Raw genomic sequence first — 70899 nt, forward strand, 5'->3', positions numbered from 1 at the left:
CTAGTCCTGTTGCACAGTCTGTATCCCTTCAGCTTCAATTACCCATTGTCTTACCCTGTTTCTAACTCCTGCTGAACTCTGTTACCAATGACATATTTCAAGTTTATTCTCGAATGTCCGTTCACATCAGTGGGACCATACAGTATTTGTCCTTTAGTTTTTGGCTGGATTCACTCAGCATAATATTCTCTAGGTCCATCCATGTTATTACATGGTTCATAAGTTTATCTTGTCTTAAAGCTGCATAATATTCCATCGTATGTATATACCACAGTTTGTTTAGCCACTCTTCTGTTGATGGAGATTTTGGCTGTTTCCATCTCTTTGCAATTGTAAATAATGCTGCTATAAACATTGGTGTGCAAATGTCCGTTTGTGTCTTTGCCCTTAAGTCCTTTGAATAGATACCTAGCAATGGTATTGCTGGGTCGTATGGCAGTTCTATATTCAGCTTTTTGAGGAACCGCCAAACTGCCTTCCACAGTGGTTGCACCCTTTGACATTCCCACCAACAGTGGATAAGTGTGCCTCTTTCTCCGCATCCTCTCCAGCATTTGTCATTTTCTGTTTTGTTGATAATGGCCATTCTGGTGGGTGTGAGATGATATCTCATTGTGGTTTTGATTTGCATTTCTCTAATGGCCAGGGACATTGAGCATCTCTTCATGTGCCTCTTGGCCATCCGTATTTCCTCTTCTGAGAGGTGTCTGTTCAAGTCTTTTTCCCATTTTGTAATTGGGTTGGCTGTCTTTTTGTTGTTGAGATGAACAATCTCTTTATAAATTCTGGATACTAGACCTTTATCTGATATATCATTTCCAAATATTGTCTCCCATTGTGAAGGCTGTCTTTCTACTTTCTTGATGAAGTTCTTTGATGCACAAAAGTGTTTAATTTTGAGGAGTTCCCATTTATTTATTTCCTTCTTCAGTGCTCTTGCTTTAGGTTTAAGGTCCATAAAACCGCCTCCAGTTGTAAGATCCATAAGATATCTCCCAACATTTTCCTCTAACTGTTTTATGGTCTTAGACCTAATGTTTAGATCTTTGATCCATTTTGAGTTAACTTTTGTATAGGGTGTGAGAGATGGGTCTTCTTTCATTCTTTTGCATATGGATATCCAGTTCTCTAGGCACCATTTATTGAAGAGACTGCTCTGTCCCAGGTGAGTTGGCTTGACTGCTTTATCAAAGATCAAATGTCCATAGATGAGAGGGTCTATATCTGAGCACTCTATTCGATTCCATTGGTCGATATATCTATCTTTATGCCAATACCATGCTGTTTTGACCACTGTGGCTTCATAATATGCCTTAAAGTCAGGCAGCGCGAGACCTCCAGCTTCGTTTTTTTTCCTCAAGATGTTTTTAGCAATTCGGGGCACCCTGCCCTTCCAGATAAATTTGCTTATTGGTTTTTCTATTTCTGAAAAATAAGTTGTTGGGATTTTGATTGGTATTGCATTGACTCTGTAAATCAATTTAGGTAGGATTGACATCTTAACTATATTTAGTCTTCCAATCCATGAACACGGTATGCCCTTCCATCTATTTAGGTCTTCTGTGATTTCTTTTAGCAGTTTTTTGTAGTTTTCTTTATATAGGTTTTTTGTCTCTTTAGTTAAATTTATTCCTAGGTATTTTATTCTTTTAGTTGCAATTGTAAATGGGATTCGTTTCTTGATTTCTCCCTCAGCTTGTTCATTACTAGTGTATAGAAATGCTACAGATTTTTGAATGTTGATCTTGTAACCTGCTACTTTGCTGTACTCATTTATTAGCTCTAGTAGTTTTGTTGTGGATTTTTCCGGGTTTTCGACGTATAGTATCATATCGTCTGCAAACAGTGATAGTTTTACTTCTTCCTTTCCAATTTTGATGCCTTGTATTTCTTTTTCTTGTCTAATTGCTCTGGCTAGAACCTCCAACACAATGTTGAATAATAGTGGTGATAGTGGACATCCTTGTCTTGTTCCTGATCTTAGGGGGAAAGTTTTCAATTTTTCCCCATTGAGGATGATATTAGCTGTGGGTTTTTCATATATTCCCTCTATCATTTTAAGGAAGTTCCCTTGTATTCCTATCTTTTGAAGTGTTTTCAACAGGAAAGGATGTTGAATCTTGTCGAATGCCTTCTCTGCATCAATTGAGATGATCATGTGATTTTTCTGCTTTGATTTGTTGATATGGTGTATTACATTAATTGATTTTCTTATGTTGAACCATCCTTGCATACCTGGGATGAATCCTACTTGGTCATGATGTATAATTCTTTTAATGTGCTGTTGGATACGATTTGCTAGAATTTTATTGAGGATTTTTGCATCTGTATTCATTAGAGAGATTGGTCTGTAGTTTTCTTTTTTTGTAATATCTTTGCCTGGTTTTGGTATGAGGGTGATGTTGGCTTCATAGAATGAATTAGGTAGTTTTCCCTCCACTTCGATTTTTTTGAAGAGTTTGAAGAGAATTGGTACTAATTCTTTCTGGAACGTTTGGTAGAATTCACATGTGAAGCCATCTGGTCCTGGACTTTTCTTTTTAGGAAGCTTTTGAATGACTAATTCAATTTCTTTACTTGTGATTGGTTTGTTGAGGTCATCTATGTCTTCTTGAGTCAAAGTTGGTTGTTCATGTCTTTCCAGGAACCCGTCCATTTCCTCTAAATTGTTGTATTTATTAGCGTAAAGTTGTTCATAGTATCCTGTTATTACCTCCTTTATTTCTGTGAGGTCAGTAGTTATGTCTCCTCTTCCATTTCTGATCTTATTTATTTGCATCCTCTCTCTTCTTCTTTTTGTCAATCTTGCTAAGGGCCCATCAATCTTATTGATTTTCTCATAGAACCAACTTCTGGCCTTATTGATATTCTCTATTGTTTTCATGTTTTCAATTTCATTTATTTGTGCTCTAATCTTTGTTATTTCTTTCCTTTTGCTTGCTTTGGGGTTAGCTTGCTGTTCTTTCTCCAGTTCTTCCAAATGGATAGTTAATTCCTGAATTTTTGCCTTTTCTTCTTTTCTGATATAGGCATTTAGAGCAATAAATTTCCCTCTTAGCACTGCCTTTGCTGCATCCCATAAGTTTTGATATGTTGTGTTTTCATTTTCATTCGCCTCGACGTATTTGCTAATTTCCCTTGCAATTTCTTCTTTGACCCAGTCGTTGTTTAGGAGTGTGTTGTTGAGCCTCCACGTATTTGTGAATTTTCTGGCACTCTGCCTATTATTGATTTCCAACATCATTCCTTTATGGTCCGAGAAAGTGTTGTGTAAGATTTCAATCTTTTTAAATTTGTTAAGACTTGCTTTGTGACCCAGCATATGGTCTATCTTTGAGAATGATCCATGAGCACTTGAGAAAAAGGTGTATCCTGCTGTTGTGGGATGTAATGTCCTATAAATGTCTATTAAGTCTAGTTCATTTATAGTAATATTCAGATTCTCTATTTCTTTGTTGATCCTCTGTCTAGATGTTCTGTCCCTTGATGAGAGTGGTGAGTTGAAGTCTCCAACTATTATGGTATATGAGTCTATTTCCCTTTTCAATGTTTGCAGTATATTCCTCACGTATTTTGGGGCATTCTGATTCGGTGCGTAAATATTTATGATTGTTATGTCTTCTTGTTTAATTGTTCCTTTTATTAGTATATAGTGTCCTTCTTTGTCTCTTTTAACTGTTTTACATTTGAAGTCTAATTTGTTGGATATTAGTATAGCCACTCCTGCTCTTTTCTGGTTGTTATTTGCATGAAATATCTTTTCCCAACCTTTCACTTTCAACCTATGTTTATCTTTGGGTCTAAGATGTGTTTCCTGTAGACAGCATATAGAAGGATCCTGTTTTTTAATCCATTCTGCCAATCTATGCCTTTTGATTGGGGAATTCAGTCCATTGACATTTAGTGTTATTACTGTTTGGATAATATTTTCCTCTAACATTTTGCCTTTTGTATTATATATATCATATCTGATTTTCCTTCTTTCTACACTCTTTTCCATATCTCTCTCTTCTGTCTTTTTGTATCTGACTCTAGTGCTCCCTTTAGTATTTCTTGCAGAGCTGGTCTCTTGGTCACAAATTCTTTCAGTGACTTTTTGTCTGAGAATGTTTTAATTTCTCCCTCATTTTTGAAGGATAATTTTGCTGGATATAAGAGTCTTGGTTGGCAGTTTTTCTCTTTTAGTAATTTAAATATATCATCCCACTGTCTTCTAGCTTCCATGGTTTCTGCTGAGAAATCTACACAAAATCTTATTGGGTTTCCCTTGTATGTGACAGATTGTTTTTCTCTTGCTGCTTTCAAGATCTTCTCTTTCTCTTTGACCTCTGACATTCTAACTAGTAAGTGTCTTGGAGAACGCCTATTTGGGTCTAATCTCTTTGGGGTGCGCTGCACTTCTTGGATCTGTAATTTTAGGTCTTTCATAAGAGTTGGGAAATTTTCAGTGATAATTTCTTCCATTAGTTTTTCTCCTTCTTTTCCCTTCTCTTCTCCTTCTGGGACACCCACAACACGTATATTTGTGCGGTTCATATTGTCCTTGAGTTCCCTGATACCCTGTTCAAATTTTTCCATTCTTTTCCCTATAGTTTCTGTTTCTTTTTGGAATTCAGATGTTCCATCCTCCAAATCACTAATTCTATCTTCTGTCTCTTTAAATCTATCATTGTAGCTATCCATTATTTTTTCTATGTTTGCTACTTTATCCTTCACTTCCATAAGTTCTGCGATTTGTTTTTTCAGTTTTTCTATTTCTTCTTTATGTTCAGCCCATGTCCTCTTCATGTCCTCCCTCAATTTATCGATTTCATTTTTGAAGAGGTTTTCCATTTCTGTTCGTATATTCAGCATTAGTTGTCTCAGCTCTTGTGTCTCATTTGAGCTATTGGTTTGTTCCTTTGACTGAGCCATATTCTCAATCTTTTGAGTGTGGACAGTTATCTTCTGCTGCTGGCGTCTGGGCATTTATTCAGATTTCTCTTGGTGTTGGACCCAGCAAGGTTGTAATATTTTTCTGTGAAATCTCTGGGTTCTGTTTTTCTTATCCTGCCCAGTAGGTGGCGCTCGTGGCACCCGTTTGTCTGCGGGTCCCACCAGTAAAAGGTGCTGTGGGACCTTAAACTTTGGAAATCTCTCGCCGTCCTGGGGGTTCGCTAGCTGAAACGGCTTGAGCCGGCCCGGGGTCCGAACGCAGGGAGGGTTGCTGGTCGCCGCAGCCAGGGAAAGAGCCCGTCAGAATTTCCTAGTCGGCCCTGGGCAACAAGCGTGGCGGGAGGGCGCCAGCGGCAGCGGCCCGCCCGAGAGAGTGCACGTTCCCCGGGAGTCACGGGTTTGGAAGGGGCCTCCCCCACCCGTCACCGTTCTCCGCGGCCTGGGGGTTTCCGATCCAATTCTCTCATTTGGTCCGGGGGCTGCGCGTGGTGTGGGCGCCAGCCGTCTTTGTTTCAGGGGACCGCCTCTCCAATTCTCCCAGCCGGCCCGGGAAGGGGGAAGGGAGTAACTCCGGCCGCTTGCCACCCCGCCCGGTAAGGCCCACGCGCCTCGGCGATCTCACCCGAGCTGCTTCTCTCAGCCAGCCAGCCGTTCCAGGATGGGGTACGCTGTCTTTTTTATCTCTGTTGTGGCTTTGGGCGCTTTCTGTATCGTTTCTACTCCCCTAGTAGGTGTCCTGGAGAAGAAACTAAGATCCGCGCGTCTTACTAAGCCGCCATCTTCCAGGAAGTCCCCAAGATGGGTTCAATCTTAATTAGGTTCAATTAAGGTTCAGTGGCAGAGTTCTCACCTGCCATGCTGGAGAGGTTTGATTCCCGGAGCCTGCCTATGTCCAAAAAAAAAAAAAAAATCAATTGGGCATATTTATTTGGGTCTATTTCTGGATTTAAATGTAAAACCTAAAATTATAAAATTTTAAGGAAAAACCAGAAGAGATAATCTTTGGGATCTAGGACAAGCAAAGACTTCTTAGACTCTTCAGCAAAAGAATGATTCATAAAAGGAAAAATTGATAATTTCAATAGAATCAAAGTTTGAAACTTTTGCTCTATGAAAGACCATGTTAAGAATAAAAATCGGGTGGGCCATGGTGGCTCAGCAGGCAGGAATGCTTGCCTGCGATGCCAGAGGATCCGGGTTCAATTACCGGCGCCTGCCCATGTGTCATGGTTAGGGACAGGTGTCAACTTGGCCAAGTTGTGGTACCTGTTCATCTGATTGGGCAAGCGCTGGCCTGTCTGTTGCAATGAGGACATTTCATAGGATTAGGTCATGATCACATCAGCTACATCCACAGCTGATTCCATTTGTAATCAGCCAAGGGGGAGTGTCTTCTGCAATTAGTGATGCTAAATGCAATCATGGGAAGGACTCAGAGGAGACAGGTGGCATTCCTGCTTTGGCTGGTGAGCCTCTCCTGTGGAGTTCATCCAGGCCATCCATCGGAGTCATCGGCTTCGCAGCCTGCCCTGTGGATTTTGGACTCTGCGTTCCTATGGTCACGTGAGACACTTTTATAAATTTTATATTTGCAAGTGTTCCCTGTTGATTCCGTTTCTCTAGAGAACCCTAACTAATACATCTTGGTACCAGAAGTGGGGTGCTGCTGTGGTTTGCAAATACCAGATATGTTGGAACAGTTTTTGGATGGCTAAAGGGAAGATTTTGGAGGAACCGTGAAGAGAATGATGGAGAAGTCCTGGAGGGCTTGAAGAGACTGTTGGTGTAAATGGAACCACTGCCAACATTGGCAAAGGAGGACACAAAAGGGAAAAATTGGAGTTTGCAGAGTAAGAACCATGGAAGCTCAGGTCTGAAGCCAAGAAACCTCGGCCAGGAGAGTGGACCCACCCATATACATGGAGAGGGTGAGTTTACCCTGAAGGGTGAGGATGAGTCTCCCCTCTCATTGCAGTGGAAGAGTTGTGCAGCCTCGGGCCTTGGAAAAGGCGTAGCACGCTCCTTGGGGGACTGGGAGAGCTTGGCTGCCACAATGTGGAGGGGTTGAGCGTGTGCCCCAGAAATGGCAGAGAGCCCAGGGGTGGCCCTGATGCCTGGAGAGAGTGGAGCCCAGAGGTGGTCTCCTCGATGTTCCCCGAGGTTGATTTGGAAAGAGGCGGGCCACTGTATAGGCCCTTGGAAGGGGTGGGACTGCCACTTTCTAAAGCCGAAGGATAAATGACTTTCAGACTTTGAGATCCTGCAGCGCTTGCCCTGCAGGTTTTACATCTGTGTTTCTTCCAATTTCTCCCTATGGAAATGACAATCTATATCCTGTGAATATCCTCCTTTGCATCTTGGCACTAGACAACTTGTTTTGAGATTCACAGGTCCACAGCAAGAAGAGAATTTGCATCGGTTTAAGGTGATGCTTGAAGTTGCCAAGTTGACAAGGGGTGGACATGTGTTAGTTAGATTCAGTTGTCAACTTGGCCAGGTGAGCATACCTAGTCTTGTTGCTGCGGACATAAGCCAATGGTACGTGAACCTCATCTGTTGCTAATTACATCTGCAGTCAGCTAGGAGGCGTGTCTGCTGCAATGAGTGACGTTTGACTTAATTGACTGGTGCTTAAATGAGAGATCGCAATGTAGCACAGCCAAGCAGCTCCGCATTCCTCATCTCAGCACTTGCAGCTCAGCCCAGGCCTTTGGAGATGCAGAAAGAAGTCACCCGGGGGAAAGTTGTTGGAACCCAGGGGCCTGGAGAGAAGACCAGCAGAGACCATCCTGTGCCTTCCACGTAAGAAAGAACCTCAGTGGAAAGTTAGCTGCCTTTCCTCTGAAGAACCAACAAAATAAATCCCCTTTTATTAAAAGCCAGTCCATCTCTGGTGTGTTGCATTCCGGCAGCTAGCAAACTAGAACACCATGTAAAAAAAAAAAAAGAATAAAAATCTACAGACCAAGAGTAAATATTTGTAAATTACATATCTTTTACAGGACTGGTATCTAGAATATATAAAGAACTTTCCAAGCTCAGTGGTAAAAACAAACAATTCAATTGGAAAATGGGTAAGAGACACCTCACCAAAGCATATATATAAACGACAAATAAGCACCTGAAAACACGTTCAACATCGCTTGACATTAAGGAAATGCAAATTAAAACTACAATGAGATACCTATGAGAATGGTTAAAATATAAAATAATGACAACACCCAATACTGGCGAGGATGCGGAGAAACCGGATGACGCATACAGTGTTGGTGGGGATGCAAAACGGTACAAGCACTCTTGAAAACAGTCTGGCAGGTTTTTGTTTTCTTGTAACTGAAACAAGTTCTTCTAATTACGAGAATTTAAATGTTTGAAAATGGATAGAGGGGATGGTAGCATATTATGGTGAGTGTACACTGAATTATGTATGTGATTGTGGTGGAAAGCAGAAGTTAAGAGCCATGTATGTCACTAGAACAAAAGCCAGAGGTGAAAACGTGGGATCTGTATAGCAGTGAAACCTGTGGTGGACAATGATGTGATTAAAAGGACAAACATAAAATTGTTATTTCATGAACTGGAACAAATGTATGTCACTATTACAAGTTATTAATAATTGTATGGCATATGGGGAAAAAAAGCACTTACTGCAAACTATGGGCTTTAGTTAACTGTATTATTTTAATATTCTTAAAATATATTATTTTAATATTCTTTCATCAACAGTACCACTGCAATGCTAAGGGTCAATAATGGGGGTGTGGTAGGGGATAAAGGATGTGGTAGGTTTGTGGTTGTTGTTATTTTGAGTAATGAAAATGCTCTAAAATGGACTGTGGTGATGGATGTACAACTGTATGAAGATACTGTGAACCAATGATTGTACACTTTGAATGGATTGTATGGGACATGAATATATCTCAATAAAACTTTTAAAATTATGGTAACACATATATATATGTATACACACACATACATGCATATAACATTAAATTTGCCATTTTAACTATCTTTAAGTATACAACTGAATAGTATTAATTACATTTCCAACGTTGTGCTTCCATCCACACCATCCATTACCAAAACTTCTTCATCACCCCAAACAGAAACTCCTTACCAATTAAGCAATGACTCCCCCTTCTCCTTCCACTCTCACCCCTGGTAACCTGTGAACTACCATCTGACTCTATGAAATTCATAGTTTACTTTTGTCAGGCTAAATGAATGTAAGGATCATGTTCCCAGTTTTTTTGTATTAACCCTACACAACAGACAAGTAACTTCAAAGTATAACAGGTTTCAGATGATGCTAAGATTACAAGCACAGCAAACAGCAAAGATTAAGCTGACTGCTCTCTTCCTCCTCCTATGAACTCTTGTCAGCCATGGTGTGAGGAATGTAATCAACTTTGAGAAGAAAGTGACACTTTGAAATATGAATTGACACGGCCTATATTATGAATGACGAATCTCATCTGAGGTGTATATTGTGTTCGGAGAGATCAGCTGGTGACATATTTGCTAGTGTACATACATTAAACACACATGACAAAAGCATTTGGAGACTGTGGGCCTCAGGAGTGGGTCCAAGAGCCTTAGTCTGGCCTCCAAGGCCCTCCCCTTTGGGATTCTTGCTTACCCACCTTGCCTTGTCCCTCTGCCCCCATAGTAGTACAGTTAACATGACAGCAACTCAGATCTTCCACAAAGTTCTCCCATGTGTACTAGACTCTTTCCAGCCTTGATGCTCTCTCCTCGCTCTATCTGGAATGCTGCCACCTCCTCACTTTCATCCTTTAAGGAGCCCCCTTGACCCTCAAGGCCAGATTTGGTACCTGATCTGTATTCCCATAAACTCCCATGTGTGGCTCCATCACTGTACTCTCCACATTGCTTTAAACTGTCTTTTGGAGGCATCTTTCTCCTCCAAAACCCGTGAGCCCCCTTTCCTACCTAGAGGGAGAATCTATGCTCTATTTCTCCCAGCAGCCCCAGGTTCCACCATAGGCCCTGATTAATTAAAAAAAAAAAAAGTATTAATAAAATCAGAAGTTGAAGTTATTCATTTATTCATTCAGCAAGCATTGATTGAGTTCTACTATCTGCCGGGCATTACCCTAGCTTCTGAGAATGCTGCGGTGAACAAACTAGACACATGCCCTGGCCTTGTGGAGTCTGTATTCTAGTGGAGAGGGAGTGGAAAATAAATACATGAACAAGTGATTTCTGATAACGATGAATAGTGGGGACAGTTCTTTCTGTAATTTTAGTAGCTATGTTTGTCCTGCACTAAGGGCCTCTGTACATGCTGTTCTCTTCACCTCAAAAGCTCTTTCCCTGACTCTTTGCATGGCTATCTACCTCTTTTCCTAGAGTGGGTACAGAAGTACAAAGTTGTAACTTTCCTTATTATTTTTATTTTTCTATAACCCAGTGGGGAAAGGGATGCCCCCTCTGTCCTCTCAGGTCCCTTCTAACCCGAGATGCTCTGTTTCCATTTTCAGCAAGGTTATTTTGGACGCTGGGTTCTTAGGGAAATCATCCTGGCACATAGGGAGATGCTTAATTTGTTGAATTATTGATGGATTGAAGGAAGGAATATAATTACATTTTAGCTTTATGAGTTATTAAACCAAACATTTTTCATTATGCTATAGAACAGTGGGAAAATAGAGATAAGAAAAATATATACATATTTTAGCCCGAGGTTCACAGAAAACAGAGCCTGGGACAAAGGTTTAGGTGTAAGTCCTTGAGGCTGTGTGATCCAGTGAGTCAGACTGAAGGAGGGGCGGAAAGGCAGGGGAGCCAGTCTAAAGGTGTCTCGTGGGGGGCTGGCCACCCCTATGGGTTGCTCAGTCCCATGGTGGGATCACCTGAAAAATTGTATGAAATGTATCTCTGTACCCGAGGCCAGCTACGTAGTTTTTGGGACACAATATGAAATAAAAATGTGGGTCCCCTCTTCAAAATGCAGGAAAAAATGTGCCATTATAGGTACTAATATAGAAAGCTTTGTCTTTTTCTTCCACCATCTTTCTCTCCACTTGTTATGGTGTTTTTCGTTCGTGAGTGTCATTGTAAGTAAGAAAAAGAAGAATTTTAAATTATTAGCATAAATTTACCATTCATCTTTACATAGCACAGATACCAGTTTTAAATGAAAATATAAGAGCATTTAATTCCTATATGGGATCACCGAAATTACACAATTTGTATTTTGTAGCTTGTACATACATATGCATTTATTTTTTTGTTCTGGCCACAAAGGAGAAATGCTGCACAAAACCAACTTTATTTCCCTTTCTTGTATGTGCATGTTTTATCAACACTCTCTTTCAACAGCTTACTGATGAAAAAGGAAATACTGAAAGGAAAAGGAACCTGGATTGCCTACCTCTTCCTTTCTTTCTGTGTAATAACTTTCAGTGTGTTTTTGGCTAATCCAGAAAAGTAACACAAGTAAGAAAGGACACAGTAGGGTTCCTTGGTGGTTAGCATTTCTCAGACCCCACTGCTGGATTGAGTTCTGGTTTGAATGGGAAGCTTGGCCTCCTGGGGCTGTGAGAACTCCCAGTTATCCAGTTGTTGATGGAACAAACTTATCTTGCACTTGCTTTGGGTCTTGCTGAACTCCCATCCATTGTAAGTCAACTGGACTTGCATGCTCCTGGGGCATCACTAATGCTCTTTGTGTGCACAGGTGGCATGTCCATGAAGATGGCCCTGTCCATACTGTTCTCCTGAGGGAAGAAAGGGGGAAGTGTTTATCCATCAGCTTCCGACACCCACAGGTGGTTCAAGGTTCTCCCCACGAGGCATTAACTCCCTTGAGCTTCCCGAAGGTGCATGAGGCTTCACTGAGCAAGAAGTCTTCAGAGGGGACCAAAAAGTGTGGGCAGCAGGCACTGCTGGGATGCACCTGAGTGGTGCTCACAGCCACCACTTCAACCCACTAAGATAGTGATTATCTAAAAACAAAACAAAGCAAAAATCCATGAAATAACAAATGTTGGCGAGGATGTGGAGAAATGGGAAACTTGAGCATTGCTGATGGGAAAGTAAATTGGTGAAGCCTCTACAGAAAACAGTTTGAAGGTTCCTCAGAATGTTAAAGATAGAATTACCATACGACCCAGAAAAACACTGGAACAACCCAATCCCCATCAACAATAAAATGAATAACTAAACTGTGTTATCTTCATATTGTGAACAGGAATGAAGGTAAATGAACCATAGCTACACACAGATCTACATGGATGAATCCCAAAAACAAGATTGAAAGAGAAAAGCAAGTTGCAGAAGAATACATACAGTATGATTTCATTTACATATATATAAAGGTAAAAAACTAAGCAGTGTGTCGTGTAGGGATACTCAAATAGGTAGTAAAGCCTACTAAGAAAAGCAAAAGAATGACCAAGACAAGATTTGTTATAGTGGTAACTCTGGGGGTGTTACCATATATATATAACATATACCAAAAAAAAGCAAAACATTTCAAAGTACATTGTAACAAGTAGTTATAGAACAGATTTCAGAGTTTGGTAAGGGTTACAGTTCCACAATTTTAGGTTTTTCCCTCTAGCTGCTCCAAGACACTGGAGACCGAAAGTATTGATCATTGTATTGATTCAGCAGTCATACTCATTTGCTAAAACATATTTTCTTGGTTGTAACTCCTTCTTTTCCTTTGATCCTTCTCCCAATCTTTAGGATTATTTGGGCTATACCCCTTCAAATTTTTCATGTTGGAAAGGAGTGCCAATAATATGGAATAGGAGAATGGAACTAGTTGATGTTCTTGGAGAGGCTGGCCCCTCTGGGTTTCAGGATGTATCTGGCCTAGGAACCCATCTGGAGGTTGCAGGTTTCTGGAAAGTAATCTTAGGATGTGAAACTTTTGTAGAATCTCAGATAGAGCCCTAGGTGTTCTTTAGGGTTAATAGGAATGGTTTTGATTGGGGGTTGGCAAACTGTGGTCTAAAGCTTGCATAAGAGTATTGTTCTAGTTTGCTAGCTGCCGGAATGCAACACAGCAGAGATGGATTGGCTTTTAATAAAAGGGGATTTATTTTGTTAGTTCTTCAGAGGAAAGGCAGCTAACTTTCCACTGAGGTTCTTTCTTACGTGGAAGGCACAGGATGGTCTCTGCTGGCCTTCTCTCCAGGCCCCTGGGTTCCAACAACTTTCCCCGGGGTGACTTCTTTCTGCATCTCCAAAGGCCTGGGCTGAGCTGCGAGTGTCGAGATGAGGTACGCTGAGCTGCTTGGGCTATGCTACCTTGCGGTCTCTCATTTAAGCACCAGCCAATTAAGTCAAACATCCTTCATTGCAGTAGGCACGCCTCCTAGCCGACTGCAGATGTAATCAGCAACAGATGAGGTTCACGTACCATTAGCTCATGTCTGCAGCAACAGAACTAGGTACGCTCACCTGGTCAAGTTGACAACTGAATCTAACTACCACAAGTATCCTCCTGAATAGTCTCTATTTGAACTCTCTTAGCCACTAATACCTCATTCTGTTACATTTCTTCTGGCATTGTCAATTCCACGGTGCCAGGGCCAGGCTCATCTCTGGGCATCATGTTCAATGTTGCCAGGGAGATTTTCACCCCTGGATGTCATCTCCCCACTTCCAGAGTTACCACAAAAGAGGTTTTCTGGAAGTAACTCTTAGGCATAACTATAGGTAGGCTTAATTTCTCCACTATAGAAATGAGCTTCTTGGCCTATTGACTTGGGAGTCCCTAATGTTTGAGACAGTATCAGGGGTTTCCATTGGTAAAGTTTAATAATTTCATATTTTCTCTCCCATGCCTCAAGAGACTCTGCCAATACTTTTTTCTTTTTAAATTTATTTTTTATTTATGATATATAACCACATACAAGCACAAACATTCTTATCGTATGATCATTCCATTCTTGTTAAATAACCAATAACTCACACTATCATCACATAGCTGTATATTCATCATGATCATTTCTTAGAACATCTGCATCAATTCAGAAAAAGCAATAAAAAGATAACAGAAAAAAATTCATATATACCATATTCCTTACCGCTCCCCTTCACTGATCACCAGCATTTCAGTCTACTAAATTTATTTTATCATTTGTTCCCCCTATTATTTATTTATTTTTAATCGCTATGTTTTACTTGTCCATCGATAAAGTAGACAAAAGGTGCATCAGACACAAGCCTCTCATAACAACACAGTCACACTGCGACACCCATATCATCATACAATTATCTTCTAGAAACATGGCCATCAGAGCACAGCTCCACATTATCAGGCAGTTCCCTCTAACCTCTCCACTACATCTTAACTAAACAGGTGATATCTATTTAATGCATAACAAAAACCTCCAGGATAACCTCTTGACTCTACTCCATTTGGAATCTCTCAGCCACTGACACTTTATTTTGTCTCGTTTCGCTCTTCCCCCTTTTGGTGGAGAAGATTTTCTCAATTCCTTGATGCTGAGTTCCAGCTCATTCTAAGATTTCTGTTCCACGTTGCCAGGAAGGTCCACACCCCTGGGAGTCATGTCCCACACACAGAAGGGGAGGGCAGTGAGTTTGCTTGCTGTGTCAGATGAGAGAGAGAGGCCACATCTGAGCGACAGAAGAGGTTCTCTTGGGGGTGATTCTTAGACCTAATTTTAAGTAGGCTCAGCCTATCCTTTGTGGGATTAAGTTTCATATGAACAAACCCCAAGATCGAAGGTTCGGTCTATTGCTTTGGTTGTCCCCACTGCCTGTGAGAATATCAAGAATTCTCCATTTGGGGAAGTTGAATTTTCAACCCCTTTCTCACCATTCCCCCTACGGGACTCTGCAGATACTTCCCTATTCACAGTTCAAATCTCTCTGGGATTTATCGGGGCATCACTCTGGACAAACCTACAAAATCTCATGCCCAACACAAGGTTCCAAGTACTATGGTGTTCGATTAAGCTGTCCACATAAATTATGTTAGGAAATGCACTAGTCAAAATACAAATTTTGTACCAAATAAACATTTTTTTGCTTGTCTCACACATACATTAAAGTTTTTAAATATTAATTACCATCTATTTTCAACACCCTGCATTATTGACATTCCTTTGTTCTTCCTCATGCAGAAATATTTTTAAATTTGCACATTTAGTCACTATCATTATAAACTCTAGGCATTCCTAGATTATACCATCTCAGTCTTTATGGTCTATCTTTCCTTCTGATTTCATTTGTGCCCCCAGGCCTTCTCCCTCTATCATTCTCACATGCAGCGTCATTCAGTGTACTAGCATTATTGTATTACAGTTAGGTAGTATTGTGCTATCCATTTCTGAATTTTTGCAATCAGTCCTGTTGCACAATCTGTATCCCTTCAGGCCCAATTACCCAATATCTACCCTATTTCTATCTCCTGATGGTTTCTGTTACCTACTGAAATTCTCCAAGTTCATTCATTAATGTCAGTTCTTATCAGTGAGACCATACAGTATTTGTCCTTTTGTTTCTGGCTAATCACAATCAGCATAATGTCCTTAAGGTCCATCATGTTGTTACATGCTTCATGAGTTTATTCTGTCTTACAGCTGCATAATATTCCATCGTATATACATACAACAGCTTGCTTAGCCACTTGTCTGTTGATGGACATTTTGGCTGTTTCCATCTCTTGCCAATATATTTTTAATGACTTTTTAATTAATTTTTAAATTAAAAAATGACCAACAAACAAACACAAACATTCTTAACTTTTGATCGTTCTTCTATATACACATAATCAGTAATTCACAATATCATCACATAGTTGCATGTTCATCATCATGATCATTTCTTAGAATATTTGCATCAACTCAGAAAAACAAATAAAAAGACAAAAGAAAAAAATTCATACATACCATACCCCTTACCCCTCCCTTTCATTGATCACTAGAATTTCAATCTAAACTTATTTTAACATTTGTTCCCCCTATTATTTATTTTTATTCCATATGTTTTACTCGTCTGTTGATAAGGTAGATAAAAGGAACATCAGACACAAGGTTTTCACAATCACACGATCACATTGTAATTGTATATCATTATACAATCATCTTTAAGAAACATGGCTACTGGAACACAATCTGTATTTTCGGGCAATTCCCTCCAGCGTCTCCATTACATCTTGACTAACAAGGTGATATCTATTTAATGCATAAGAGTAACCGCCAGGATAACCTCTTGACTTTGGAATCTCTCAGCCATTGACACTTTGTCTCATTTCACTCTTCTCCCTTTTAGTAGAGGTTTTCTCAATCCCTTGAGGCTGAGTCCCAGCTCATTCTAGGGGTTTTCTCAATCCCTTGATGCTGAGTCTCAGATCATTCTAGGATTTCTGTCCCACGTTGCCAGGAAGGTCCACACCCCTGGGAGTCATGTCCCACGTAGACAGGGGGAGGGCAGTGAGTTTGCTTGTTGTGTTGACTGGAGAGAGAGAGAGAGAGAGAGAGGCCACATTTGAGCAACAAAAGAGGTTCTCTTGAGGGTGACTCTTAGGCCTAATTTAAGTAGGCTTGACCTCTCCTTTGTGGGGTTAAGTTTCATATGAACAAACCCCAAGACTGGGGGCTCAGTCTAAAGCTTTGGTTGTCCGCACTGCTTGTGAGAATATCAAGAATTCAATTTGGGGAATTGAATTTTCCCCCGTTCTCACCATCCCCCGAAGGGGACTTTGTAAATACTTTTTTATTCACTGTTCAAATCACTCTGAGATTTATCGGGGCATCACTCTGCACAAATCAACAAAATCTCATGCCCTACTCAAGGTTCCATGTACTTATGGTGTTCAAGTAAGCTGCTGACATAAGTCATATTAGGACATGCACTAGTAAAAATATAAATTTTGTACCAAATGAATATTTTTTGTTTTAGTCTCACACATAAGGTAAAATTTTAAAATATTAATTACCATTTATTTTCAACACCCTGCAGTTATGACATTCCTTTGCTCTTCCTCATGCAAAAACATTTTTAAAATTTGTACAGGTAGTCACTATCATTATATACTCTAGGCATTCCTAGATTATACCATCTTGGTCTTTATGGTCTATCTTTCTTTCTGATTTGTGCCCCCAGACCTCCTCCCTCTATCATTCTCACATTTAGCTTCATTCATTGTTTTAACATAATTGTATTACAGTTAGGTAGTATTGTCTTATCCATTTCTGAGTTTTTAAAATCAGTCCTGTTGCACAGTCTGTATCCTTTCAGCTCCAATTACCCAATATCTTACCCTATTTCTAACTCTTGATGTTCTCTGTTACCAATGAGATTCTCCAAGTTTATTCACTAATGTCAGTTCATATCAGTGAGACCATACAGTATTTGTCCTTTTGTTCTGGCTAATCACACTCAGCATAATGTCCTTAAGGTCCATCCATGTTGTTACATACTTCATAACTTTATCCTGTCTTAAAGCTGCATAATATTTCATCATATGTACATACAACTGCTTGCTTAGCCACTTGTCTGTTGATGGGCATTTTGGCTGTTTCCATCTCTTCGCAATTGTGAATAATGCTGCTATAAACATTGGTGTGCAAATGTCCGTTTGTGTCCTTGCCCTCACGTCCTCTGAATAGATACCTAACAATGGTATTGCCAGGTCATGTGGCAATTTTGTATTCAGCTTTTTGAGGAACCGCCAAACTGCCTTCCACAGTGGTTGTACCATTTGACATTCCCACCAACAGTGAATAAGTGTGCCTCTTTCTCCACATCCTCTCCAGCACTTGTCATTTTCTGTTGTATTGATAATGGCCATTCTGGTGGGTGTGAGATGATATCTCGTGGTTTTGCTTTGCATTTCTCTAATAGCCAGGGAAGTTGAGCATCTTTTCACATGCCTGTTTCTTGCCAATACTTTTTAATTATCTGCCCAACATACTCTGGGATGGAGGATCACCTCTTGAAAGCACTGGAGGAGATGTTGCCAAGGCCAGACAAAGAAACATGTGAACAGTGGGGAAGAGTCAGGAAAGTAGAGGGCAAGGGCATTTTCAAGACTATGGGGTCAGCAGTGAGGAGGATGAGACAGAGGCTGAGGCACATCCACTGGATTCAGCCAAGTGCCCTGATGATCTTGGCTGGAGCAGTTTCAGTGGCGACCTGGGGGTGGAGGCCCCTCAGCTGGAGACTGAGTGTGAGGGGATGAAGTGCAGACTCAGAATGGAGAACATTCTGAAAAAGTTTAAGAAGGGGAGGAAAGTCACGGATGGCAGTGAGGGGATGGACACCCTTAAGAGAGGTTAAAGGGTCCCAATTAAATTTATTAACAAGTGCCCAATTAAAACCACAAGGAGATACATTTTCACACCCAAATTCAGCAAAAATTTAAGTGTGACAATGCCAAATGGCAATGGGGATGTGGGACAGCAGCCTGTCATATACTGCTGATAGGAGTGTAAGGGATAAATAAAAGGACCTTGAAGAACAATTTGGCAATATCTAGGAAAATTAAAGGTGTGCCTTCAGCCCAGAAACTCCACCCCCAGGTATATTTATGTCCCAGAGAAACCCACTCATGGGCACCAAAAGACAAGTACAGGAATATTCATCGTCCCATGTATGTTACAGCGACAGGCAGTATAAAACCAACAGGAGGACAGAGAAAAAAACCTCAGTATTTATATAATGGAATAGTATTCAGAAGCAAAAATGAATACACTCAAGCTATTTGCATGACTCTTACAAATATGTTGACAGAAAACAGCAAGTTGCTGGAGGATAAGTACAGGACGATACCTTTTATATAAAGGTTTCAGACACAAAAAGAATAACATGAATTGTTTAGCGATTTATACATAGGTAGTAAAATAGGCATGCATGTTTGCCTAAACTCAGGACTGTAGTTACGTGGGGGAAAGGAGAAGGTCTGAAACGTGTTAGGTACCTGACATATTGCAACTTTATTATACTCTGTGTGGTAGGTGTCGTTTAGCTCCTTTTGCACATGAGAAAATTGAAGCTTGGAGAAGTGCACGGGCTGGAATTCCACCAGCTCGCTTTCGGCATCACGTGCACTGGCAGAATGAATGAAAGACTGGCCCCGAGCCCGGTTTCTAGGCCCCTCACCACAAGCCTTCCAGGACCTAATGCCCGGGGTTGATAGACTGACTGCACAGTGTAAAATCTGGACTCAGGTTCTTAACCAGGATGAAGTCCGTTCCGGCCCCGCCCCGTACGTTGGCCCCGCCCCGTGCGGCTCAGCTCCGGCGGGATTCATGAATATGTAAGTAAGAGCACGATATTTAAAGGCGCCGCCACCCCGCGCCGATCCCTACCCAGCGCCACCCGCCCCGTTCTTTCCCCAGTAAGAGGCAAGGCTCCCTCCGTCGGTACCCATCACTCCGTGCGGAAGCGCCGGCAGCATGTCGGAGAAACTGCCCTACAAAGTCGGTGAGTCCAGGAAATGCCACCGGCCGCGGCCAGTCAGCTACTGCCTTGAGCCTGTCTGGGGCGGCGGCCGTGGGGCTAGCCCGGGGCGCGCAGGACCCCCTGAATCGCTGTGTCTGCGCGATCCTGGCCGCGCGAGGCCGCCTGGGTGTTGGAGTCCTGTCGCCGCCGCGAGCCGTTGGCCAGAGGCGGCGCGAACTACGTGTCCCGGCGTGCCCCGCGAAGTCTGGTGTCGCCACGCGGGCTGCGGAGCTGCGGACGCGCGGCGTGTTCCCACGTTGCTGGCGGGAGCCAGCGGGCGTGGAGAGCTCACCTGGCTGCGGCCTTGGACGCCTGGCACCTGCTGGGCCGTGTTGTGGGAGGCCTCCTGAGCCTGGCCTCGAACTCTGGCCATTTGGGCAGTCCCAGACCAGTATCCACCCCTCTCCGGGCCTCGGGCTGAGAAGGCGAGGGTACCGGAGCCCCTAAGGGCGCCTAAAGAGGGGCCTTTTGAGAACGAGCCCTAGACCCTCCCTGGTCCACTTGCTGGGGACTTTGGGCTAGTTACTCAACCCCTGGGGTCACCCACGTGACCACCGCTGTCCCGTGGATTAAAGGCTGATATACTCATAGTTAACGTTTATTGAATGTTTACTGTGGAATTGACACTGCCTTCTAGCTTTATTCTAAATTAAATCATTTTAGTCTCACGGCTCTTTTAGGGTAGGGATTTATTTATATCATTTTATAGATGAATGTACTTAATAGAGATAACTTGCCCACGATCTTACAGCTAGGAGGTGGAGTAGAATGTGAACCCAGGCCATCTAGCTCACCCTTTTCACCACTGTATAGAAGTGTACACTCTTGTAATAATCCTAATAACGTTTCAGCAGAAAGCTGTTATGGCTGGTTAGCAGTTTTTTTTTGTTTTGATTTTAATTTTGAAATAATTTCAAACTTAGAGGGCAGTTTCAAAAATAATACCCCGTACAAAGAAGTCTGACATACCGTCCCCCTGCCCCTCCATTCACAACACCCAGTTTTTAATCTTTGCAACCACTGCTTTATTGCTGTTTGGCTATTTTCAGAACATTTGAGAGTTGGTTTGGCTCGCAGTTTTTTAAGTAACTTGAAAACAGCATTAAACTTAGAGAAGGGCACCAACATTTATGAAGCACTTGATGTGTTTGGTGATTGGCATATGTTTACAGAATAATCCTTAGAGGTGAGCGTTATTACCACATGTCACAAAGGAAGACACTAAGGCTCTGAGTGGAAGTGACTTGCCCAAGATGATACTAAGATTCTGTAGAAATGTAACTCATCAAGTAGCCACCAGAATAGACGGTTGTTCCCGGTCTGTGGATGATGAAATAGGTCCAGAAAAGTTTGGTCAAGGTCAGTTGTGAGGGGATTTGGTATACAATGGCATTAGGGAGCAGTGGCAGAGCTGGAATGGGGGCTTGTACTTTGGAGAGATAAGTGGGTCAGGGTTGGGGGCCTTGGGTTGTGTGGGAGATGGTCCCTCTGGAGCTAGAAGAGAAGGCTGTGGTTGCAATTGGGGCAGCTTGGCTGGGTAGGGTTGAAAGAAGGAAGCCCTGGTACAGGAGCCAGACCTTTTTCCATATGGCATTTTCTTTAATCCCCAGCACATAGCAAGGTAGGGGTGATTATCCCTGCTTTACAGAGAAAAAAACGTAGGCTCACAGAGGGTCTTGCTGTTCCTTTGGCTTATCCTGGGATAGGTGTTCTTGCGACCTCCACAGAAAGCTCTGAGGCTGGCGCAACTGCCATGAGGGCAATGAAGGAGTTATTTTTAGCTGGACGGCCAGGTGCTGGTGGAGGGGGTGGAGCTTAGCAGGACCAGACTGGACAGTGGACAGGAAGGCCCCACCTGGCGGCCAGTCCCATTGACCAGGTATGGGGATGTGGAGCAAACCCCTCTCTGGGTCATTTCCTCATTGGTAAACGCTGGGGGTTGGACTAGGTTCAGATATGACTTATTTTTTGTCATCTCTGTTTCATACCAGTCCCTTCCATGTGTGTTCTCTCATTTGGTCCTAACAACAGACATGGATGGTAGACATTTGCTGACCCCTCCTTGTGACAGGCCCTGGCTGGCCTCTGGAGATACCAAAGGGATCCAAGGATGGGGTGGGACAGACACACCTGCCAACAGTGTAGCATCATTGTCTCCCTTTTATAAATGAGGAGTTTGGCCCACTTCTCTCCATCTCCATGGAGCCATTTAATAGCCAAAGGTCTCTTTTCAAAAGATGAATCTGGTCAGGATACTTCCCACCTCTTTGGAAATAAAATCCTGGCTCAATTTCCTACTCCCTCTAACGGTCCACTTTCTCGTCTTGCAGAAGGAGTAAACCAAGTTCTTTCCTGTTTCCAGGTTATTGTTGAGCACTTACTGCATGCTAGGTACTGGCCTTGAATAAAGGCTAAGGGAACTGGTTGGGTAAAAGCCCTGAGGTGAGAATGAGCTTGGCTTACCTGATGAACTGTCATGAGATCTGTGTGTCTGAGCAGCTAAGTAGGTGGTTGGAGAGGCGGGAGTATTGGGCAAATCATGTAAGGCCCTGAAGGCCATGTGAGGAGTTAGGTTTGTTTTTTTTTTTTTTTTCCGTGTGGGCAGGCACCAGGAATCAAATCCAGGTCTCTGAGGAGTTAGGATTTTAATCATGGGGAGGGGAAGCTATTGGACAGATTTTTAATGGAGTGGAGATAATATGACATAAATTTTAAAAAGCTTCCTTCGCCTGCTGTTCTGGGGGGAATGGTATGTGGAAACAGGGAGACCAGAGAGGAAGCTGCTTTATGGTCCAGTTAAGAAATGTTGGTTTGGAAGAAGGTGGTGAGAGGTGGTTGGATTGCTTATACAGTATAATTTGGGTTGTGAAACCAGCAATGTGGTAATAAATTGGAAGGGGGTGAAAGGAAAAGATGAATCAAGATATCTTAAATCAAGTTTTTGGCCAGAACAGCTGAATAGTGGTTTCATTTCCTAAAATGGGAACATCTAGGGGAGTAACAGTTTTGGGGGGAAGCGTGGGGCATGGCAGGGAATCGCAAGGGCTCAAGCTTGACCCAACTGTAATAGATGCCAGTTGGATTTCCAAGCAGAGATGTTGTGTAGGCAGTTGGATTATATGACTCTCAAGTTTAGGGGAGAAGTTTGGGCTGGAAATAAATACGTGGGAGTTGTGACCAGAGAGAAGGTGTTTAAACTGTGAGACAGGATGAGCTCATCTGGTAAGAGTTAGGGAAGAAAAAGAGGGGGCGGGGGGCAGGAATAGGCCTTGGTGCTCAAACATTAAAATCTGTTAGAGGAAGAGGAGCCCAGGAGATAGGGGGAAAACCACAGGAATTGTAGAAGCCAAATAAAGAAAGGGTTTCAAAGAGGATGTAATTAGTGGGGTCAGCACTGCTGTGGGAAATGTGGACCTATATAACTGATCATTACCTTTAACCCTCAGACTGTTCTTTGGAGACCTTGAGAAGAGCCATTTCAGTGGAGTAGTGCAGTCCTCGAGAAAGTTAGAAGATATGGGATTAGGCCCCAACAGAGGATTAACAGGAAAGCTCATCTGTTGTAGCTATAGATGAGGACTAATGGTTTCTGTGGAAGAAAAATGGCATAATTCTCAATTCTCACTGAATTGTGAATTGAGGTTATCAGGCAGTGGAGACAGGTGTTGGAAGATAGGAGAGAAAATTTACTAGGAAGTTGCAGTAGGATTGCTGGGGTGTGTTATGTGTCCCTTGAGATTTGTAGTCTTAAATTGAAAGTGAGACCCGTTGGTGTGGTTGTAATTTCCCCCCTTTGGGTTCAGTGGCTTTAGGGCGCTTATGGTTAGATTCAACCAGGGAGGGAATTTTGGCAACTGAGTTCTTAGAGGGAAAGAGGGCAGAGTGGTTTGTGAAGGCTTGATTTTAGTAGACCAGTGGATTTCTAACCTGTGGAAGAAAGAAGTGAGAATATGGGGTGGGGGGAGGGATAGTGGATGCTGGTAGGATTAGTGGATTAGAGGCTGCAACATTGTAGGTGGGGCTGCAGAAGGAGAGAATTGGAAGGATGGGACATGGCCAGAGCGGAGTACTTGAAATCAAGATTTCCAATGGCAAATCTTCATCATTGCAGTAGGAGTGGAGTACTCCCTGCCATGCAGGAAGGAGTTTAGATGCATGGTAGTAGTAGGACTCAGATGGACTTAATCAATTTTAATATCCTTTTAAAATACTCTAGAGACCATTCTCCTCTCCCACTCCACCCCCTTGCGTGATTGACAAGATATAAACTTATTTTTTTCTTTGGTGCATGGGTCAGGAATCAAACCCAGGTCTCCTGCATGGCAGGCAAGCATTCTACCACTGAATCACCCATGCACCTGTACTGTAGCAAGATATAAACTTAACCAGGATGTCCAGGCCCCATCCCAGACTGACTGAATCAGACTTTCCAAGGAGAGATTTCCAAGCATAACAGGTGACTCTTATCCTCAGAGAAGTCTGCAAACCCTGAACTGGAGACTGACCTAGGGGATGACTTTGGGAGTGGGCTGCCGTGGTGGGGAAGGAGGAGGGCAAGATCATTGGAGGGAAGAGTGGAAATAGTGAGAGAGCCCATCCCAGTATCCTGCTTTCCTGCCTGAGAATCGCACAAGTTTGAGACATTTGGAGTGGCAGATAGAGGCCCATATATAACCTTTATTACTCATAACTTTTAAGCCAGAGGATGTAGATTAGTGTGAAAGTCAAAAGAGCCTGCTAACTGAATGCCCAAATTCAGTTGTTACCCACCAGTTACAGGCAAGTGCTAGCCCGGGCAGGTGTCTGTGGAAGAGCAGAGAACACCCCCCCACTTCCTGCAGGCAGTCGGGCGCTTGCTCACGAAGAAGGGAGGAGTTGAGCTGAGCGTGGTCTTCCCTAGATTACTAATTGGACAGGTCACTCCACCTCCCCTGGGGCAGAGAGCCCGAAGTGTTACAGTGAGAGCTCCTCTGTGGAAAGAAACATCAGGAGTGGGGAAGAAGCATTTTCACATCTTCAAGGAACTGGGTCAGGTACAGAGTGTGCTATCATTTCCTGAGTGTTGACATCCCCAACAATGATGACTTGGAGGAAGAGCTAAAACCTTTAGAGAAAAGGAGGGGAGACTGGCGGTTAATAAGTGTTGGCAAAAAGGAGTCGTAGGAGGCACAATCTAAGAGCTCTCTTTCAAAGGAACACTTGTCTGGGTTGGAATGTTCATGTACCTGTGTGATTATTTGATTAAATACGTCCCCCCACGTGCTGTGAACTGCATTAGATAGGAACCAGGGCTCTGGCTCCATAAATACTTGTGGAGTGAGGGAGAGAATGCAGAGGTTACTCAGCCCGTTTTGAGTCCACAGAGGATCAGGGTCTTCATGGTGACAGTGCTTCTTGGTTGGTGGGATGAGGCCGCTCACAGAGCTCCTATCTACCTGCCCCTGCAGCCGACATCAGCCTGGCCTCTTGGGGACGCAAGGCCCTGGACATCGCGGAGAACGAGATGCCGGGCCTGATGCACATGCGGGAGATGTACTCAGCCTCCAAGCCACTGAAGGGCGCCCGCATTGCTGGCTGCCTGCACATGACTGTGGAGACAGCTGTGCTCATTGAGACCCTCGTCGCCCTGGGTGCTGAGGTGAGGCCCACTGCAGTGCGATTTACTCCATATAAGTCTCTTGTCCTCTCTGGGTTCATCCAGGGAGAAGACCATGGGGGGTGGGGGTGGGGGGCTGGAGAGAAGTCCATGTGTGGTGCTGACCGCAGGCCCAACTGGATACAGGGGCTCCAGCCTTGTCTCTTGGGTTTTCTCTCCACCACCTCTCAGTATCGCCAGTTTTGGCGCTGACTGCTCCTCTGCAGACAGGTTTTCTCCCTAACAGAAGAGATGGGTCTTCTGACTGGTGCCAGTTCACATCCTCCTGACCTAGGAGCCCTAGCAGGAAAAACCCACCCCATTAGCCATCTAAGGACCGATTCTCATGGCCTCTAGACAGATCACAGGTGCTAGAGAATGGGGCGCTGTGATTGGATCATTGTGGGTCATGTGTACCAATGATTGACAGTTTTTCTGAGACCTCAGAATCAAGGATGTTCCCCAAGGGCAGAGGTGGGGGTGGGGAGGGAGGAGGTGTAGTGCAAAGTAGCCAGAAACAAAAGGGTACTCTGAGCTCAGTCCTTGGACTTCTTTCTTTTTGACATGCACTCTCCTTTTTTTGTGCTTCAAATACTGTCTATGTGGTAATGGACTCCCAAATATATGCACCAGCTGTACTAGCCTAGAACTCTCTCCAGAACTCTTAGCATGTATATCTGGCTATCAATATATCATCTCCACTTGGAAGTCTAATAGACATCTCAAATGAACATGTCCAAACAAATTCATGATTTCCTGCCCTCTCCTTTTCCCATGGTCTTCCCCACATCAGTAAGTGGAAATTCCAACATCATTTCAAGAACCTGGAAGTCATCCTTGACTCCTCTTTCTCTCTTCCCCTACAACTAATCTCTCAGCAAAACCTGTCAGCTCCACCTTCAAACTATACCCAGAATTTGGTGGTTTCTGATCCTCTCCACTGCTACCACCACATTTCTCATCTGAACCTTTGGGATAGCTTTATTGTCTTCTGTTCCACCTTTTGCAGTTTATGTTCCACACAGCACCAGAGTGATATTTTAAAACATAAGTCAGAACTCATCACTGCTCTGAGTCTCATCCACTCACCCAGGTCACCATCCTATGGGCCTAGTTCTCAAATGTCACCTCTAGCACCAGGGCTTTCTTCATCTCTGCCCAGCAGCCCCATCTTGCTGGCTTTTCCAGGTACAGTGGTCCAGCTGTAACATCTTCTCCACCCAAGACCATGCAGCAGCGGCCATTGCCAAGGCCGGGATTCCAGGTGAGTGCCATGTCGGGGACATGGGAATGCATGAAGGGGTTCTGCTTCTTAGGTGAGAAGAGGAGTCATGGCCACATAATACCAGTCTAGTGACCCAAAAGGAAGAATTGCTTTGCTTCACTGTCATCTAAAGTCCTATGGAAGGTGCCTATTGACCCAGTTCAAGTCATATGACCAGAAGAGTGGGATCTTATGATTGGGAACCACATGATGTGGAGGAGAGGGAATTCATTAAAGGAAGGATATAATTCTGTTTCTAGAAGAGTCTGGGAGAAACACTAGATCCATTGCCTAGGGTCTGGTGCCCAAGGAGTTTGGGAAGATAGTAAAGAGGGATATCCCCCCAAGCTGCTGGAGAAATGGACACGTCTGCCTGGGTTTGGGAAGGGGAATGGCTAGAAACATGAGATTCCAGATGTGTGCTAACCACCACAGGTTGGGAGAGTGGAGAGAGAGAGGTAGGGGAGGACTTCTCCAGAGCCTGATCAGGCCTGGACAGGATCTCTCCCAGCCTCGGTGGGCTCCATGGCACTTTTGGGAAAGCCTTGTTCTCGGGACCACTGTCTGCCCCAGCTGGGGGGAGTGGCAGCTGGCCCTGCTTGGCTGGTATCCCTCACCATTGGAGACTCATGGGAGCCCCGGCCCTGTGTCCCAGTCCTTTGATGTGACGGGAGGAGCCTGGGCTGGAGGCCAGCAGCCCTGGGTTCTGGTATCCGCTCCAGAATGCCATGCTGAATGCCCCAGGCAGTACTTAGCTCCTCTCTGGGCTTCTGTAAATGATGATGACAATAATGCCTGCCTCACAGGTTTCTGTGAGGAGAAATGAGTTGAGGCATGAAGCTGTTAATATCTGGCACAGGGAAAGTGCTCCATACATAATAGCTATAGCAATTTTTTTGGCCAGGTTTTGCCTGGGACCACCCACCACAGAGGCTGCTGGGCCTTCAAGTTCTTTCAGTGCAGAGTGAACCCTGGATACTTACCTCGTGCGGGTTGTGCTGAGTGTGGCCTGTGCCCCAGCAGCACCTGGTCCCAGCATCAGGCATACTGGGTGGGAGCCCTGGTCACTGTGGCTGATGATCCAGTCTCTGGGCCCTGGCAAAAAGGGACAAAAAGGAAATGATCTTTTCCAGATACCTTTATCTGGGGTACTCTGTACTTTGCTTTCATCTCACTTAATCTGTAGTATTGTGGCCCCATTTACAGGTGAGGAAACTGAGGCTGAGTGAAGTGATTTGCCCAAGGTCACACAGCTGACACGAGTGACAGAGCCAGAATCTAAATTCAGATCTCTCTGGCTTCAAGTTTTGTTCTTGCCACTGCTGAATCCTCAAAGGAACTGGAGATGCCACGGATGGGAATTAGGGAGGAGATAGTATTGGCTCTGCCTGGTGGCTCCCTGGAGCAGGAGCTGGTGGGGAGGCCCTGGCCCTGACGTGCCCCTTGCCCTCCAGTGTACGCCTGGAAGGGTGAAACAGACGAGGAGTACCTATGGTGCATCGAGCAGACACTGTACTTCAAGGACGGGCCCCTCAACATGATTCTGGATGATGGCGGTGACCTCACTAACCTCATCCACACCAAGTACCCGCAGCTTCTGTCAGGTGAGCAGGGCGAGTGGGTGGGCAGCCTGGCTGGGGCCTGGCAGCCGGCCTGGACCTGCTCGCCCACATGAAGGCAGCAGACCTGGCAGCACTCCCAATGCCTTGAGCAGCAGATTTCGTGGCAGAGGGGAGAATGAGAGGTGCCTGCGAGTGTGCTGAGGCCTGGCTTCCTGGCTTCAAATGGCGTGAGGCTAGAACAGCTGGGGCAGGCCTGGCTGAGATGTCAGCCCAAAGGCAAGGATAGGAACAGGGCCCAGAAGAGCTGGGAAGGAGCCAGCTTTCTAAAATGCAGAGGTGGTGGGGAGAAAGAGCAGACCAGTAGGAAAGGATTGCCTTCAGGAAACAAAGGAAGCCAGCATGGCAGCTGTGAATGAAGAGAGCCAGGGAGTATTATAGGATATGGCTGGAGCTTTAGCAAGGGCCAGATTGTGAGAGGACTTATTAGACCAGGAGAAGAGTTTGGCTTGATCCTAAGAGCAAAGGGAAGTAATTGGGGGGGGAGTTAAAAGAATTCACTGAAAAATATCCGTTAAAAATGGCTGCTGTGGAAGATGAATTGCAGCAGGAAGACCAGGTGGGAGATGATAGAAGCAGCAAGTAGCACAGTGGTGGTAGGAATGGGTGGTAGAATCATTAGGTCTGGTGATTAATTTGCTATGGTAGTGGGGCGTCAGGGATGACTCCTCCCTCATGCTGTCTGGGTGATGGGTGGACTTGGATTGGGGATCCGGGAAGAGGAGTAGTGTTCAGCGGCAAAGAAAAGGAATTTCCATGAGTCCAGATCTCTTCTCTTTGAGGCACTCAGGGCCTCCATATCCATGGGCCTTCCCTTCCTAGCCCGAGTAAGGATGAGGCCTGAGCCTGAGCTTCATCCCCTCTCCTCTTGCTCAGGCATCCGAGGCATCTCCGAGGAGACCACGACCGGGGTCCACAACCTCTACAAGATGATGGCCAATGGAATCCTCAAGGTGCCTGCCATCAACGTCAACGACTCCGTCACCAAGGTGAGCCCCGCACAGCTCAGGGGCCCCTGAATAAGGGCCCTTGGGAAGGGTGCAGGCTGGGATAGGAAGCCCTAATTTGAGGGGGGGAGAGGGGTGTGGCCTGAGGACAATGAATATACTAAAGAAGGAAAGAACTATAGAGTGACCTCAGAACTAGGTTGCTCAGGAAGGCCTGTGGCCCAGCAGAGAGGTTAGAGGGTAGGTCTTGTGGCCGAGCAGGGTAAGAGCATGAAGGGGGATTTGCTGTTGGCAGGGGGCGGGGAGCAGAAGGACAGTGGGGATCAGCTCCAGGCCCACTAGGCTGAGGTTCCAAGAGTGAGTTCACAGCCCCTGGGCCCTATGGGAGACTCTGAGGCTCTACTGGGCCTGGCCCCAGGGTCTTGCCTGCCCTTATTGCCCCCTTGAACCTCTCCTTTCAGAGCAAGTTTGACAACCTCTATGGCTGCCGGGAATCTCTCATAGATGGCATCAAGCGGGCCACAGACGTGATGATTGCGGGCAAGGTGGCGGTGGTGGCGGGCTACGGCGACGTGGGCAAGGGCTGTGCCCAGGCCCTCAGGGGTTTCGGGGCCCGTGTCATCATCACTGAGATTGATCCCATCAACGCACTGCAGGCTGCCATGGAGGGTACAATAGGGTGAGGGTTGACTGCCAGCCATGGGGCCAGAGGAGGGGCAAGGCCTCCTTTGGTAACCCACGGCCACCGTCTCTGCACAGGCTATGAGGTGACCACCATGGATGAGGCCTGTAAGGAGGGCAATATCTTTGTCACCACCACAGGCTGTATTGACATCATCCTTGGCCGGTAGGTGTCAGATGGGAGTCCTGGGGAGCAAGGGATGGGACAAGCGTGGGGCTGCTCTTGGTCCCTGATCCTTGCCCATGGGCTTGGTCTCCCCCACAGGCACTTTGAGCAGATGAAGGATGATGCCATCGTGTGTAACATTGGACACTTTGACGTGGAGATTGATGTCAAGTGGCTCAATGAGAATGCTGTGGAGAAAGTGAATATCAAGCCGCAGGTGAGAAGTTCTGGCAGGGTGGGCAGATAGAGGGCCAAGAAGAAGTGGGCTCTTGGGCTGGATACCAAGGAGGGCAGATGAAGAGGCTTTTACAACCCAGGCAGTGGGATGGGGAGAAGGAGGGCCTGGTTTCAGAGCCAGGTTTGAGGTGTCAGGCATTATACTGAGGGCAGCAGAAATCCCTGAAGATCTTAGGCAGGTGGGATGCACATGATTAGGTTGCTGTTTATAGAAAGATCACTCTTGGTACTATGTGGAGAATGAAAACAATGCAGGGGGAGGAAGAGGCAAGGAGGCTTTTAGAGGATGCTCTTTTAATCATGTTAGCAGCGGGTGATGGCAGCTTCAGCAGAAGAGTGGTAGGGAATGGATCAAAGTGGGTGGAGGGTGGGCTGGATGTGGGGTCCAGGTAGGGTACGGCTGCTAAGTTTCTGGCTTGGGCAGCTAGATGAAAAGAGGGACCATTTACTGAGCTGGGAAGATGTGGGATTGGAGAAAGAATGGTTTTGCTCTGTGGCATTGACAAATGAGTTCCTTTGAGATTTGTGAAATTTTATTTAGGCTATGGTTACTGTGTTTCTTTTTTTTCTGATTATAAAAGTAATGTGTTTCTGAGAGGCATAAAATGGGGAATAGTGGAAACAACCTCAGATTCTATCCCAGTAGGGTATTTTTTAAGTTGTACTTTCTAATTTTATGTACTAAACATTGAACATCTTTTAAGGAGGGAAAATTCACAATAAATGGGAGTGCCTTGGGCTAGTGCCCATGGCTATCCTGAGATACAGATAGACACAGACCTGGCTAAAGCCATGACCAGCACCTGATCAGAGCCACACCCCAGGAGCCCAGCAGGAGCGTAGAGAGACAGGCAAACACTCCTCTGCACACACATACAAACCCCTCCGGGTTTACCCCACTTACCTTGGACCCTCTGCCCCAGTGTGGGAGTTCCCACAGATGTGTCCTGCACTAGCCTAGGAGTATCAGCTCTTGGTGAGGAGAGAGCACCTCCATTTCACTGCCAAGGAGGCGTGGCACTCTCACCACACCAATATCAGGGCAGGTAGGGCACACTTCCCTGGCAGCCATGGCCCTGAGGGCCAGCCACACAGGGCTTCATTGGTAATGCCGCCCGCCCCACCCTTCCCACTTCAAGCTATCCTTCAAAACCGGACATCGTCATCACCCTTAAGATCTTGACAGTCTTTCCAATCTTATTCCCAACTTTGTCTCCTGTGTATTCTCTCAAGGACCTGTACACTCAGGCCACCATGAACCACTCCCTGAACACACCACCGTAATTTCTGCTTCTGTTTATCTAGATGGCTCTTTTTATTCAGAATGGAGCCAATGCCCAATTCCTTACGCATTGAACTCCTACTCATCTTCTAAGTCCCAGCTCAAGGGACCCCCTTCCTAGCCAGCTTTTCCAGCAAAGGGGAATGCCTACAACTCACATCTTGTTCACCCACTAAACTAGGGGTTCTCAATTTTGGCAGAAGCATCCTAGACCAATTGAAGTAGAATCTCCGGGAGGCAGCCCAGGGCATCCCCATTTTTTAAAACCCCCAAGGTGATTCCAATGTGCAGCCAAGGTTGAGAGCCACAGTGGTTGAAATATGGGGCCTGTCATCAAACTATCTAGGCTCAAATTGCAGCCATTTAGTATGTGGCTCTGGACAAATGAATTAACCCTTTATTTATTTATTTTTCATGGGCAGGCACCGGGAATCAAACCCGGGTCTCCGGAATGGCAGGCAAGAACTCTGCCTGCTGAGCCACTGTGGCCCACCCAGAATTAACCCTTTAAATGTCAGTTTCTTTATCTGTGAAATGGGGATGATAGTAGTCCTTAAATCATAGGATTGCTGTTAATATTAAATATATTATATATAAAGTGCTTAGCACAGAGCACATGCCAATAATAGTAACAATACTGACAATAAATAACACTTACTGAGCACTTAGTATATGCCAAGTGCTTTATGTACATCAGCTCGCCAAATTCTCACAGCAGACCTGCAGTTCGATTGCTCGATAAATATTAGCTATTAATTTGCGTGCCTGGCCTTATGCTGGAGATTGTTCGGGGTAGTCCAGGCCCCTCATGGGCACTGCTGGGGTCAGGGAGGCCTGCTTGTCAGGTTGGTAAGGTGTGGACAATGGGAGCTGTTCCCTGCCAGCCCTCACTGATCTGCCCATTTGCAGGTGGACCGCTACTGGCTGAAGAATGGTCGCCGCGTCATCCTGCTGGCTGAGGGCCGGCTGGTCAACCTGGGCTGTGCCATGGGCCACCCTAGCTTTGTGATGAGTAACTCCTTCACCAACCAGGTGCTGGCACAGATTGAGCTGTGGACCCACCCAGACAAGTACCCCGTCGGGGTCCACTTCCTGCCCAAGAAGGTGAGTTCCCACCTGCCCCCCCCCCCCCACCACCAAGGGCCATGTATTCAACCCTGAGCATCCCACGCAGGCCTAATCAGAATTTACAGAGTGCTTGTTTGTCTCTACTCTTAGATATCTTCACGGCATCCTTCGGGGCAAAAATCATTCTTTTTCCCATTTAACAGAGGAAACCCAGACCCAGAGTGGGAAATTACTTCTCTGGAGCATACTCAGAGAAGGTGGTGGGAAGAACATGGGATTTTGGAGTAGGATTTGAACCTCAGCTTCACCACTTAGAGGCTGGGTAATCAGGGGCAAGTTCTTAACTTCTCTGTGCCTCCATTTCCTCATCTGTAAAATGAAGGTAATAAGTACCTCCCATAAGGGTTGAAGATTTCCTAAGATCATAGATCACAAACCTGCCTGCTTATGGGGATTGGGCAGGTAAATGAGAAAAGTGAGTTGGGTGGGAAGTGATAAATTGAAAAGGATATTTCCATCTAAAAGGGGTGGCTGCCATTCAGTTGTCATTACTCTGGAATGCCCCTCACTGTGCCAGAGGTTTTCACCTTTCAAGAGATATGAAGATCTTTGTGTGAAATATTCAGTTTTTAAATATAGGCAATTCATTCATTTTTAAGAATCATCTAAAGAATCAAACTAAACAGGTCTCTGGGCTGAATGCAGACCACAGACTGCAGATTTGTGGCCTTGGAATGAGATGGTGTAGGTAACATTAAACCATGTACATGACATCTGGGTGTGTGGTTGGGGGAACCATAACAAATAGGTCCTTTGACATCAAATCTAGTGCTCATCTTATCATCCCATGCAGCCTGCCCACTCATGGGGTCAGAATTGTTACATTTCAGTCTTGATTCTTTTTGCTAGTTCACTGGTGAACTTGACTCTGCCACTTGCCTTTCTGGGGCCTCAGTTTCCCTATCAGTTAAATGGTTGCTGGAGAGTTTGTGATGGAGTCTCCATACCACCCCTTCTATACCTTGACAAGCTGGTTCTGCCAATTGAGGTAGAAGTAACAAGAGACCTGAGGTGTCCATTCAAGGCCTGGGGCATCTGCCTCTTGGGCCAGCTAACTCCTATCCCCCCAGTCTCCCTAGGATCCTGTCTTGCTGGACTAAATGCTTTGCCCATAAGGTCCTAAAGGGCTATCTTGTTCTGTGCAGCTTACAGGGACCCCAGCCTTGTCATGGAGTAAGAAAAATTCCCCTTTGACCCCCATTTAATTCCAATTAGGGGAAATATGGCTATGAAACTGGTGATGTTAGGCAAGGTTGGCATTGAAAGTGAGGCCAGGAGTCCTAGACCTGGTGCTATCCTTAGTTCCTTTCTCTGTTACTACCAAGGCATGAGGTGGGGACAGGACACCCTCTGTTTTATGCCTCACAGGCCATGTGTGGGCAAAGGATTAGATGTCTTGGTTAAAAGAACTGACAGAAAAAGCAGCTGTATTTATTAAGTACCTACTTAAACCAAGCACCTTGCATATCACTGATTTGTAACAGCCATAAGAGAAGAATGGTTGTTATAACTGTCCTACAAATGAGGAAACTAAGGTTCAGAGATTGATTTGCTCTCTTAGCTGTCAAGTATTAAGACAGAAGTAGAACCCAGCTCTGTCTGTCCATTGTTCTTAAGCACTATGACACACTGCCTCCTAGGGATGGGGTGCAGAGAGAAGGAAGGTTATGGGCTGGGCTAGGCTGGGCCAGGCAAAGGGGTGATTCAGAAGGGACTTAGAGGGTTTCATTTGGCCACCAGAACTGACATAGTCTCAGGGCTGGGCTCTGGTCTTGCCTTTGCTGTCATTTGAGCACATGCTATCTTCCCTGGTTTCCAGTTTCTTTAACTGTTAAATATAAGAATAAACCCTGGGCGGGCCACGGTGGCTCAGCACAAGGATGCTTGCCTGCCATGCCAGAGGACCCAGGTTCGATTCCCGGTGCCTGCCCATGTTAAAAAAGAATAAACTCTGCCCTACCTACCTCTTAGGAGTGTTTGAGAGGCTCTCATGAGACATTTGATGTGAAACCACATGGGAATATCAAAATTCTCTGGGCTGGGTTGTGATCCAAGGCTACCATCCCATTGTGGAATGGGACCTGGGACTGAGAGGCAGGATGAAACTCCACTTAGAGCTGGAAGCTCAGAAAGCAAGAGCCACACTCAGGGCTGACCCTTCTCTAACTACAACCACTTGCCCTTCTTTTCATGCATTTCAGCACCTGTCAGAGTTAGAGATTTGCCTTATCTGATCCCAGCCTCTATTCTTCAAAGTTGCCCTGGAGGCCATAGGTTGGGGTGATTAGAACAAGTTCTGGGACTTTGGAGCCAGATGGATCTGTGTTCATATCCCACTCTTTCACTGTGTGACTTTTGACAAGTCAGTCCACCTTTCTGAGGCTTGATTTTCTTATTTGTAAGAAGAGGTGGTAATAACTTTTATTTTTTATTAGAGCAGATAGAGGTTTACAGAAAAATCACATGTATTTTTTAGTTAGGATCCTTTTGGTAAGTGGAGAAACTGTATTCAGAATAGTATGTTAGTTATCTACTGATATATATCAGTTTAACCCCAAAACTTAGTAGCTTAAAACAATAAAAGTTTTTTATTTCAGTTTCTGTGGGAAAGAATTTGAGCAGCTTAGCTGAGTGGTTCTAACTCAGGGTTTCTCATGAGGTAGGAGTTGAACTTTCTCCCAGAGCTGCAGTCATGTGAAGGAGAGTCCTTCATATGCTGGAGAATCCACTTCATATGCTGGAGATATCACTGTTGGCAAGAGGTCTCAGTTGCTTGTCACTTGGGCCCCTCTAAAGGGCTGCTTAAGTGTCCTCATGACATGGCTTTCCCCAGGGTAAATGATCCAAGGGAAAAGACAAAGTTGTGGTGCCTTTTATGACCTAATCTGCACTGTCACACACTATCAATTTTTGCTTTATTCTGTTCAGTAGAAGTGAGTCACTCAAGGGGAGGGGAATTAGGGTCCACCTCTTGAAGGAAGGAGAATTTATGGACATAGTTTAAAACAACCATAACTAGTTTAATCAAAAAAGTACTCTTGGCTCAATAATGGAGACATTTAAGATTCAGGCCCTGGATCCAGAGACTCAGTATCATCAGAGCTCTTTCTCTGTTTTCTCTTCATTCACTTCACTTGTCAGATAGACTTATCAATGGTGATCTGAGATTGATACCCTCTCTGTTTAGGAATTGGAGTCTCTTTCTTTACTTGTCATGGGAAATATGTTCTGTCCATAGATAAACTCTGAAGAACCATTTTGGTTAGCCACTTAGGTCAGTTGGGAGGCTGGGGAAAGTAAATAATTGATGGCCCCACCAGGACCACTTGGAAAGGAGGATATGACTTGGTTACCTCAGGAAGGGGGAGCTGGACAGCCAAAAATAATACATCCACTCCAGGCTGGCTGAGAGGATAAAATGTGTTATCAGTAATGTACATGTTCCATACACCAACAGAACAGTTTCTGCCTCTTTCGGTGGCAGGAGGTGGGTAAGGGGTCCCAAAGCATAGCGCTGACCTTAAGTCTTCTGTGTTTCTCCCTAGCTGGATGAGGCGGTGGCTGAAGCCCATCTGGGCAAGCTGAATGTGAAGCTGACCAAGTTGACTGAGAAGCAGGCCCAGTACCTGGGCATGTCCCGCGATGGCCCCTTCAAGCCTGATCACTATCGCTACTGAGTGCCTGGCCTTTTCCCTTTGCCTTCCAGCTGGCATCCCTGCCCAGGCCCCACCCCTCCTCCCAAGAACAAATGGCACCACCTTTGAAATTGATTTGTCAGTGTACCCTCCTTTGACTCCTTGGGGCTGATCACTCAGATTTTGACTTCTTCTGCATCCCTCTGTTTGAAAATGTGGCAAGGGACCTTGAGAAACCCTCAAACCCTGGTCACAATAGAGGTGCAAGGGAGACACCACAGGGAACCGTAAGCTCAGGGGTCTTGAAACCGCTCAGTCAGTCCTTAGGCTGGAAGTTAGCAGCAGTGGTTTAAAGCCAATGTACTTTTTACCATCCAGGTCTTCATTTAGCCTTATGGATTTTGTACTCATGTGTTTGTTTACAAGTTCACTGGTTCTTCAGCCAATGACAGAAGAAGAGCAGACTTGAAGGGCAGAGAGGGACTGTTAGCATTTGAATGGTTCTAAGAACCCAGCTTAGTGCTAGGCATTAAGCCTGAAAATAATGAAGTTGGCCTTTGAGTCCCCATTTTACAGGGATAAGAATAGACTGTTAAGGGGACAAGAGAAGTGACAGCCAGAGGTTGAGAGGGGCCAGAAAAATGTAAAAGCAGGTATAGAACTGCCACCACTTTATAAATGATGGTTCCTATCACAACCCTGGGCCAAAAAGAAATTAATTTGGTTTATAATGTATTATAAAAGAGCAGAACGGTGGATAAATAAAACATTTGGTGCCTAAAAGAATTTTGAGCCTTTATTATATAGATAATTCATTGCCATCAGTGGTATGAGCAAGGAGTTATAGTTGGGTGCTGATGTACAGTGAGAAGACTGGTCCAGAAGAGGTTGTCAGCAGTGTGTATATGGTAAGGGCTGCAGATAACCCTTAGGGTTTGAAAGGATGGGTGAAGTGAAAAAGGAACTCTACTTTAGTTCTACCTTTAGTAAATAGCTTTTTTTTAAATCCAGTCTGAGCCTATCATTTTGTAAGTGAATTTAACCCATTTATATTTATTGTAACCGTTGTTTGTATTTATTTCCTCTACCTTTTTACTTTTTTATTTTTGGGGGTGGTGGGGGTGGTGCATGGTCTGGGACTCAAACCCAGGTCTCCGGCATGGAAAACGAGAATTCTACCACTGAATCACCTGTGCACCCTCTACCTTATTTTTTGTGCTATTCATATTTTTTTTCCTCTCCATTTTTTCTTTGGATTAACAGTGTTCCTCAGTGCAGGGGGTCTGTTGAGTGCCTACCTACGAACATTAGGACTCTTTGATTGATTGACTTCAATCAATTCTTAAAGCAATCTTAGTAAAAGTATCCTGATTTTATAGTTGAGGATGGTGACTCAGAGGTTAAGTGATTTTCCTAAAGTTACAGTTTTAGAAGAGGCCCCACCGTCATTTGAATCACAGAGAGGTGGATAAGATTTGGAGCTCCTGCCCATTTGCCCAAATGGTTATTTACTGAACTCCTGTTCAGGTTTTGGGAATCAAAATCAATAACCCATCTGGGAAGAGAAATTGGAGACTATTCTAAAGACCACCCACTGAGTGGAAGGCCTGGTGGGGAGGCTGGAATGTCTGAGACCTGAGGAAAAACACATCTTTCCCATATCTTGGGATTTCCCATTTTCTTTCTAGCTTCAGAGTTCAGTGTCTGGCAGCAGTGGGAGAAAGGCATCAAGGAAAAGGTGGCACGTGAATGGAATTTTGAAAGAACTGACGGTTTTTACAGAGCAAAGTGAAGGCAAGGACACTCTAGGCAAGGGACAGCTTAAGCAAGAGTTGGAGTGAGAGGGCTAGGGAGGGGAAGAGTTGTTTTAGCTGTAGTTTAGTGGAGTCATGAGATGGAGGGTTGGAAAGGTGGCCTGGGGAATGGAAGAAGAGGCCTTGAACCAAGATGGTCTCAGGATGAGACCTTCTGAGTTTATTTCTTGATCAGCACAAGCTCCTGGAATGTCCCCACTTGACAGTACATTCTACAACTGTGCTTGTTCATTTTTGTATTTTCTGCCTCTGACTGTGAGACGGTAGTAATGCTCCCAAGTTAATAAGATAACAGGCTCAGAGGGGCTGACTGGCCTGACCCAAGGTCACACAATAAGTAGTGACATTTGGATTCCAACTCAGGCTGGTCTGAGTCCAAGACCACGCTATCATTTGAGACATGGAGAAGGTTTAAGTGAAGACTGCTTCACTTAAGGCATATTTTGACTGTGGCTAGGGCCTCCCTTTCATGTGCCTTCTATTCGTTTCTTCTATTTTTTTGTGAATTGAGTAAACAAGTGAACATGACATGCAGGAGACTGAGGCAGACCCTTCCTCAGTGATCAGATTTCCCAGCCTTAGTCCCATATCCACAGCCTTGTGCTTGGCTGTCTCTCCAGCTCTTCTATTTGAGTATAAAATCATACGTGTGACATAGGGAAGGCCTTGCTTTGCTTTTTTTTTAAGTACACTGAGTGGAGGATCTAAGGTCTAAAGACCATGTTAGCAACATTTTTGAATCACTCAGTGGCATATGGTCTGAGAAAGACATGAGAGGCTTAAAAATAGGAGGATCAACAAATCTTCACTTGTTCATTCAGGCTTAAATGTTCATTGGGGTTTTCTGCCCTTGGACAGTTCTCACCTTTTTTTTTTTTTGAGTGCATATTGTTGAAGTTGCGTAAGTTACATGCATACATTTTACAAATTTTTATACTTGAACTGTTATTAGTGAATAACATGGGAACAGTGCACACCAATGGGTCAAAACAGACCAAGACCCAGTATTGTACCCACAGCCATTTCTTGCACACTTACTGTGTGCCAGGCATTGTGCTAAGAAAGCACTTTATAGACGTGATGTTATTTATTCCTTATGATAGTCTTGTAGAGACTTGAATTCCCATATTACAGATGAGGAAACAGGTTTGAGGGGCATGAGTGAGCTGGCTTTTGTACTAAGTAAGATTGTTGGACAAATTTAGCACTTACCATACCCACAGACCCAGGTTTAGGAGGGGTGGGAGCCTGGTCCTCAACACTTGGATCAACAGATCTGGACCTGTAACTTCAGGGCAAGGCTGCTACTAGACAGGGTTGCCCACAACACCTACTTGGCTCTGCCACCATGGTGGCCTTGGGACAATGACATCCCAATAGAAAGGGGAACCACAGAGGCTAAATATCATGTTGCACAGCAGCCATGCCACTCCATTCAAGGGGATCCCTACTCCTGTGTAAGTGTGTTTCCCTTCCCCTCAAATGTTTCTTCTTCCAGACCCAGGAAATACCTTTCCAGATGTTCCCTTATGTGAGATTCCATGCCCTCACCCCCAGGCCCCCAGGGATTCTGATTTCTGTTAGTCCAGTCTTTACTCTTTGGAAATGTCCTGTCAGTTTTCAGAACCTTTTCTTTTGAAAAATCCTCCTTTCACATCTGGTATCAGGCTTACCTCTGATCTCAGATTTGCTTATCTATGACATGATGCTGACCAGATGCCCACAATGAAAAATGAGTCTTCTGCTCCTTTCCATTGCTGATGTCTGGGTTCCTCTCTCCCCACACCCCCATGCCCCCCTCCCCCCATCAAAGCTTCATAAAGAAGGAATTGGTTGAAAGACCTGCAATATCTGGCCTGGTCCTGCTGACTCTGCAGAAAAAAGAGAGGATAAGTCCGGGGGGAGTTTTGGGGCAGTGAATGGACTTTGAAAGGGAGAGAGCTGAGTTTGCTGTTAACTTACCATGTGATTTGGAATAGGGACAGGAAGCTGCTAAGTTCAGATGGTTTTTTTGAAGCTCAGGTGATATATATGAAGAGTTTTATATCAGTTTTAAGTGCTAAGTCAAAATGGAAGGGACATATTTTGTGAGCAGAGAACTTATATAACTTATAAAACCACAGGATCTTAGAGCTAGTTAGGAGTTTGAGTTAGAATATCTGTGGAGCAGAATTCAACATTTGCATATGAAGAAATGGAGTAACAGACAGCTGCAAATCAGTGGCAAATTGAGGTATCCTCTTCTTCGAGGTCAGGACTTTACCGCATACTAAACCCCCATGCCTAACCACCTCCATGGGGCAAGCTGTGGTGAGACAGTCATGCTAGGCTAGAGACCCTGGAATCCCTGTCCATGTCCTGTCATAGGAGAACTAATGGGGCCTTGGAGAATTTGGAGGCATCACAGACAAATTCAGGAGTGAGTCATGGGGGTCTACATAGAATTGTAGGAGGCAGCAAGTAGGGCCACCTCAGCTGTGAGGGTGTGAGGCTTGTAGGAAACCTCAGGAGCACAGCTTCTCATCCTTGAGAATCCTTCAAGACTGCCTCAGCAGACAAGTCTAGGAAACCTGCTTGAAGCAATAGGGTCATGCCAGAGTGCTCATGTGGTCCAGGCCTCACCAATCAACTTATTCCATCCACCCATTTCCTCTACCATCCCCACTCTGCAGATTGGCTCAAGAGTAAGGCCTATGGCTCAAGGTGGCCCCAGGCTCAATCCCAGGACTTTTACTAGAAGTCTGGTATGGTACATATATAGAGAATTATCCGAGAGTGACCCCAGGAGCCTACTCTGGACTACTTGGACCAAGTGAGTGTTGCACTTGGACTAGGATTCCTCCTAGTAACTTGCTCTCCCCGGCCATGGAGGTTACAATCACACAAGGGTTCAAAAGTTCCCTAAATGCTGGACGGTGAGCTCTTCCTGACAACTCCCATAAATGGCACCTAAATTCATACTGCCTGGCACCCTAATAGTATGAAAATCCCCACTAACTTTCTTATACTTTCCCAATTACTAGGGAGAGAAACAGAGGGGTGGGGTGTCTTCCCTGGAACATACACTCAGGATGTGTCCAACAGAACACTGCTTCCCCATGTCTCTATGAGGACCTGTGCTGCACTTCCTAATAACTGCTGGCTTCTATGTATCCCCACTACAGTCTCCTTGACCTATACCTGGATGGCTTTTTAAACCAGATTGCTGGCCCCCATCCCCAAAGTTTCTGATTCAATAGGTCTGGGGTAGGCCTGATAACTTGTATTTCTAACAGATTCCCAGGTCATGCTAACACTGATAGGCCATACCAAGTATTGAAGAATTCACCCGTTTTATTGCACAGCAGGTACTATCTGTAAAAGAAACCCACCTGTCCTGAAAATGAAGAAAAGATACTGTCTTTAATGGAGTTATCAACCTGACAGGAATGCGAGCCTTAAGTAGCCTTCTTATCCCCACGAGGGGAAGCCTGTCTGAGAATAAAGCCACAATTGAGAGACAGAAAGTGACATAGAGTGACACATTCCAGACGACATTAGAGCACCTGAATCCAACCATGCTTGATATTGTCCTTTGGACTTTTTAATGCCATAAACAACAACAAAATTCCTTTTTCGCTTAAGCCAGTTTCAACTGGATTGTTGTCTCTGGCAATTTCAAGAGTCCTGCTGTGGTAGTGAAGACAGAGAAGGCACAAGGTTGTAGGAAAAAGAAAAGGAAATGGAAATGAACCTTGAATACAGGGTACAGTCTTAGGCTAATCCAGTCCCTTTATTGTTCAGATGGGAGGGACATGCTCAAAGTCACAGCATGTCACGAGCAGAATTGGGCTGGGAATTTAAACCCCTTGACCTCAGTCCATGTCCTCCCCCATGCTCCTGGTGGCCTCTTAAATAAGTACTGACCAAAGAGAAGAAGGTGCAGCCCCTGCCCTCCAGAAGCTTTGCTGGAGAGGTCACTTCCTGGGGGTAGCATTGACATTGACAAGGTCTTCCAGTAGTGGGCCCTGGAGTCAAATGGGAATTCTCTGTTGCAGGCACCTCTTGGGCCATGGCTCTTGCAAGGCCCTTCATTAAGTCCTTGCTTAACGGCTTAGGCTTTGGAATGAGGAGTGCTGGGCCTGAATCCTAGCACTGAGATGTGAGCTCTAAGGCCCATTACTTAGCCTCTTTGAACCCCAGCTCCTTATTTACAATAATAACTACCTCAAGGGTTTGCTGTGAGAAGCAAATGAGGTGGCCCAGGTATGGTGCCTGGCATGAAGTAGCTGCTCAATAGATAGTCAGTTAGTATGGTATTACGGTAATCACAGATCACACAGGATTCAGGCTTTGAGCAGCAGCTCCAGGGACCCTGACAATGGATAGGAAATAACCTCAGAGACATCCTCAGGGGTGTGTCTCAAGGCCCTCCAGTGGGTTCAGCAAGAAGGCAACAAGTCTACTCTAGACTAATATGAAATTTAATACAGATAGTTTGGCTAATTCAATTCTTTCAGATTCTTTTCTTCACCTTTACTGTCCCCTTCACACATGGGAATTAGTCTTTGGAAATAAATTATTTTCAAAAGCTCATATTATATGCCTGGGGTTAATTTTTGGACAGAGAGTGGTGACATTAAGTCTGGTTGTTCAAACAGATAGTACAATTAGAATAAGGTTCTAATGAAAGCCAGTTAGGTTGATTTATGGTTCATAATACAAGCAGAAGTAATATACCAGCCTCATAGGGTTATGAGTGGGGAAAACAGGACCTAGCACCTCACCTCTGTCTCCGCTTCCCCAGCCCTGTTTGAGGCTCTGAGACCCTGCTACCCTTTAGTGTAGTGGTTTTGAAGTATATTCCCTCCTGTGGAAACATAAACCTCAATTTCTTTTAAAAGCATTGAAGCCTCTTTAAAGATGCAATAAAAATATGAACATTTAAATGTGCTATGCACCAAACTTTAACACATCGGACACCATCTGGACCAGATTTTGATCTTGCTGTTTCTGTTTAGTAGAAAACTGTTTTGAGGTCACAGGGCAAGCTATTAAACCTTTCTGGAACAAATTTTTCGTGTGAATTAGGTCTTTCTCTGTACTGTGAAACCAAAGCAAAAGACAAAAATAAACTGGTTGCTGAGACTGATATATTGTAAGAATTTGAGAATCCGAGAGTTTTGCCACGCAAAGGAGGACTCCAAGAGACGTTCTCTCATGCAACATGCAAGGGGTTTATTTTCCACACATGTGTAGGGCTCCCTGAACACGCAGGAACAGAGAGCCCCGAACTTAAGTTTGCAAAAGCTTTTTAAAGGGTAAGATGAGGGGGGTGGGGGTTGAGCATGGGTCACAGGTGCTGTTTTGCAAAAAAGCAGATAAGAACAGTTTTACAATAAGCATTTCTTAACAGTTTTACAACAAGTAACCTTGGCGCCAGGATTGTTTATCTTCAGCCTGATGGGGCCCATAATTCTTTTCTTTATAATTCTTAACTCACACCAAATGCATAGCCGTGAATATAAAATGACACAAATGCTTTTGCTGGATATTTCAGAAGCTAAAATATATGTAAATAGCTAAATTAAGCAGGAAAAATTAGCTACTGTTAAGCTTTGTAAAATTCCCTTTTACATTCCCCACTCCTTTTCGTATATATCTCTAATCTTAGAGATTTTCTGGATTATTTAACACTGAGAACTGTTGTTTGATGAGCATTAATTTGACATTTTCAATCTGCCCCTGTAAAAACTGTATAATTTTATTTAGAATACATGGTCCTATAGTTATTATTAAAAGTAACACAATTAAAGGCCCAACGAGAGCAAATAATAGCGTCGAGCAAATAATAGCGTCGTTAACCAGGGGGACTTAGTAAACCAAGATTTAAACCATCCCTGTTGCGCCTCTTTTTTTTTTTTTTTTTTTTTTGGTCTTTCACGAAGGCGCTCTCTGAGTTTTGTCATGGACTTTTTAACAATACCAGAGTGATCCACATAGAAACAACACTGTTCTTTTAAAGCTGCACATAGTTTCCCCTCTTTAAGGAAAAGTAAGCCAAGTTCCCGCTTATTCTGCAGAATTACTTCTGAAAGGGAGGTTAGAGAGTTCTGAAGGGCTGAGACAGATTTTTCTATTTTTTTTAAGTTTTGATTTATCGCGGCTTGTAATTGACTGGTTTGTTGATTGCTACGTACAATGGCAGCAGTCCCTTTGCCTATACCGGCAGCGACAGTTACCCCCAGAGTGGTAAGATTACAAGGGGGTACCAGGAACGAAGGCTCCCCTGCTCCCTCCCAAGTTTTTATAGTCTTCCCATTTTCCCATCTGGATATTGTCCATTTCCAAGGCTTATGTGGGTTGGAATTGGGTTCCCGTGGGGGAAGAAGGAGAAGGAGTAGTAACCCTACGAACCCGCAGCTTGAGAGGATTGTCAGTCCTTTCCAGTTTTCATTGGGACTCAGAGGGCGAAGGCGCAAGTTTGAGATGAGACGCATGGATCCAGGATGCGATGCCATCGACCTTGACTGCGGTGGGGGTGGTCAAGAGTACCTGATACGGTCCTTTCCAGCGAGGTTTAAGAGTCTGTACCTGGTGGCAGCGGACGTAGATGAAGTCTCCCACCTGATATTGATGCAGAGTTCTGTTGTCTCCTGGCTGGTAGGAGGTGGAGAGCTGCCGCCACAGGAACCGCTGGGCTTTTTCTAAGGCTCGCAGCCTGTCAAGCAAGGGGGTATGAAGGGAACTATTAATCTCTAGAATGGAAGACATGTCCTTGACTGGAGTTGGCGCTCCATATAAGATTTTATAAGGGGTTAGATTACACAAGAGAGCAGAGGGGGTATTTCTGGCTCTGAACAGGGCATAAGGCAGGAGCATGGTCCAATTTTCAAGCCAGTCTCTAAAGCTAATTTGGTTAGGGTCTCTTTAATTGTCCTGTTCATTTTTTTACCTGTCCTGAACTTTGGGGTCTGTATGCGCAATGCAATTTCCAATCAATCCCCAATATCCTGGCCACACCCTGACTTACCTGGGCTACAAATGCGGGTTCGTTATCTGACCCTATTACCTTTGGTAGACCGAACCGGGGAAAATTTTCTTCTATAATCTTCTTGACTACAACCTGGGCTGTTTTTCTCTTAGTTGGGTAGGCTTCAACCCATCCTGAAAAGGTGTCTATAAAAACTAGTAAGTATTTAAGTCCATATTTTGCAGGTTTAATTTCAGTAAAGTCGACTTCCCAGAACTGCGTAGGTCGAGTTCCTCTTAGTCTTTTTCCGTTAGGAGCTTTGGTGGGGTAGGCGTTCACAATTTGACACACCTGACATTTTCTAGCTACGCGATCTGCCAGCTTTTTCCTTTTTGAGGCTGCCAGAGGGTACAATTCCCTCTGGTCTTGCAGGAGCTGCTGTAGTTTCCCTGTCCCCAGGTGAGTGAGCTGGTGGACCTGCTGTATGTAAGCTAGGGCTTCCGATTCTCCTAGGGGTGCAACTTCAGATAGTGTTTCAGGGGGTTGCTGGTTTTCTTTGGTTACTAGGACCAAGTTTATAAGGTCCCTTAATGCTGCCGCTTTTGCTTCTTCATCTGCTTGCTTATTACCCAGGGTTATTGGGTCAGAACCTCTTTGTGTTTGATTTTTTTTACCAGCTGAGGTTAATAGCCCTCTTTGTTGGTAAATTGCCCCATGTACGTGGGCAGTAGCAAAGGCAGAACGGCTATCTGTATAGATAGTTGCTCGCTTTTCTTTTGCTAATTTTAGAGCTTTTGTGAGGGCAATTAGTTCAGCCTTTTGGGCAGATGTTCCCTCCGGGAGGCTAGATGATCAAATAACTTTTGTCCCACTGACTACCACCGCTCACGCTCGTCTCTTACCGTGTTGGAGAAAGCTGCTTCCATCCGAAAACCAGGTTACCTCCGAGTTAGGCAATGATTGGTCTTTTAAGTCTCTGCGGATTCCGGTCTCTTCAGCTAATATCTCTTGGCAAGTGTGCTGCACAGGTCCTGCGGTCTCGTCCGGGAGCAGGGTAGCGGGGTTTAAAGCTGACGGGGCCCCAAAAGTCACCCTGTCCTTGTCTAGGAGGATGCTCTGATAGTGGGTAATTCTGGCATTTGACATCCATCTATCTGGAGGCTGGTGGATTATGCTTTCCAGGGCGTGAGGGGCTATTATGGTCAGCTTCTGTCCTAGAGTGAGTTTGTCTGCGTCTTTTGCCAGGAGGGCAGCTGCCGCGATGGCCTTGAGACAGCGTGGCCATCCGCTGGCAACTGAATTTAATCGCTTGGACAGATAGGCCACCGGTCTTTTCCAGGGGCCTAAAGCCTGTGTTAGGACCCGTCTAGCCACGCCTTTCCTTTCTTCTATGTAGAGCGTGAAAGGTTTATTCACGTCTGGGAGGGTTAAAGCTGGAGCTGACAGGAGCGCTTTCTTAATGCTGTCGAAGGCTTCCTGCTGTGCTATTCCCCACTGGAAATCAGCGCTCCCTTTGAGCAAGGGGTATAATGGGGCAGCAAGGGGTATAATGGGGCAGCAAGGGCTGCAAACTCTGGGATTCACAACCGGCAGAATCCCGCTGTCCCTAAGAACTCTCGTAGCTGCTTTCGGGTCGTGGGCGGGGGTATTTGTGTTACAGTTTTCCTTCTAGCCTCGGTGAGCCATCGCTTTCCATTCTTAAGAGTATATCCCAGGAAGATTATTTCCCTTTTACAGATATGGGCCTTTTTGGCCAAGGCTCGGTACCCCAGTGCGGCTAGCTTATTTAACAATTTTCGGGTTTCATACTCACAGTCCTCCTTAGTGTCTGCTGCCAACAGTAAGTCATCCACATATTGTAGCAAGGTGACTCTGGGATGCTGAATTCTGAAGGAGCTTAAGTCTTTATGAAGAGCTTCATCAAAAATGGTGGGGGAGTTTTTGAACCCCTGGGGCAAGCGTGTCCAAGTCAGTTGGTTCGAGGATCCCGTCTCTGGATCGATCCACTTGAAAGCGAATAAGGGTTGGCTGTCCTTATGCAAGGGCAGGCAGAAGAAAGCATCTTTTAGATTAAGCACAGTATACCAAGTCTTTTCAGGAAGGAGAGTGCTGAGCAGGTTATAGGGATTTGGCACCGTAGGATGTATATCCTGCACTCTGCTATTTATTTCCTGTAAATCTTGCACCGGTCTATAGTCTCTAGTCTCTGGCTTTTTGACCGGCAATAAGGGAGTGTTCCAGGCTGATTGACAGGGCTTAAGTACACCCAAGCCAAGGAATTTCTCTATATGGGGCTTGATTCCTTCCCGGGCTTCCTTGCTTAAGTAGTATTGCTTTACCCGAATTGGAGAGGCGGTGGGCTTTAGGGTCACTACTACTGGGGGCTGATTGACTGCCAACCCTAACCCGGCAACTTCTGCCCAGGAATTAGGGAATTCTTCAAGCCAGGCCTGAGGAATAAAACTGCGGAGCTGTTCTGGTTTTATATACAGCTGATATTCTTCTTCGACTGGCAAGGTGAGGGCAGTTATTACAGGTTGGCTTACTAGCGGGTTTAAAAATTTCACCTTTGGCCCCTTAGGATTGAAGGTGATTCTCGCCCTTAGTTTAGTTAACAAGTCTCTTCCCATAAGCGGGGCAGGGCACTCAGGGATAACTAGGAAGGAGTGTTGAAGCTTCCCCTTCCCCAGGTCCATGGTTCTTTTGGTAGTCCAGGTGCAGTAGCGACTGCCATTTGCTCCCCGCACCAAGGACTTTTTTGTAGAGAGCGGGCCTATAGGTTCTTGGAGGGCCGATATTACTGCTCCCATGTCGACTCCAAAATTAATTGGTACCCCTTCCACATTAAATTTTACCCTGAGCTCGGGGAGGGGTGCCAAGCCCTGACTCCCCTAGTCTTCACTTTCTAGAGCCAACGTGGCCGGCTGTTGCCAATTTGGGGGCCTAGTACCCCTCCGTTTTTTTTGGACAGTTTTTGGCCCAGTGCCCAGTTTCTTTGCAGTAGGCGCATTGGTCTGGATTAAGAGGGGTATGATAACGCCGGCCCGAGGGATTTTCTCCAGCTCGTCCTCTACCTTCAGTGTTTCTTTCAACTACTGTGGCCAGGATCTTTGATAATTTTTTTTCGTTCTCCTTTTCTCTGTTACCAACTCTTTTTCCTCTCTCTTATAAAACATTTTTTCAGCTTCTTTGATTACATCTCGCAAGGCTAGGTCCTGCAACCCGTCTAAGCGCTGCAGCTTGCGTCTAATGTCTGGAGCTGATTGGCCGATAAAGGCCATGGCCACTGAGGCTCTTTGATCCTCTGATTGAGGGTTAAAGGGAGTATACCTACGGTATGCTTCCATTAGTTTTTCTAAAAAGACTGAGGGCGATTCGTCCGCTCCCTGAATAACCCCTCTTACCTTGGCCAAATTGGTGGGCGGCGTGCGGCTGCTCGGAGACCCGCTACTAGAGTCTGGCGATAGATGGACAGATGCTCCCTACCTTCAGGGGTGTTCGGGTCCCACTTAGGGTGGCGCAGCGGGAACCGATCATCGATGACATGCTGGAGTTGGGTGGGTCTCCCGTCTTGTCCAGGAACTTGCTTCCTGGCTTCCGGTAGGATTCGGTCTCGCTCCTCTGTGGTGAAGAGAGTCCCCAGGAGTTGTTGACAATCATCTCAAGTGGGCTGGTGAGAGAACATAAGGGACTCCACCAATCCAGTCAGCCTAGTGGGAGCCTCGGAAAAAGGAGGGTTATTATTTTTTCAGTTATATAAGTCAGAGGAGGAAAAGGGCCAGTATTGTAGAGCGGGCATTTCTCCTCCATGTCCATCATCCACTGGAGGCTCGTACGGTCTGAGGGGGAGAGTGACCGCCACATCAGATGGGCTTAGTGCTCGTCTGCTTTGTGTACTATGTGCCGGTCCTGGTTCATCTGGGATTGTCTCTTGGTGAACCTGTGAAGAGGAAATGGAAGAGAGCGGGGAGAGAGAACTAGAGGAGGGAGAAGGTGAGCTGAGAGAAGGGGGGTCCTGTACCGGAGCTGAAGGGTAGGGAGGAGGGGAAGAAGGACCTGCTTCGAAGAGGAGTAGATCCGATTGGGATTCCGGTAGGACTGCAGGAGGCAAAGAAGGATAGAGTTTCGGAGCTTGAGAAGGACCCGGCTCCTTGATTGGAAGTACAGAGGGAGAGTCATGTTGACCAAGAGGAGTAAGAAACGGCTTTATCCACGGAGGTGGGTTTTCACACAGGTCCTGCCACACCATGATGTAGGGCTGCTGGTCCGGGTGGCCATACGGGTCAGGGCGGAAGATGACTGACTTGACGGCCTGAATCAAGGGTAGATGAAAAGCTCCTTCACAAGGCCATTCCACGTTAAAAGAGGGCCACCCGGCCGAGCAGAACGTCTGCCATTTGCCTTTTTTTTTAATATATATATAATAAGAGATAGATTCTGACCTCTTTTCCTGACCTCAGACCAGTGTCTTAAGGTCAGAGAAAGTGGAGTCGACATTCTCTGACCCATCTTCGGTAAAACAAAAACAATTCCCAACACACAAATACAGACAGACACACACAGAACCGGCACACCACGTTTACACAGTTTCAGAGACACAGCTCAGACTGGCCTGATGACTGTGATCAAGTTTCCCCCATCAGAAGGGAAACAGAATCAGAGTCGGCCCTGTAGGAAGCCTCCAGGCGTCCCCGGAGGTCCCCCAATCCCGAGGCGTCCCTCGGGAGAGTGACCTGCAACCCCGGACACGTCTGTCGGTTGCGGTCGGGGAGTGCTCACGCGACTCTCCGACAGTCACTGCCAGTCTGACAGACTAAGCGATCGCACTTCAGACAAAAAGGCCTCACTTACCCCGAGAGAAAGAGCTGTTGGAGCCTCCCCTTACGAAGAGCCGATCTTGGTGGAACCTCCAAATGTAAGAATTTGAGAATCCGAGAGTTTTGCCACGCAAAGGAGGACTCCAAGAGACGTTCTCTCATGCAACATGCAAGGGGTTTATTTTCCACACATGTGTAGGGCTCCCTGAACACGCAGGAACAGAGAGCCCCGAACTTAAGTTTGCAAAAGCTTTTTAAAGGGTAAGATGAGGGGGGTGGGGGTTGAGCATGGGTCACAGGTGCTGTTTTGCAAAAAAGCAGATAAGAACAGTTTTACAATAAGCATTTCTTAACAGTTTTACAACAAGTAACCTTGGCGCCAGGATTGTTTATCTTCAGCCTGATGGGGCCCATAATTCTTTTCTTTATAATTCTTAACTCACACCAAATGCATAGCCGTGAATATAAAATGACACAAATGCTTTTGCTGGATATTTCAGAAGCTAAAATATATGTAAATAGCTAAATTAAGCAGGAAAAATTAGCTACTGTTAAGCTTTGTAAAATTCCCTTTTACAATATGAGGGCAACTTCTTAATCTCTAATCCCTGATTTAAAATTGTTGTGTGTGTCATTATAAAATTATACTAATTTAAAACTGCTTCAACATGTAGTATATAATGAGGTTGCCCCTTAAAATTTCAACTGAGGAAAAAGTCTAAAAACCAGTGACTCAGATTATGTTGCAGAAGCTTTTTCTGGTAACAGCTCTTTGATTTTCCCTTGGAGAATCACCCCTCCAAATTACCAACAGACGTTTGTGGGAATGCCAACCAAGATGGACATTTCCTGGATATCAAGTCAGGTCATTCAAATTATTTGGGAATTTGAAATGTGAATTGCTTAATGCAGGAACTGAGGTGTTTGGAGCTGATTTAGTCCCACGGCCTCACCCTGTAGTGACTGTCCATTGGCTTCTGTGACCTCACTCTAGTGTCCCTCAGGGTCCTGTCCTTTTTCATGCCTCTTGTGTTACCATTCCTTTAATTCTGTGAGGTCTCCAGACCTCTAGTAGGACTTCTCTCCCACACACACACACACACACTTTTTTGTTCTCCCCCTTAGGCTAGCCAGAGTTGTTTCTTTTGCACACAAAGAAAAAACTCGGACTGAACAGGGCACAGGTTTAAGGCCATACCTACAGAAAGAAATGATCCTGAATCAATAGCCACAGTGGGAGGGAGGGAGACTTGCTGGCTTATTTCTTATTTCACGTATGGAAAAGTATATTGGTTGTGGTGTAAAAAGGTAGATCAAATTTTTCTAGGACAGTGTTCACTCCTTTGCCTGTATGGCAAAAAGAGAGAGAGACAGAGAATGAATAAAGGTGGTAGAGGTGTGTTTGTGGGGTTTCCAGTTTTTCATAATGCTGGAACTGCAACTTTGAGCCACAAATGTGAGTTTCGATTCTGGTCACCCAGGCAGAATTTTGCAGAGGCACAGAGCCATGCTCTAAGCATCCTGGGGTTTGGGGAGGAATTTCAGGATCTAAGAGAGTAGACAACAGATGATAACAATGGTTCTAGCCTCTGACAAGTCCCTCTGAACCATAAACTGTGTCAGGAAAGCCGTATTGGGCTTGTTCTCTGCAGCCTTCACAGCTTCCAGCACAATGCCTGGCACACAGTAGGTGCCTAGCACACATCTGCTGAATGAATGAATGAATGGGTTGGTCTTCCATGTGATTGTCCGGACCTAGCAACCAAGTAGCTTTGTCACTAATAGACTGAGTCATTGGTTTTGCACCCTTGGCCTCACTCCTAGGAGCCAAATAGTGCTTGTTTGCTGAACAATATCTGGAAAACACAGGAGTAGTGGCTGCAGTATGTTCCCACTATTCTCTTTACTGATGACATTTACTTGGCAGCAGCTGTGGTACAAAGAACAAAAGGTTCTTGCCCTGTGGGTCTGCAGCCTAAATGACAGAAAACAAAACAAGCAGCTGGAGGTTTTTCTCTTCCTCAGTCTTCATGCCCAGAGTGCACGTGTTTTTCTTGCGCCGAGGCACAGAGAATCGACAATATCTTGAATTTATAACCAGAATAGCAGGAATGATTATTTCTCATTTTATAGACAAGTAAATGGAAGCCCAGAAAGAAACTTGCCTAGTGGGGAGAACTGTGTTGACAGCCTAGCCATCTTCTCTTCTTGTACTCTGACTTGGTGGTTACAGCTCTCTCTGGGAAACTATCCAGTCTGGGGTCTGGTGCTTGCTTCATTGATTCCATACTGGCTGTTCCATACTACAGGGTCTAAGCTGGGAAAATGTGCTTGGAAAGGGGGAAGTTCAAAGGGATTTGAAAGAGGGAAGTTTGCCTAGTGAGCAAGTGGGTTAGCCCCACTGTCCTTACCCCAAGGAACAGATACATGGTGGTTACCAGGGCTGAGTGACTGCTTCCCATTTTTCGGTCTCATTGTCTCTCTCTAGAATCTCTTCTGGTACCACCTTTGTTTGCAGTTTCCTCCCTCTTGGCTGGACATTCCTCAGGGAAGAGCTGCTCGAGTGCACTGATAGGTGGCATCTTAGCTTTTCTCCCTACCAGCAGGGATGCCCCAGGCCAACTAATGGAAATAGATGAGGTGGTATGGAGCCCTTCCCCTGAAGCACTGGGTGTTTCCTTGTGACCTCCTAGCCTGACTGGCCCTTCTTCACACACTTCGCTCCTGGCTCTTTCCTCTCCCCTCCCAAAGCAGTATCTTAGGTGCTCCGCCTCCCAAATATGCTGCTGCCTCATAGCTTCTCACAGATTCAGAGCCTCCCTAATGATGGAATGTCAGGCAATAGTTTGGAACATTTTTGGTGACAGCTTCGTCATGATCAGGTACAAAGGCTGGTGCCCGCTCACCCAAGCCCAGGCCCCCCTCCTTACTAACTGACATAGCTGGGCTGGGGGAGGAAGCACTCCTGAATCCTTGCTTCCTATTTGAGGGCCCCAACTTTCGACTTGCAGAGCTTTTAAAAAAAGCCTGGGGACCAGCGACCAGTGTTCATTTAGCCTGGAGTGGGAGAAATTCCTCTCAGGCCTCAGCAGCCCTGAGAACCTCCGGGGGAGAAAGGAGTGGACAAAAGCGGCACCTTTGTTTGGGAGAGAACTGAGGCCCTAGGCTCCTCAGCCCAGACTTTTAAGGTTGTAGGAACCCAGGCAATGCCCCTTCTAACCTGCCACCTCAGTCTTCATGCCCATAGTGTAGACCCTCTGGAACTGACAGTTCAGTGAGATTGTATGGGGGCGGGAAGGGGGGCGCAGGAGGATTTCTTTTTTTTTTTTTTTTTTTTTACCGGGGGCGGGGCATCTTAGGAGGATAAAAGTGAAAGACTGAAAGGTTCCTTCACGGTTGCCTTCTGCCCGGCTGGTCTGCATTCTCTGGTTTTGGAGGCAACCTCGGGTGTTCCCAGACTTAAAAACAGGAGGTGGCAGTGACCCGGGTGGCTGAATGCGGAGAGGCGATTACCCCTGCGCGCAGCCACAGTCCGCGGGGCTTCACGCGGTGACGACGGCTCCGCGGAGGTAAAGGAAGCCTTTAAAGAAACAATCACACACCTTCGAGCAGCCTGCATGTATTTAGATTTTAGCCCAAGCGCTCCCCTTGAAGCCCCTCCTCTTCAAAGCTCCGCCCCAACCCCACCGGCACGCCCAAGCTCGGCTCTCGAAGCCACACCTACCCCCGCCGCGCCCCGCCCCTGGGAGCCCCGCCCCCGTGAGCCCCGCCTCCTGGAGGCCCCGCCCCTCCCCGCCGATCCACCTCTTTCCGCGGATGCGGAGAGGCCGGGCGTCCTCAGCATTCGCGGTTGAGCACGCGGCAGGAGCAGACGCTGCGGAATAGGCGGCACAGGCAGGAGGCGCACGGGTCGCAGCAGGCGGGTGCTGGCGGCTTGCAGCTGTAACGAGTGGCCACGCAGGGGGCTGGCCGTGGGGACCGGGGCTGCGCCACCTTCTTCGCCGAAGTCTGTATCTGCGGGGGAAACGCCGGGGCTGCCCGAGCCGACCACTTCGGGTTCCACCCGTCCCCGCCGCTGCCTGGGAGCCCCTTGGTCTGTGTGGAGACCCCGGGCCGGACACCCCCACCCGGCTGCCACCGCCCTCTCGACTCATGCCCACAGGGCACCCCAGCAGGTCCTTGCCGGCTCCCTCAAATCATGTCCCCCCCCACCTCCCCGCTTCCCTCCCCATCAAAACTTACCAGGCTCCGCCTTCTTTTTACCCCAGGAGTCCCCATTCAAGTCTACAGCCGTTAACTACTCTATCCGCAATTCCTGTCGGCTCTGCCTTCACAATAGATCCGGAGCCCACCTATTTCTCCAGTCCCACTACCCTAGGCCAGGCCACCACCTCCCGTCTGCAGCTCTGCCCCTATAGTCTGTTCTCTAACGGATCAAAGGGACCACTAGAAGACCTGTGATCACACCCACTCCTGCTCAAAGCCCTGCTTCCCCTGCCCCCTTAACCCCCGAACTCCAGCGGCTTCTCTTGGCCCTACGAAAGAAACAAACTACTTGGCTCCTGCCTATCTCTCCCAACTGTCTACGTTACCACACTGGCCCACTGGCCTTTCTGTGCACTGAACACAGCAAATGAGTTCCTGCTGCAGGGCCTTTGAACTTCCGACTCCCCTTTCTGGGGACGTTCTTTGCTCTGTTCAAAGCAGGTAGTCCCTAACCGTATGAGACCACTGAGAACTTAAAATCTGTCTGGTGCAACTGGGGAACTGAATTTTCAAATTTCAGTTTTAATTGAAAAACTTAGTCTGAAGCAGTGTAGAGTGTATATATATATATGTTTTCTGTTAAAGGCAACTTAATTGTTTGGATAGGACGAACTTATACTTTGTTGAAAATTTAGTGTCAGAATTGATGCTCTGTTAGAGTAAAATACCCACCAGAGTTCAAAGACTTAATACCAGAAAATGTAAACTATCTCATGAATACATTTGTATATTGATTCTGTGTTGAAGTGAAAATATTTTTGAGAAAAATATTAAATTACGTATGTGGTTCACATTGTATTTCGGTTGGACATGGCTGCTTTAGATTCTGAGTTTTACAGTCCGACGTGCTGCTTTCTTAGAGAGGCCCTTCCCTGACCTTCCTGTGCTCGCTGTCTCCTCACCATGCTTTAATCCCTTCACAGTGTTTATCATCACCTGAATTTATCTTATATATTTATTGGTTTAATTGCTCACCTGTTTTTCCCAGAAAGATGTAAATTCCACAAGAGTATGGATATATCCCTCTACTATATTCCCAGTACCTAGCATGTAAATATATACTTTCCAATCATCTGAGCTGCCTGTTCACTGCACAGCTAGAGCAACAGGCCCAGAGGGGAGCAGAGACTGTGACTTTTGTCAAGGGCTCACAGTTGCCAGGTCCTATCTCCCAATGTCTGGTTCAGTGCTTCTTGCTCTGGTTACAGATGATCTGGTAAACGGAGGCACACTAAGACAGAAACAATGTGTACATTTCAACAATGTCTTAATCCCAGTATTTATCAAATTATGGGACTATGTGCCATGAGGGTTTGATTTTAGGTAGTACGTAAATACTGAATGACCTGAGTGACACAATGAGAGAGCATTCTTTTTTCAATTTCTTTCTCTTTGAAAGGCTGAATTTGGTGCTAATACCTTGCTAATGCCTCTCCAACACTTGCCAATCTGCCTTTTAACACACAGAGAGAAAAGATTTCAGATTTAGAGCCTTCGGTAGGCAACATGGCCCAGCTAGAATTCACTAACACTGTTCTAGTTTAATTTTACTTAATTTTTGGACTACCTTCTATTTATAGCAGTAATACTAGTTTTCTGTTTATCATAGTGATACAATTTTTTAAAGTTTTAATTTTAAATAAAAATATTAAATAGGTGAAACTCAGATTTGGCAAAAGTAGTGAAATTGGTTCTGAAATGACTGAGGTTTGAGAAATATTGCATTAATCTAAAAGAATGAGGAATGGGGAAATTTCAGGCAGGAGGTTATTTAATATAGGAAGATATTTTTTAGCAGCTAAGCTATTTTGTTCAGTAAGCCTCAGTCCCATGGGCTTTCTTTGGAAGATCTGACTCAGGACTGTAGAACAAGAAGTCTGCTTTTTTGTTATTGTTGTTAAGATAGGCCTGGAAAATCTTTCATTTAATTGCCAGTGAAAGCTTGGGAGCCGCCTCCACCCCACCCCCTTTTTTTTCTCACGGGCAGGCACAGGGAATCAAACCTAGGTCTCCGGCTCAGCAGCTGAGAACTCTGCCACTGAGCCCCTGTTGCCCGCCCAGCCCTCCCCTTTTAAGGCCTATCTAACCCCCACAAAGAAAACTTCTAGCCTACCTTGGACGAGATCTTCTTCTTTTCAGCGTCTTTCCTGCTGATGTTTTTGGGTTTCTTGTTCAGCGCTTCAAAGAGAGACAGAAGGAGCAAAGTCTTATGTTTTTAGGAGACCTGAGGTGAGGCAAATGGGCAGCAGGGAGGGGGCTCTGGGAAATCCAAGGTGGTGAGGGGGTGGAGATGGCTGGTTGAATCACATCTTGGGACTCAGGACAGCAGGTTCTTGTCAGCCTGTCTGTTGACCGGGAGCCAGGGACTGACAGCAAAGTGGCACCTGAGAGAATGCAAATGGGCACAAGGCCCCTGTGACATCTATGGGGGGCCTGGTCTCTTGAGGTCATTGGTCCTGGGTCACTCACAGCCACCTCAGGAGCCCGTTCTCTAGACTCCAGGCTGGCAGGGGAAAGAGAATTATGATGCTCTGAAAATGGACTCAGTGTTAAGTGCATTGGTAGGCACGGAGTTGTTAAGGATTCTGCACGAGACAGAGAGTCAAAGCTTAACAGATTTATTGAGGAAGAGAAGGCAGGAAGAAGCAGAAAAGAGCTACCGACACAAAGGTCTGCGGAAGTTAGGGAAATGGCTCTGGCTCTTTGTTCTGGGAGTTGAATCTTAAAAAAGTGATACCAGGAGGGGAGGGTGCCCACTAGGTGGTGTGCTCTCCCTTGATTGGATGGGGGTTTGTTGGTTTAGGGTATGGTAGATTGCTGAGGTATTCTCCTTTGATGTGCAGGTGCGTGCATCAGGCAGGGTGAGACGCTGGCAGGGAAGGGTGCTAGCAGCAGTGCTGTCTGGAGGATACAATACCAGCTAGTATGGCAATTGGTGCATATCTGGGTCCTTGGACCTGCCCAGGACACTCAGGAGGGACTGACGGAGCTCTGCATTAAGAGTTCCTTTTGCTCTTAGAATTCTTCTGAAATCCAACATATGTGAATGGACCTGAGTTTCCTGTATTCCTACTTTCCCTTTCAAGTGCTTTGGAGGCAGGCAGACCTGATTAGAATCTGACATAACAACCTTAAGACTCAGTTTTCTCATCTGCGATCTTTGCAATTGAATATTATAAAGTGAAAAGACTGTCACACAAAGGTGGTCAATAAAGCTTGAATCCCCCCTTCTCTGATATGTTCAGAATATCCTCTTTTCCTAGTGAGAGGCAAGGCAGAAAGGAATATTAGTTTTGAGTTTAGGTTCTGGAGTTAAACACCTGAGTTTGAATTCCAGCTCTGCCACCTGATTGTGATTTTATGTATGTTAGTTATGTAAGTCTCTATTTCCTAAACCCTGTGAAATATGAATTAAAAATAGTACTCACCTCACAGGATTGTTTGAAGATTAAATGAAGAATGAATGGGATAAATAAGCACAGAGTATAGCACACAGTATGTATGTTATTACTATTATCAAGTGAAGTTAAACCAGAAGATCTCCAATGCCAGGGTCTAATGCCACTAATAATTTCCCTTGAGTAGTTATTACCAACCCTGGCATGAGAGGACTGGTTCATCCCTGATTTGGTTATATTCTGCAGTATTTCTTTATTTTTTAATGCTGAATGGTAGGGTCACAGTTCATTATTATTGCATCTGAGTATCCCGTTATTGTAGCACCATTCGTTGAATTTTTGTTTGTTGTTTGTTTTGCTTGTTTGTTTATTTTTTTGGGAAATGCATGGACTGGAAATGGAACTTGGGTCTCCCATATGGCAGGTGCGAATTCTACCACTGAACTACCTTCGTACCCCCCTCTGCAGTATTTCTTAAAATATATTACTGTTGATAGGGGTACTGTGATTCAATAAGTTTCAGAAATGCTAAGTTGCACCAAGTTCACGAAGTGCCTTAACTACAGACTTTCTCAGAGCCTTTTACTAAACTGAATATTAGATGGGTGGCTTGGTATGCAGGGCTTCCCCAAACCAAAAAGTCAAGGAATACTTGATTCCCTCAAGATTATTTCACAGAATGAGCAAGAGGAAGCCCTGACCCCTTGGCAGTGGGGCCTGGTATCAGAATGGGGAGTAGGCTTGACATCCTGCAGCCCCTTTTCCTTTCATGGGCCAAAGCCCAGGAGCTGGGCCCCAGATCAGCCTTCTTACCCACGACAGAGACATAAGGGAAATCCAGTAGGTTCATGGAGGAGTTGCTCCTCAGGCTTTCATCATCTTTGGGTTTCTCCTCGGGTGCCAGGTGGCTGTAGGTAGCAAGGAAGCACAGGCAGACCAACAGGATGGCCAGGAGCACGCGGGTGACATCCATTCTAGGAGGCCTGAGTGGAACAGGGAAGGCAGTCAGGTGGGTGGCTGAGGGTAGTGGCTGGAGGAGGTGCTCTCCTGCTTTCTTTGGGTTTCCTTGAGCTAGTCCTCTGACCCCGTTCAACAAGTGTCCATGGAGTTAGAGGACAAGAAAGGGAAGAAGAGAGGAAAGGAGAAATGAGAAGAGGAAAAGAGAAAGACAAGGAAGGGAGGAAGACTGAAGAAAAGAGAAAAGGAAGGCACTACACTGGTCACCGCTGTCCGAAGGGAAGATAGTGATTTTGGTTATTTAAAAGTCAGTGGCCCAGGAGACCCTAGACATGGACAGAAATGGTGAAAGGTCCTCTAATAGTGGCTTTAGAGGGACCTCAGAGTGGCAGGGGTTATCATGGTGTACACAACAAGGCTAATAGTAAGACAGTGAGAAAGATGGGAGATGGATGGATCCTTCAGACAATCCCAACAAGTCATCTTATACACTATATTCCCATGTCCAGAGGGAATGGATAGCAGGTATGGTTCGTGTTAGGAGGGTAAATAGACCTGCTAGCATGGGTTAACTGGATTTACTCATTTTTCTATCTATTTATCAACTGGATTTTGCTGGAAGCATATAGACCCTTGAATGGATTTCTTCCCTTGAATGCCTGGGTTTGGCTCCATCATGGTTCCCAGCTGTAAGTACATCTTCATCTTTTCTGAGTGCAAGACAACTACCCCTGACCTACCACGTCCATGTTCTCTCTGGTCTGGGAAAAAGACTGAAGCTGCTTGTCTAAGGTTCCCTGCCCCTACCCTAGCCATATGGCACTGCAGGAGAGAAAAGGAAAAAAGCAGTCTGTTGATGTTGGCCCTGCCCATCCCTGGGCTCCACTTACAGTGGTTTGGCCCATGTCTAGTCTGTTCCTCCCAGCCCTCAACTTGGGTGAGGACAAAATGTTCTGCATGTCAGCTGTATATTCTAGGAGGAGGGAACTCAAATAGCCAGTCCCTCACCCTCATTCAAAGCTTCCTGAAGTTGGGGGAGAGTCTTTCTTTTGAAGCCCATCCTCTGTTCCTCTCAGCTCTGAAGCCAGTTCTGATTTCTTCAGATCCTTTTGTCTTTTGGGCATTTGTCTGTCATTGACTGGCCACCAGTTTTCTTTCTCAAAGCCTGGTAGTGAGCCATTGAAATGAGCAATGGGCTGGGAGCTGGGAAACAGGACCTCTGGATTCTTTCCTTGGTTCAATCATCAGTAAAATGCATGACTTTGGGAAAATCCATTCTTTTTTCCTGAGCTCCAATCTCCTTCTTGATAAAATGAGGAGGAGGGCCTGGATCAGGTTTGCATACATTCAGCAGGGAAACTCTTTCTTCAAATAAACCCTGACTTGAAGAATGCCAATATGTAAAACAGAAAGTGGCAATACAGAGATTTCTCAGGCAGTTCCCATCTTGGCTGTGTAGGGGGAGGAACCTAAAGCATCTCCTCAAGCCCTGTGATATTACTGATAATAATTCTTCCTCTTAAACTCATCATGTGCTTTAAGTTATTGCTTAACACTTATGAGGAGCTTTTCTTCAGCATGATGGATAGAAAGAATCCAGAAAGGGATGTCAAATCACTGTGCTGCACCTGCCATTTAAGTGACTTGTGACCCTGAGCCCATCCAGGCCTTAGCTTTCTCATTTGTAAAATGAGGGAAAAGGGCTCCATGACTAAGTACTGAATATGAGGCAAGAGTAGAAACTCGATAAGGATTTGTTTAATGAATGAAAGGCTCTATTCTAAAATTCTATGGATTCATAATTTCTGATTATTGTCTCCTGGGCATGGTTCCATTGGGGCAGTTTAAAGTTGCATAAGGAGAGATTTTATAATGGCTGCTTGTTTTGTTTGTCCCTAAGAGTTGGGGGTTTACATATGTAGCAGTGTGATTAAATCTCACTAAGTTCTGGAAAAAAGGGCATGAAAAGTCATAGGTAAGTGCAGTTGGTTTTGTATGCCCCAGGAATCTTACCGATGTGTGTGTATGAGTGTGTGCACATGTTCATTCCTCTGATTGAGGGAAGAGGGGAGACATCAGCCCCCATAACATCCCAGAGCAGGGTAAGGTGAAGAGACAGTGAATCCCCTCGGCCAAGGCTTGACCCTTGGCCCCCAAAGCAAAGGATTACAATCTCCCAGTAATGGGGGATGGCTAACCATCTACTGAGTCAGAGGTTGGTGAGAGATGAGAACTGATTAAGAGGGGAAGGCAGCAGAGTCTTGTGGAAGACAGTAAATATTATCAGCTAACAATACCAGGCATTAATGAAATATAACTCTGACGGCTTGCAGCTTTGCTGATAGTACTGGGAAGCCAGCAAGTTGGTAGAACCTTCTAGCAACCCACCCCAGTACCAATCACCAGGGACCTGGAGGTCTGAGTGAAGTTCATCCCTGTGTAGGAGAAAGGCGTCCAGAGGCATTGTTGGGGTCCAACACAGAGAGAGGAGCAGCTTTAGACTATAGCATAATTAGGGTAAAACTGACATATAGTTCTAGTAGTGATGGAGGAAGGCTCTTCCCTGATTAGTTTTTCGGAACCAAACATATACATGGTGCTTTAGTTTCTTATCTGATAAAACAAATACACAACAGGTCGGCTTGACAAGAGGAATTTACTGGCTGACAGTTTCAGAGGCTAGAGGACTTACTGACCCCTGGAGTCAATATCTGCTGGCTGGTCTGCAATCTTTGGGGTTCCTTGGCTTTTCTGTCATATAGCAATGCACATGGCAGTGTCTCTTCCTTTCTCTTCCAAGTTCCATTAACTGCTGGCTTTTGGCTGCTCCCCATGGCTTCTCTCTCTGCCACCTTCTCTAGAAATCCTCCAGTACTAGGATTAAGATCCATCCTTATTCAATTGGGCCTCACCTTAATTGAAATAACCTCATCAGAATTCCTTTTTACAACTGGTTCACACCACAGGAATAGATTAAGATTAAGAACCTGTTTTTGTGGCGTAAGGAGTTCTAAGCCACCACAGTTGGGAAGAAAGGAAAATTAAAGCAGGAGGGAATTCTTAACCTTGAAACTGTCTGCAAAACTTGTGCATATGTGCATTTTTCTGGGACAAAGGTCTGTAGTTTTCTCTGGATTCATAAGTGAGGTCCCTGGCCTCTATAAGCTCAGAACCACTCAGCTTCTACGAGCTAGAAATGGAGGTATCTTCTTTGCATATTTTATGTTCCTAGGACCTAAGTGGGCTTATCCAGAATCACACACACATGAGGGCAGGGGTATATGGGGTGTATATATATATATAAATTTTTTTTTCCCCAGTTCGGGAAATACTTCAGTTCTATAGTTATGCTGTTAGAAGGGGTATATCATTATAGTGCTGGTTTAGAAATAGCAAAACATCATCGAATATGCATATGCAAAGAAAAATCCTGAAAGTACACATATTAAAACTTTAATAGTGATTACTTTGTGTAGGGGTAGAACTGAGGATGGGATGTGAAGTAGTGAAATGCCCTTCTTCCTTTATGTACTTCTGTATTTGAAATTATTTTACAAGCATGTCACTACTTTGTAATTAATAAAAACAAAGGAAGATAGAAATAAAATACTGGATACCGCTTACCATCATTAATCAAAGGCTTTAAAGAAGTTGAATGGAATGGAAGATCATAGTTTTATTTTGTGACACTGGCTAGGGAATTTGTGGGATTACCCCTGCCTTTTTTTTTAATGAGATGAAATTCACATAGCATAAAATTAACCATTTTAAAGTGTATAATTTAAAGTGGTATATAGTACATTCACAATGTTGTGCCACCATCATCTCTTCTCCTCTCCTCAAATTCAGGGTGCAGTGTGTTCTTAGACCTACTTCTCTGTCACAGAACATAGGCTTTCTCAAAGTGTGTCTTCCTTTTATCTGGGACCTCTTCTCTGCCGTTGAACATGCTCAGAGCCTATTACCCTTCTGGTTCATTAGCCACTGTTTCCTATATGCCAAAACCTGGGAGCACTAACACATAGCTTTTGTTATGGTTTAGTTTATCAGTCAAAAACTATCTGAACTTTTTTTTTAATAGAAAAAAGCCAACGACATCCCCTGACCTCATGTGTCTGTGATTCTGGGTAAACCCCTTTTGTGTGCCAGGAATATAAGGTACAAAAGTGTCTCCTGGTTGAGTGGTTTTGAGCTTTTTAGGGGCCAAATGGGACAGGGCCCAGGGGAGAAATAGCTCCCATCCACCATTACTTGGATTCCCCACACCTGATGGTCAGCAGCTGCATGTGTTGCTTCCTCCACACATCTTGCACACACCTGGGCTGCTTGTGCTATGCGGCTGTGACCTGGATGGGCTGGATGCTGGAGCCTGGATCACGGCCACATGCCCATTCATTAACACTCAAGTTTGTCAATGACGTCCAGGAGCCAACGTAATTTATGGGCTAGCATGAGAGCAGCAATATGTTTAACCTATTTAGTTGCATCCTAAAATAGCCAATCAATCAACGAATATTTTTTGAATACTGTGGGAAAGCTTCCCTGACTCCCTGCCCGACAAGGGAAGCTATTCATTCTCTTTCTTCCTACATTCTCCTATAAGCAGGTAGCATATTATATTGTAATTATTTGTTCTCTTGCCTGTCCCTTCTAAACTGAAGACTTAGAGCAGAATCCATGCCTTATCTCCATATCCATTCAGCCCCTACCCTCTTTGCTCCCTGTGCCTAGCACTGTGCTGAGCACACACACACTCACACACACACACAATCTTCACTAAATGTGAAGGCCCTCGAATCATCCCAGAATTAACCCACCCCAATTCCAAAACTATCTTGCTAGACAATGCTGGATATAATCAAAATGGGCCTGCCTGACACATTCAGTAGCTTAGACTTTATCCTATACATTACCTATACCCATTATAATATTAAAAATCATGCCCATTAGCATATTAAGACCTCCATTTTCTTACATGTATTCTGTAACTAATTATGTAATCAATCTGTGCATGCTCAAGAATTAGATCATCTCTAACCTTGCCATTTCAAGCCATTGTGCTTATCATAAAACCTGCCCATCTTTTTTGTTTTTTAACATTTTTATTGTGAAATATAACATATATAAAAAAGCAGTAAATCTCAAAGTACATTATAACAAGAAGTTATAGAACAGATTTCAGAGTTTGCTATGGGTGCAGTTCCACAGGTTTAGATTTTTCCTTTTAGTTGCTCCAAGACACTGGCGATGAAAAGAAATATCAATATGATGATTCAGCAGTCATACTCATTTGTTAAATTCTTTCTTCTCTATTATAACTCCTCCTTCTCCTTTGATCCTTCTCCCAATCTTTAGTGGTATTTGGGCTATGCCCATTCTAATTTTTTCATGTTGGAAAGGGGTATCAATTACATGGGATAAGGGGATGGAACTGGTTGATGTTCTGGAGAGGCTGGCCTCTCTGGATTTCAGGACTTACCTGGCCTAGGAACCCATCTGGAGTTTGTAGGTTTCTGGAAAGGAATCTTAGTGTGTGAAACTTTTATAGAAACTCAGTTAAAGCCCTAGGTGTTCTTTAGAGTTGACAGGAATGATTTTGTTTGGGGGTTGGCAAACCCTGGTAATTAACAATATCTAGCTAAAAGCCAGTGAAAGAGCAGCCTCCAGAATAGCCTTTCCACTCTGTCTGCACTCACTCAGCCACTGATATCTTTATTTCTTTTCCCCCTTTTGGTCAAGAAGGCGTTGTTGATCTCACGGTGCCAGGACCAGATTCATCCCTGGGAGTCATCTCCGATGTTGCCTGGGAGACTTTCACCCCTGGATGGCATGTCCCATGCAGGGGGGAGGGTAACGCTTTTACTTGCAGAGTTGCCTGACCATCTTTTGCTACTATAAAACTATCAGAATTACTGCAGTTTGGGGAGACAGGTTTGTAGGCTGATAGGCCATTTGATCTCCTACTTTGCACTTAGCAATAAATTTTCTGTCTTTTGAAACTCTGGTGTATCAGGAATTGGTTGTTTGAGCACACTGGGCAGAGAATTCACCCCCTTTGATCAGTATCACATGCAAAAAAAATGGGGCTCATGGTTAAAAAATTATTAATCATTTCCAGATGGCAACAGGAAAACATATAGGGAACTTCATCTTTATGTGCAATTTTTTTTTAACAAAAAATATTTGAAACAAATATGGATGATAATAAATATGGACTATTCTGCATGGAGGCTACATGAAATTTTCTGTATTTAAAAATATCCTCACAATTAAACAAACAAACAAACAAACAAAAAGAAGAAGTAACTTGTACCCTGGTTTGGCCTTGTGTTTGTGGTAGGTTATGGTCCTTGGAAATGTTGGTTAGGTGTTCAGAGCTCTTAAATCTTTAGATTTTCCAAAAGTGGGGCAATTATTTATAGCCAAGCCACGGCTGGCAGTCTTTTTTGGCTCTGCATTGGATGACTCTTTTTAATCATAATAAAATCATGGCTCGCCCCATCCCCAAGATCGGGGTTTTGACTTGGTGTTGCTCATCTCTAAGTGGGCCCCTGCTTGCCCAGGCGTGAGAGGTGTGAGGGAAGGAAAACGCAGCCCCATCAGCATCAGTCTGTGTCAGCTGTTGTCAGACATGGGCTTGTGCTCCCATTTCTAGCAGGTCTCTCTACAGTCGTGGTGCAGGATAAGGTCAGAGTTGTGTACTTTCGGGCTTGACGTTTCCAGCTTGCAAAAGAGTTTCTTTTCACCTTGTTGATGCCATTGTCATTCCATCTACTTCTTCCAATCCTATCCTTCCCTCTTGAGGAGCCTGCTTCAGGCCGCGGTTCTCTATCCTACCACTGGGTTCTTTTGTCTTTGTAAGACAAGAGGGGTTTCTGCCTAAAGGCTGCAAGGGGCAGTTGCTTCCTGTATCGTCCCAAATCCCTCTACCTGCTGACCCAGGCCACAAAGGTCCCAAATCAGCAATGGCTACACCCTAATGCTTTTCTTTAGTCAACCTCTCTCCCACGTTTTGTGGGAAGACAGAATGAGAGTAATTGAGAAAATGAGATTTAAGCTACACTCTGCCTCAAAATACCTTCCCTAACTAGCCAGGTATGGTGATAAAGCAGCAATCTCCCCCACTTAATTCTGCCAGAATATTTTATGGGCCAGTAGGGTAATAGTAGAAATGTTCTCAGTCATGATGAGGTTGGTGGCAATTAGTTTTACTGGATTAATTTCGTTTTCCTACCTAAGGACAGAGCTTTGAGAAGGGAAAGAGAGGGAGAAGCAAAGAAAGAAAGGTCCAAAGGCCTTTGGAGCAGGGGGTAAGAGGGTGGGTTTTGCTGAGTCTGAGGATAGGCTATTAAAAGGGAAGAAGGGGCTGATGAAAATAGTCTCGTTACTGGACAAAGTCAGTAGATTCTTTGTCTGATGCACTCAATGACCAATTCCTGAGACACTGGCATTTCAAAGAGAGAAAGAACTTATTGCTAGCCATGAAGCAAGAGATCAGATGGCCTACTGACCCCAAAATGTGTATCCCTGAAGTGCAGTAATTCTGATAGTTTCATAGCATTAAAAGATGGGCTGGTTTTAGGATAATGGGCACAATGGTCCCAGATGATGTAATTAGAGGTGATCTGATTATTGAGCACATGCAGATTAATTTCATGCTTAGTCACAGAATGTATGTAAGAAAATGGAGGCCTTAATATGATGACAGGCATGATTTCTAGTATTATAATGAAGTGTAGGTGAACTTATTATGTTAAAGTCTAAGCTACTGTACCTGTCAGGAGGGCCCATTTTGGTTAGATCCAGCGTTGGTTATCAAGAGAACTTTGGAATTGGGGGGAGGGGTTAGTTCTGGGCTGACCCAAGGCCCTTCATTAATAAACATTAGGGGCTGTTTTTAGTGATCACAAGACTCCACATGAAAACAAAAAAACAGATAAAACAGGTACAGGGGTACAAGTGAGGGTCAATCACAAGGGCACAAGATAAAGGCTATACAATCATCATTAGAGATCAAAGCAGTTGGATTACAGTGCAAAGACTTCAGGTATTTCCCTCTGTCTTCGCCAACATACCAAGGCAAAAAGGAATATCTATATAATGATCCCTAATAATCATCCCCAAATTCCTAATTTCTTGGTTACAGTCTGTAGAAGACCTAGTAATAAATAAATTTGGCTCACCTCTTAAGACTTCCTCCTTGTGAACAGGTCTGAAGAAAGGCAGTTCAGGGATGGAGCCCAACTTTCCAAGGGATCCTTTAATCAGCCTCATCCGTGACGAGCAGGGGGAAAATATTAGAAAGACAAGGTCAACTGAGCATGAGGGGAATCTGCTGATCCCTTGGCCGTAAATGTTCTTTTCCTGTCCTCAAACTTGATAAGTTTAAAAGTTGCGTCATAGGCAACTTTTGGGCCATTGCACAGATATCACCTCCTTCTTTGTCCATTCTATCTACAAGCATCCTTCCCCAGTTTCTCTCTATCCCATCATTTTCTTTCTTTCATAGCACTTATCACAATTCATTATTGTCTCTGTTTATCTTTGTTTTGGCTTTCTCTCAATTGTAGATCCGAACTCCACGAGGGTCGGAACATTGCTGTTGTGTTCACTTTGCTGTTCTCAATAGGAGCTGTGCCTGGCACAAAGCACACAGTCAATAAATATTTGGTGAATGAGTGAATGGGTGGAAAGGAAAAGCAACATCAGAAAAATCTTCAGATTTGTTTGCTTCTTCAGGCTAACAGGACAGGTTACACTATCCTTTCCCTGGCCTTTGTCTTATACCAGGTCTTAGGAGATCCTTACATTTCATTAGCATCCCTTATAGGGAGTATGCAATTGAGTACTAGCATAAGTTCAGGACTCTGGCTTTTCTTAACTTCTTTGACCAAGAAAGGTAAAAAAGATAAGTTAATTTGTAAGATAGAAATGACTGGCAAGTGACTGGAGGAGACCTTAGAGATCATCTCATCCAGGGAATTTAAACCTGGCTATGCAACAAAGTAAACAGGGAAGATTTTCCTCCCATGCTGGCAGGACTTTGTTAAGATATAACTTACATACAGTGAAATGGACAAATCTTAACTATCCAGCTTGATTAATTTTAACTTATATATAGTCTGTGTAGCGACCACTCAAATCAAGATGTAAACCATTTCTTTCACTTCTAAAAGTTCTCTTGTACCTTTTTTTCCAGTCAGTACACCTTCATCCCCATCAAAAGCAACCTCTACCTTGACTGCTACCAGCACAGATGAGTTTTGCCAGTCCCTGTGTGTCATAGGAATGGAATTGAATGTAGACTTTTTTTTAACAAGGGCAGGCACCTCGAACCCGGGTCTTCTAGCATGGCAGGCAAGCATTCTTGCCTGCTGAGCCACCGTGGCCTGGCCTGAATGTAGACTTTTGCCTTTAGCTTCTTGGGCTCAGCAGACTACACTAGTAGTTTGTTGTTTTTTACTGCTGAGTACTGTTTCACTGTAGGAATATACGATATTTGTTTATCCATTCTCTTAGGGAAGCTTTTACTAAATATAAATCCCAAAGGCTACTAGGCCCACAGAATTTGAATCTCTAAGGATGGCGCATGGGAGACACATTTTTGTTGTTGTTGTTTTAACTTTTTTATTGCATGGTATAACACAGATACAAAGCAAAGAAATAAAAAAAACCAATAGTTTTCAAAGCACTCTTCAACATGTAGTTGCAGGAGAGATCCCAGAGTTTGTCACGGGCTACCATACAATCCTCTCAGATTTTTCCTTCTAGCTGCTCCAGAATATAGGAGGTTAGAGGGCTTAATTTTTTTTTATCATCACAATTGACTTTCTTTCCTTTATTTTTTTGTGGAAAATAGCATATATACAAAAAAAAAACTATAAATTTCAAAGCACAGCACTAAAGTAGTTGTAGAACATATTTTAGCGTTTAACATGGATTACGGTTTCACAATTTTAGGTTTTTACTTCTAGCTGCTCTAAGATGCTGGAGACTAAAAGAGATATCAATTTAATGATTCAGCAATCATATTCATTTGTTAAATCCTATCTTCACTGTATAATTCCACCATCACCCTTGATCTGATCTTTCCATCCCTCTTTTTAGGGGTGTTTGGGCTATGACTATTCTAAATTTTTCATATTGGAAGGGCCTGTCACTAATATGGGGTGGGGAGATGTAACTATTTCATGTTCTGGAGAGGCTAGGCCCTCTAGGTTTCAGGACTTAGCTGGTCCAGGGATCCATCTGGCAGTTGTAGGTTTCTGGAAAGTTACTCTAGTGCCTGGAACACTTGTGGAATCTTAATGTTGCCCTAGGTGTTCTTTAGAATTGGCTGGAATGGTCCTGGTTGAGGTTTGGCAGGTTATGATAGGTAGCAAGGTCTAACTGAAGCTTGTGTAAGAGCAACCTCCAGAGTAGCCTCTCAACTCTATTTGAACTCTCTCTGCCAGTGATACTTTACTAGTTACACTTCTTTTCCCCTTTTGGTCAGGATGGAACTGTTGATCCCACAGTGCCAGTTGGATTCATCCCTGGGAGTCATCTCCTATGAGACATATTTTTAACAAGCTTCCTGGTGATTGTGATATACAGCATGTGTGAAAAACACTGATTTGGTCCATCCATCTTTGTACTACAGATAAGGATACTGAGGCCCAGAGTAAAACCAAGCAGACAAATCAATAAGAGTTAAGCCTAGAACATCTTCTACTATTCTTTTTCCACTGTAAGACAAATCAAACATGAATCATGCATGAATCATGAAACATGACTCATCATAATGATTCAGAGACATGACTCAGAATGGCTTCCATTTATTGAATAACTAGTATGTGCCAGACTGTGCTTTTAACAAGCTACATATAACAGCTAAGGGAACGGAAACCCAGAACAATCCAAAGGTCACAGATTTAAAGTGAGCGTCAGAGAGACAGTCGATTCCAAATCTTCCGAACCTTAGAGCATACAAGAAAGTTGGTACCTTTCCCTGTAATAGAAAGGAAGGAAACTATAATTTCCTTGTTTTGGAGGCCTGGGCAGCTAAACAGGTCCTGGCATTCTAGCCCAGTCTAGCTTGCTATGGTAGAAACAATAAACAGTATTTACCCTATTTCTCAAGTCCTCCTTTTAAAATCTCTTCAGTTCTGTATGTACACTGCTCCACCAGTGAAACTTGTTGACTGATTTAAAACAGGCCAGCCAAGGGTGGGAGGCAATATATTTGCTTAATTATTAGCTCTTCCTCTCTACTAACAAGTCTTTCCCTACGGGTGGGAACTGGAAATGTTGCCAGTGGGTCTATCATGGATGGCTCCCCACATCTAGGAGCAAGTTTCCCAAAGCAGGGAGGGAAATTCCTTGATTCTTTCATCAGAAAGAAAACCAATCTGACCTAGCAATCAGGGACTGGAATGAATCAGAAACACATCTGCTTATTGAGATGTTGGACTAGAGCTCTGAGTCTGGCATTCTCTATTTTTCTTTCGATCATGAGAGAGTTTGGAAGATAAAAGGGAAGGGGCTGGCAGAAGGAATTGGAAGCTTCTCTCAGTAGATAGTGGGGTTACAGGAGTTGGACAGGAAAGGAGGGAAGAGAAGAAAGCTTGTGGATACCAAAATGATTTGATTTCTTGGACAGTGTTACTTATACACAGATAGACCCATTTGACTTATGCCTGACAAAAGTCAAATTGAATTCTAATGGGTGATTTGAGTCTTCTGGAGATCAGACTGCTTCAGGACTCTTCTTCTGAGACTGAGGATCATGTCGCAGGCCTAGACTCTGCTTAAGGACCCTGAATTAGAATTTGAGTAACCTTGAGTCTGTGTCCCTCCTCAAGAAGCAAATAGAGAGAATCTTCGCAGCAGCTATTTACCAGCATGAAATCTGTCTCCCTGTCCCAGTAAATCTGGGGTCAGAGTTCAGGCCTCCCAGATATTCATTCCCACAGAGTCCAAGGAATACAATGCTGGTAGGAGCTGCTAAAATGATTACTTTTAATCTCTTGACATCATTTTCTTGGCCTGGTATCATCATTCACCAAAGGCCTTGTTGGGTAATACTGACTTTGTTTTTGTCCTTTAGAACCACTTTTCTCCTTTTCTTTGTCCCAGTAATCATACTATCTTTGATTTTCTGAATTCCGTTGGCTTGGAGTGCACTCTGCATTCTCTAAGCCTGTTATGAAGCTGATTGGACTATCTGCTACATCTCTTAACAACTTTACAGAAAGAAGAAGGGAAGAGAGAGACTTTGATGTCAAATCACATTTTCTGCAGAGGAGGATCAAGGCAGAACCAAGAAAATACAGCTGAGCAAAGCTTATAATTTATGAATTAATTTTGTGTAGAGAAAGTAAAAGAGCTTTTGAGACCCACACCTATGAAAGTATGTTTTGTGTTTTTGGAGCAGATTGCGATCTCTTGATCTCACGAAGGCCTCCCAGATAACCAAAGAAAACCAAAAGTGACTCCAATGTGCCATCCATTTAGCCTCCTGAGCCTCTCCAATGGAAAGGAACAAAACAGAAGCAGAACAAACTCATCCACAATTGAAAACATTAATCTGAGCTCTCCTGTAATGGGCATTAAAATATGGGCATTCTCTCTCTCCAGCCAACATGATGAGCAGTCTCACCACCCTCCCCCTCTCTGCATGGGACATGACTCCCAGGGGTGTGGACCTTCCTGGCAACATGGGACAAAGATC

At 44.7% G+C, this 70899-nt stretch overlaps 3 protein-coding genes across 3 annotated transcripts; 1 reads left to right on the top strand and 2 right to left on the bottom strand.

Moving 5' to 3' along the window:
* Positions 1–19222: 19222 nt before the first annotated feature.
* Positions 19223–36769, top strand: AHCY (adenosylhomocysteinase). The gene is made up of 10 exons (XM_077110803.1): positions 19223–19371; positions 24837–25027; positions 26213–26288; positions 27743–27892; positions 28784–28896; positions 29316–29523; positions 29614–29701; positions 29801–29918; positions 32130–32324; positions 35894–36769. The coding sequence occupies exons 1-10, from the start codon at positions 19344–19346 to the stop codon at positions 36023–36025; spliced, it is 1299 nt and encodes a 432-aa protein (XP_076966918.1). The 5' UTR covers positions 19223–19343; the 3' UTR covers positions 36026–36769.
* Positions 36770–43699: 6930 nt separating this feature from the next.
* LOC143642437 (uncharacterized) lies at positions 43700–50138 on the bottom strand. The gene is made up of 2 exons (XM_077110814.1): positions 46563–50138; positions 43700–46260 (listed from the first exon to the last, which is right to left on the bottom strand). Exons 1-2 carry the CDS (start codon positions 47557–47559, stop codon positions 45635–45637), a joined length of 1623 nt encoding a protein of 540 aa, XP_076966929.1. The 5' UTR covers positions 47560–50138; the 3' UTR covers positions 43700–45634.
* A 3265-nt stretch (positions 50139–53403) lies between these two features.
* ASIP (agouti signaling protein) lies at positions 53404–58203 on the bottom strand. The gene is made up of 3 exons (XM_077110967.1): positions 58044–58203; positions 55946–56010; positions 53404–53580 (listed from the first exon to the last, which is right to left on the bottom strand). Exons 1-3 carry the CDS (start codon positions 58201–58203, stop codon positions 53404–53406), a joined length of 402 nt encoding a protein of 133 aa, XP_076967082.1.
* Positions 58204–70899: the final 12696 nt, after the last annotated feature.

Source organism: Tamandua tetradactyla, chromosome 1 (genome assembly GCF_023851605.1).
Source record: "Tamandua tetradactyla isolate mTamTet1 chromosome 1, mTamTet1.pri, whole genome shotgun sequence".
NCBI lineage: Eukaryota > Metazoa > Chordata > Mammalia > Pilosa > Myrmecophagidae > Tamandua > Tamandua tetradactyla.

Coding starts and splice junctions, on each gene's coding strand:
- AHCY (XM_077110803.1), top strand. CDS start 19,344: ATGTCGGAGAAACTGCCCTACAAAGTCG. Junction 25,028..26,212: donor TCGTCGCCCTGGGTGCTGAG/GTGAGGCCCACT, acceptor TGGCTTTTCCAG/GTACAGTGGTCCAGCTGTAA. Junction 29,919..32,129: donor AAGTGAATATCAAGCCGCAG/GTGAGAAGTTCT, acceptor GCCCATTTGCAG/GTGGACCGCTACTGGCTGAA.
- LOC143642437 (XM_077110814.1), bottom strand. CDS start 47,559: ATGGGAGCAGTAATATCGGCCCTCCAAGAACCTATAGGCCCGCTCTCT. Junction 46,261..46,562: donor AGCAGACACTAAGGAGGACT/GTGAGTATGAAA, acceptor CCTTGCTCAAAG/GGAGCGCTGATTTCCAGTGG.
- ASIP (XM_077110967.1), bottom strand. CDS start 58,203: ATGGATGTCACCCGCGTGCTCCTGGCCATCCTGTTGGTCTGCCTGTGC. Junction 56,011..58,043: donor CCCTTATGTCTCTGTCGTGG/GTAAGAAGGCTG, acceptor CTCTCTTTGAAG/CGCTGAACAAGAAACCCAAA. Junction 53,581..55,945: donor AGAAGAAGATCTCGTCCAAG/GTAGGCTAGAAG, acceptor TTTCCCCCGCAG/ATACAGACTTCGGCGAAGAA.